At 46.7% G+C, this 71,866-nt stretch overlaps 1 protein-coding gene, 1 long non-coding RNA gene and 1 pseudogene across 3 annotated transcripts; 2 read left to right on the forward strand and 1 right to left on the reverse strand.

Annotated features, from left to right (window-relative positions):
* The first annotated feature begins 4,346 nt into the window (after positions 1 to 4,346).
* Positions 4,347 to 8,378, forward strand: LOC102145836 (non-selective voltage-gated ion channel VDAC2-like; annotated as a pseudogene).
* A 12,370-nt stretch (positions 8,379 to 20,748) lies between these two features.
* On the reverse strand, positions 20,749 to 42,954 carry TENT5C (terminal nucleotidyltransferase 5C). 2 transcript variants are annotated; one of them, XM_005542186.4, is made up of 3 exons: positions 42,849 to 42,954; positions 39,713 to 39,781; positions 20,749 to 26,284 (listed from the first exon to the last, which is right to left on the reverse strand). In XM_005542186.4, exon 3 carries the CDS (start codon positions 26,255 to 26,257, stop codon positions 25,082 to 25,084), a length of 1,176 nt encoding a protein of 391 aa, XP_005542243.1. In that variant the 5' UTR covers positions 26,258 to 26,284; positions 39,713 to 39,781; positions 42,849 to 42,954; the 3' UTR covers positions 20,749 to 25,081. The 2 variants fall into 2 exon arrangements, with proteins under 2 accessions (XP_005542243.1, XP_045220718.1); XM_045364783.2 differs by lacking the exon at positions 39,713 to 39,781.
* Positions 42,955 to 43,230: 276 nt separating this feature from the next.
* On the forward strand, positions 43,231 to 52,848 carry LOC135971508 (uncharacterized). The gene is made up of 3 exons (XR_010587768.1): positions 43,231 to 43,355; positions 44,064 to 44,213; positions 52,687 to 52,848. It is a non-coding gene; the product is annotated as an uncharacterized lncRNA (long non-coding RNA).
* The last annotated feature ends 19,018 nt before the right edge of the window (positions 52,849 to 71,866 follow it).

A 71,866-nucleotide genomic window follows, 5' to 3' on the forward strand; every position in this document is an offset into this window, starting at 1 on the left:
TAATGCTATCCCTCCCCCTCCCCCTCCCCACAACAGGCCCCGGAGTGTGATGCTCCCCACCCTGTGTCCAAGTGTTCTCATTGTTCAACTCCCACCTGTGAGTGAGAACATGCGGTGTTTGGTTTTCTGTCCTTGCTATCGTTTGCTGAGAATGATGGTTTCCAGCTTCATCCATGTCCCCCTTCTCTACTTTCTTTTCCTTGTCCTTCAAAACACCATGCAAATGCCACCGCTTCTGCATCACCTTGTGCAGGGCTGAAGGTCTAATTTGCCACTTTTCCCCCGGGCTAATTAGGCAGTGTGCATAAACCCCCATTGCAACCCCTACTGTATTGAATGAGAAGCATTTACTTACTGCCTCTCTCTCTCTGTCTCTCTCTGTCTTTCTTTCCCTCTGTCATTGCAACTGGAGCTCCTTGAGGGATTATGTCTTGTTCATCTTTATATCACTAATGCTTAGCACAATAGTAGCACTCAATTAATATTTGTTCAATTACTTAACTCAATGAATTAACACAGAGAAAGCCTGAATAGCATAGTGCCCAGCCTCCTATTGTTCACAAATATGTTCATTTCTCTGTTTGAGTTCAGTAAAAAGGGAGTCAGTACTCATAGATAACTGTCTACTTCTCTTTTCTCCCATTCCCAGTAGTGATTTGTGACCCTTGTGTTACACTTATCTTCTCTCTTCTCCAGTAAGAGAGGAATTCGGAGTTCTGATGAGGCAACCTAGGTTCAAAAAAGTTAAATGACTTTCCCAAGGACATGGAAACGATATGCTCAAAATCCGTTGCAAGTAGAAATTCAATAACATGGCTGAATTGTACAAACATCCTGCTAAATGAAAGAAGCAACTTCTACAAGAATGAAATTATGATTTCATTTCTATATAGCTTAAAAACAGGCAGAACTAAACTATAGTGCTTAGAGATACATACACAGGTCACACCTATTAGGAAAAGAAAAAAAAAAGAGTATCACAAAAGTCAGGATAGCGGTACCCTCTGGGGAAGAGGAGAATGATGCAGTGGGGGCTCTTGAGATTTCTCAAGTACTGGCAATGGTTCATTTGGCAAACTGGGTGGTAATTAGACAAATATGAAAAAAGTGATGAAGCATAAATCTTATCTCATTAATTCAAAAGTTACTTTTTAAAAATGTTCATTCTGGCCAGGCATGGTGGCTTACACCTATAATCCCAGTGCTCTGGGAGGCCGAGGAGGGTAGATCACGAGGTCAGGAGTTCAAGGCCAGCCTGGCCAATATGGTGAAACCCTGTCTCTACTAAAAATACAAAAATTCTCCTGCCTCAGAGATCTGGCCACTGCACTCCAGCCTGGGCGACAGAGTGAGACTCTGTCTCAAAAAAAAAAAAAACAAAAAATTAGTCAGGAGTGGTGGTGCATGCCCATAATCCCAGCTACTCTGGAGGCTGAGGCAGGAGAATTACTTGAACCCAGGAGGAGGAGGTTGCAGTGAGCCAAGATCATGCCACTGTACTCCAGTCTGGATGACACAGCAAGACTCCATCTCACAAAATACATCAAATAAAATAAAATGTTCATTCACTTGGATCTGCCAGTCCAGAATCAGTGGGAATTCAAGATGGGGCATGAATTGAACCTTGAAGCTATAGAGTGGGAGACGCATCTGCCCCATAAGGCACAGTGGGACATGGGCTGTTACGGGGCACTGCTTCTTTTGGCAGTGCCTGAGTTTCTCTTTCTCTTATTTTACAGAGGTTTCAAAGCATGGCCCTTGTTTCTGTAGCGGTGGGCCTCAGGCTTCCTGAGTGAGCCACACGCAGCGGGGGCAGGACTCAGGCGCCTGCATCGGCCACAGCACAGCTGCTCTGCTTCCACCTGCTCCCTGCATTGGGCTTCCACCAGCAATTTCATTTAGAGAACAGGTTCTGATGTGAAAAGAAAAACGTCAAACTTTCCTAGGGCATCAATTCTCCCTTAAATACTAGATACAGGATTTGAAAATACTAAAATTACTTTTCTTTTTAAAAAAGGTTTCTATACCAGACTACACTAAGATAACTTCCTTCAGGCCTCCCTCTGGTCCTGAGTTCTGCTCCCCTGTCCTCCATTCCTTCCAGCTATGCTCTGCCACTTCTGTGCTGCGGAAAAGGCTGCCTCCCTGGGGCACGTGGGGCCATTCTAACATTGCTGGCGCACTCACTGGTCTTCGGTAGGAAGCTGCGGCTCCTAGGAGGTATAGTCCTCTGGCCTGTACAGGGCGCGGTTCACATCTGGGCCACAGGAGAAGGAGCCTGGGGGCCAGTTGCAGCCACTGCAGTCTGGACTCCACAGGGCTGAGCCATGTGCTGCCAGGTCTGATGTCCCTGTTCTAGACTAGTCTGCCGCTGGGCCTCTGGGTGTCTCCAGCTCAAGACCTCTGGTCTCTCCCTCAGACGTGCTGGCTCCCAGAGCCGCTGACATAGGAGTTCTTCAAGCTGCAGGCCACCTGATACGCGCCAGAGCAAGCTGGGTGCAGCGAGGACCAGTCATACGACTCTGCCCAGAGCCAAACTCAGTGAGCCAAGTCCCAGGGAGCCAGAACGGAAGGGGCCACGCTCAGTAAGGCTGCCCAGTGGGGTGGGAACGTGGGCCCAAGCTTACTAGCCCAGTTTCTCACCTCTTGGGGAACCAGCATCCTCCAGAGAAACCTGCCCATTGTGTCCCTGAGACTAAATTCAAAGTCATGGACAAGATGGATTATGTAACCAAAGGCAACTGTTCCTCTTGGCCTCACTCCAGTGCTTCATTATTAAAAACAGCTAAGACCATTCACTGAGTTATTACTACATTCCGGACATTCTGCTAAGCACTTTATGTACAGATTTGAGCCAATCCAAGCCAATCATACCTAAATTTTAAGTACTCTGTTTAAGTTCTCTATTTTATCAGTGTGTTAGTTAACCCATGGGAAGATTAGATAACCGTTAGGGTCACCATCAACACAAGTGAGCCCAAGCCCATTCAATCTATGGAAGAATCAACTGCAGTCACACTGCTTCGTGCTCAGGGAAGCCCGCTGTGGCTGCCATCTGTGCACCTTTAATGTCCCCCACCACCACACCTCCCCCAACCACATTGTTTCCAGTTCTCCACTCTTCCCTGTCCTCATCAATCTCCTGTGACTCTTACTTTCTAGGAGACACCTCCAGAGCTTGCTTCTCTGGAGGCTTTCATGTAGAACAAGTGCTGCCCTGACAAGGTCCTCAATGGGTTCACAAGGAACCTAACTTCGAGGGGCCTCAGTTTCGTACTCAAACTTCTAGGCCCATCCATGTTCATGTCTGCATTCATGGCTACAGTCCAATATTTGATGATCCTAGTGATATCTCTAAGGGGCCAAGAATAGATAAAAATTGTGCTGTGCAATCTGTATGCCTTGGACAAATTCCTAATCTCCTTGTGTATGTTTCCTCATCGACAAAATGGTGAGAATACTTGTAATCTACTTCACAGGGTTGTTGTGAGGATTAAATGAATTAGCACACACAAAGCACTTTAAACCTTGCCAAACTCAATAAGCATGCGTTATTAGTGGTAGTAGCATTGCCATTTTATTATTCTTACCAAGGCAGGAAAGTATGCAATAAATTTTGGAAAGAATTCTATCATGAAGGTAAAATTTTTGAAGTGCTTATGATCAAAGGGCTCGTCTTTGGGTATGTGAGAAACAAGCTTGCCCAGAGACTTACACCCCCTGAGCTGCAGGATAACAGCAGGATAGCACCAGAAGGCCACAGGAGATAAGAGATGAAGGTCCAGGGAGTCATCCAGTTAGCTGGTCTTTCTCAAGTTGCCAACATAGATCCCTTACTTAGCAATATTCCTTTTTCCAAATGGTTAGATAGAACTTTTTAATAAGAAAAATAGCACTGATATCATAATCACTTTTCCAATGGTTTCATCTTCGCCCACCATCCTATGCCCCTTGCTCTACTTCCCAAAGACAGAGACTGGCCTCTGGCCTTCCAGGAAATCACACCCAGCCTCCACTGACTGCCACCATTGCAGGTTCCCATCTAGGAAGGGAGTGGCCAGATAACACGAGCCTCCTAGTGGCTCCATCATAGCTGACCCAAACCACAGACCAAAGGGTTGTGCTTGCTAGATTTTATTTTTATCATGACCACAGCTGCTGTGGAGTCTATCTATTCTGAACACTGCAGTAATAAAGATTTGTCTTTATTAATGAATTGGTTTAATTCAAAAGAAATCTTTAGACTTCCATCTCCAGCCAAGTTGAAATAGAAGAAACCATTTTTATCTCCTTGGCTGAAAAATTAAAAACAAGACAAAATATTGAACAACATTGGACATCAGGCAATGAAAGGCAGCAATACCAGAGAGATGAAAAGCAAAGGAGGTGAGCCCTGTGACTGCCTCAGTTTACTGGCTGGAGAGAGTTTCCAGGCCCCTGAGATAGGAAGGAAGAAGCCAAGAGGATCTCAGTTTCAGAGATGGAGCTACGAATCTGGGGAGGCCAAGGCCTTTAGAGAGTGCAGGGCAGAATACCAGAGAGGAGAGAGCACCACTGAGAGGAAGCCCCAGAGGTGTGCAGGGGGTCTCCCTGGAGTCTTCAGCTGAATCCTGATCCACGCATAAAGGTAAGGAACCTACTCAAGGATGGGAAAAGAAGCACCCTAAAGGATTAGAGAGAACAATCCACAGAGCCAGAAATTGTTCCTATTCCTACCAGCCAGAGTGTAAAACTTTATCATTCATGGGGCATCAGATAGAGTACTCAAAAGGGTCTTCCCTCAATAGTGGGGGAAAATTAGCCCACAATGAAATGCAGTTCTGGTCCTATCTAACAAAGCTTAAAAGACCCACAGGATCAAACTCAACTACATCCCAAACAAAGCTCAAGAATATTTATAGAGATACAAAAATATTGTGTACCCAATAAGGTAAAATTCATAATTTCTGTAATGAATAAAAAATTTTCAGGCATGTATAAAGGCAAGAAGATACAGCCCATACTAAGGAAAAAACCCAATCAACTTAGACCCAGAACTGACAGAGATTATAGAATTAGGAGACAAGGACATTACAAATATTATTATACTATTAGAACAGCTAAAATCCAAAATACTGACAACATCAAATGCTAGTGAGGATGTACAACATCATTCACTGCTGGTGAGAATGCAAAATGGTACAGCCACTTTGGAAGAGGGTTTGGTGGTTTCTTACCAAAACAACAACAACAACAAAAGCCTAGACATACTCTTACCGGATGATCCTGCAGTCTCACTCCTTGGTATTTACCCAAATACAAGTTTATGTCCACACAGAAACCTACACATGGCACATGGGTGTTTACAGTATCTTCATTCATATTGCCAAAACTTGGAAGCAACCAAGATGTCCTTCAGTAGATGAATGCATAGAAGCACGGAGGAACCTAAAATGCATATGGCTAAGTGAAAAAAAAAAAAATATCTGAAGAGGCTATACACTGCCTTCATCTTAATCCCAACAAAAATGACAGAGAAAGAATACAAAAGGCAAACACTCATAATTACAATGAGAACGGAAGAAGAAATGGCAGGTGGTGAGAGCGATCCACATGCTTTGGGGAAGTTGAGAAGAAGTTGGATGAGTGGTAACTGACTTGGCAGACTTGAGAACCTTGAAATCAAAGCTAGAAAATGGAAAAATGAAAAAGAAGCAAGGCAATGCACACCTCAAGCCTCAGCAGGGCTTAGGAATCAGAAACATCAGATATCTTTGAAAGCCACAATGTGGGGGCGGACAGAAAACCACGGGATTTGTAAAAAGCCTTCATAAAGAGCAGTTATTCCCCAAGCCTGTACTATCCAGCAATGGTACCTGCTCACCCAAGTGGAAGAAAAGAGGCTTACTCTGTGCAGAAGGTAAATTAGAAAGCCTCTGGAATTGGAGATACCAATAGCAGCTCAGAAGATGGTTGAGACTTTTTATTTTGAAAGTGGGATTAAGTGAAATCCACATGCTTTACTGTGAGTCAGCCTTGTACATCCAGACATACATATGGCTGACAGAAGATTCCTCTCGGGAAAACTGACCAGCCCCAGGAGAGAACACCTACAGATATCCACATCTGGGGGTCTCCTAACAAAACATGGCTGAATGCAGAGAAGGTTGGAAGACTGTGAGGTTCATGCATGAACTAGAGCTTCTAATTAATTTTTATGTGATTCATACCAAAATAAGTATGAGTAGCTAAAGATCGCCCGCCTTCTGAAGAACACCTCTACAATCAAAGACAAGGAATAAAACACATTAACAGATAAAACGCACTTGGAGAAAAGAGAGTACAAGAGCATAAGAAAATGCCAGCAAAACTTATAAATAATATTCTCAAAGTGATACAAGATATTGCACCTGTGAAATGGAAAAAGGGAAGCTTAAAAGGGGGATATGTTCGAAAACAGGTTAAAGAGTTGACAGCAAAACTTAGAAATTCAGTGGAAAGTTTACAAGGTTTTTTCAGAAAAGTCACTCAGAAGGTAAAACAAAAAGAGACATGAGACAGATGGAGAGAGAGAGAGAGATTCTGATTGAAAACCAGAAATAAACAGTAGCACTAGACTAGTCCAGAGGTCCAACATCTGAATAATCAAAATCCAGAAAGAGAAAACAGAGAAAAGGGAGAAAACATTTTTTTTTTTTTTTTTTGAGACGGAGTCTTGCTCTGTCGCCGGGGCTGGAGTGCAGTGGCCGGATCTCAGCTCACTGCAAGCTCCGCCTCCCGGGTTCACGCCATTCTCCTGCCTCAGCCTCCCGAGTAGCTGGGACCACAGGCGCCCGCCACCTCGCCCAGCTAGTTTTTTTTTTTGTATTTTTTAGTAGAGACGGGGTTTCACCGTGTTAGCCAGGATGGTCTCGATCTCCTGACCTCGTGATCCGCCCGTCTCAGCCTCCCAAAGTGCTGGGATTACAGGCTTGAGCCACCGCGCCCGGCCGGGAGAAAACATTTTTAAAGAAAGAGTAAAGGAAAAATTTCCTATAACTGAAGGATATAACTTTCAGATTAACATCACTCATGGAGTGCCCAGCACAGTGAATGTAAACATATACACATACAGTCACATAGACACGGGCACTTACACACAGGCATACAGACACACAGACACAGACTCTTACACACACAGGCACGCAGACACAGGCACTTACACACATGCACACACAGAGACACAGACACAGGCACATACAAATCATACAGAGGCACACACAGACCAAGACACTTTATCACAGAATCCAGAACACCAGAAGTAAAGAGAAGACTCTCGGAGGGCAGGGGCTGGGGGAACAGGTCACATACAAGGATAAAGCATCAGTGGCATCAGACCTCTCAACAGCAATACTAGAAGCTAAAAGACAATGAAGCTCCTTCCCTTGCCCTCCAGCCATGGCAGGTGCAGCTCCATGAGTGACTCCAGTGGCCTCACCTGCAAGTGGAGCAACAGCAGCAGCCTCACTAAGGAGACCACCAGATCACCTCTTCCTCAGGCCTGACCGTGTCGACCTACCGACAGACCTGTACGCAGCCAGTGTGTCTTCCTTCATCATACGCTCACCTTGTCAAAGCTCCCAGAGAGGGTTTCAACAAAGGATTTGGTTTCAAGTTGGTGAAACGAGGTAAAAGCAAAGTCACGTGGTGGTGTGGAATTCTCAGTCTGGTTCATCTAATACAGACAGCGGTAAAGTTACTGGGATCTTGGAGTCCAAATATAAATGGTGCAAGTATGACTTGACTTTCACAGAAAAATGGAACACTGATGACACTCGGGACAGAAACCACAACTGAAGACCAAATTTGTCAAGGTTTGAAAATGATATTAGATACTACCTTTTCACCAAACATAGGAAAGAAAAGTGGCAAAATCAAGTCCTCTCACAAGAAGGGGTGTGTAAAGCTTGGCTTTGATGTTAACTTTGATTTTGCTGGACTTGCAATTCATGGTTCAGCTTGCTGGGTACCAGATGAGCTTTGACAGCACCAAGTCAAAGCAGATGAGGAATCACTTTGCAGTGGGCTACAGGACTGGGGACTTCCAGCTGCACACTAATGTCAATGATGGGGCAGAATTTGGAGGATCAGTTTGTCAGAAAGTATGTGAAGATCCTGATGCTTTAGTAAACCTTGCTTGGACATCAGGTACCAGCTGCGCTCGTTTTGGCCTTGCAGCTAAATTTCAATTAAAACCCACTGCTTCCATTTCTGCAAAAGTCAACAACTGGTTGACTGGGGAGGGCTACACTCCACCCCGGAGGCCTGGTGTGAAGCTCACCCTGTCTACTCCGGTAGATGGGAAGAGCATGGATGCTGGAGGCCACACACTTGGCCTTGCCCTGGACCTGCAGGCTTAATCCAGATGAAAGAAGCCTCTGGGAATGGATATCAGAAGACTCGGCCTTGATGTATTTCCATTGTGACTAGCAGGCTTTTTCCCCCTGAGAAGGTGATCAAAATGAAGGATGATCTAAACATGAGCTGTATTTTTAATCTTTAGATGGTTACTTGTTAGCTGCTTTCTAGTTCAATAGGCTCTCTCTCTCTAGTTGCCAATGCTGCAGTCCTGCAGTTATCTGTACATTGTCTAGATGTATTTAACTGTTAAATGTGCTACCCACTAATCATGAAATAGACCTTTATGAAAACTGCACCGTTGTGCTCGCGATTGTTTTTATGTTCCTTTACACACTGAATATTGTCATTGCATGAGATGAATCAGTGGACATTTTAAGATGAGGTTTAAATTATTTTTGTCAAATTTAACCACCATTAGAATTACTTTTGGTATCCCAGAACATTACAAATCATGAATAAAACAAGCATATAATTAATGGCTTCAAGTACCTGCCAGCGAGGGTCAAATCGCCCTGGTATCTTGCTACTACTTTGTTTTTCAGGTGAGCATTCTGCTCTTCACCTCAATCTGTCCCTAGATTAGTTCCATGAACCTTTTAAGACTACAATAAGAGCGTACACGCTTTTAAAAAATTTTTATAATGAGGAAATGTCTCCAAATTCCGAAGAAAAATGAGTACTAGCCTAGAATTTTATGCTCAGCCAAATTCAAGAATGTTATACTCAGCCAAATTCAATCCAAGATGAGGGTAGAATAAAGCTATTTCAGACATCCATGCAGGCTGACTGGCTGGGCCCTCTATCCTCTCAGTCTACCCTGATGTGAGACGGTGAGGAGGTAGATGATCTGTCTCTGGGGGCTGCTGTTTCAGGGGATGGCAGGCAAGAGAAACACCTGCATACAGCAGCTGCTTGGGAGATAGGACCCCTGTGTGGGGGCATGAACAATACCCCAAGTACTGCTCCACTAAGGGAAGCTTGGACGCCTAGGGGATATTGTTTGGTTCTCAGAATAACTAGGGGATGCTAGAGCCATCAGCTCCCTAAGGACCAGGATGCTAAATGTTCTACAATGCAGGGGACAGTCCCTCAACAGAGAATTGCTCTACCCGTAATCCCAAAAGCACATCCTTGAGAAATCCTGAATTAGATACTTTCTTTGGCTTTCATTGTGAGGCTGTTTATACTTAAAGCGGGGTTGAGTGGGAGTAGAATGCTATGGGGGTAGGCTGGGTGTGGTGGCTCACGCCTGTAATTCCAATATTTTGGGAGGCCGAGGTAAGCCGATCGCCTAAGGTCAGGAGTTCAAGAGCAGCCTGGCCAACATGATGAAACCCCGTCTCCACTAAAAGTACAAAAATTAGCCAGGTGTGGTGGTGGGTGCCTGTAATCCCAGCTACTCAGGAGGCTGAGGCAGGAGAATTGCTTGAACCTGGAAGGCAGAAGTTGCCGTGAGCCAAGATCGCGCCGCTGCACTCCAGCCTGAGCGACCAGAGTGAGACTCCGTCTCAAGAAAAAAAAAAAGAATGCTATGGGGATGAGTCAGGTGAAGTGGAGAAGACAGCTGAATAGGGGAGAAGGAAGGAGAGGGAAACTATTGAAACTATTCCAGGACATAAAATACAATGACTGACTAGAATAAACAGGTATGCCTGACATTCATTAGTCTACAGAACAAATTCTACTATCGAATTCTTTGTGGCGATGCCCACATTTGTAAAGGGTTCTGTGATTGTTCTGTGCCGAAGTTCAGGCCTACACCCTGTCAGCATGCCTTGCCTGGACCATTGCTGTGGCTGCCTTTCAGGTCTCCCTGTTTCCAGTCTCCCCTCTGCCCCTTCGTCCACGACACAGTTGCCAGAGTGATCTTTCGAAACACAAACCCAAATCTTTCAAAACAGTACTTGGGGTATCGTTCATGTCCCCACACAGGGATCCCATCTCCCAAGCAGCCGCTGTATGCAGGTGTTTCTCTTGTCACTCCCCTGCTAAAAGCTTTCAGTGGCTCCCCACTGCCTCCCCATTCCCCAGGGAGTGTGCAGCCAAACGGGACTCATCCTGCAAGCATCCAAGGCCCCTGCTTTCTGAGGCTTCTTTCAGTCATCCCCTGCCAACGCGACCCTAACGTTGTCCTCCTCTGTCACAGTACTCATCTACAGCATGACACCAGCATGTTTTTGTCTTGTATTTCCCAGGAGCTCTTTATGGGCAGGGGCTATTTCTCATCCTTCCCTGACCCCCAGGGCCTGGCAAAGTGGCGTGCACAGGATGTGCTGAGCACTGCTCCTGTGCTCACTGAATACAGTTGAGCCATTTCTCCCTCACAAGAAGCCTGAGCACAGAGAAAGCCCAGGATCCCTCCTGTCACCAGCATAAGCAAGGGATCCACATCACTTCAGGCCTTCTCTGGGCAACTGAGTCCTTCACAGCTTCTTTGAGTCACAAAGGCCACTGTGGAGCTGTGGGCAAGGATCCTACAGATAGGCTAACCCAATATCTTCATTTTGCAGATGAGGAAACTGAGTCCCAGCAAAAGCTGCTGCCTCACCTGAGGCTACAATGCTGCACACACCAGAAGAGGACATGGTCTGCTGGTGTCCAGGCCGGTGCCCCACCAGCTCTCACCCTATGTGAAATGGAACTAATTGGAAACTGGTGACCATTTTTCCAGATAAAATGTGGGCTTCCTCACCCTATCCTCCCTTCTTACTGCAACCGGAAGCTATAGTGGAGGATGTGGGGCTGGGAGGGATGGGAAATAGACTTGGAAGGTGATTTGAGGCTTCCTTTATTTGATTTTATTTTTTGAGGTGGATTCTCACTCTGTCGCCCAGGCTGGAGTGCAGTGATGTGATCTCAGTTCACTGCAACCTCTGCCTCCCAGGTTCAAGCAATTCTCCTGCTTCAGCCTCCCTAGTATCTGGGACTACAGGTGCACTCCACCATGCCCAGCTAATTTTGTATTTTTAGTACAGACTCCGCCATGCCCAGCTAATTTCTGTATTTCTAGTTTCACTATGTTGGCCAGGTTGGTCGTGAACTCCTGATCTCAAGCAATCCACCCACCTTGGCCTCCCAAAGTGCTGGGATTATAGGTGCGAGCCACTGTGTCCGGCCCAAGACTTCCTTTAAACGTTCGCTTTTGCAAGATCCCGAGCCTCGTTCTACAGGCAATGAAGAGCTATTGAAGGTTTTTGAGAACAGGGTGACTTAATTGCAGCAGGGCTTTGGGCTGAAGGGAGAAGTGGGAAATGCGGGCCTCTAGGGACCTGAGCAGGACCACTGCCCCCATAAGTGATCTGTCTTTGGCTTATGAATGCACAGGGAAGGGGCAGAGTGAGTCTCACCTGAACGGCGAGGTCTTTGCTGGGAAGTTTCTTGGCAGATGTAAAAATTGAAAGGGAAGATCCTGGATAAAGAACAACAGGGAATCTGTCTCTAGATTCTGGAATCTGAATTTAAGGAGGGTCCAGAGGTCAAGAACATGGTCTTGGAGTCATGGTGATAGTAACTGGGACCCACCAGCCCAGCAGCCAGCCCCTGGGAGCTTGAGCACAGAGCTGGGCAGCTGGGGGCGTGGACTGGGGCCCAGAAGATCCGGTTCTATAAGGGAGTATCATGAGGATACTCTATATCGTCCTATAATTTGTGTTTTCTCTATATTTATTTTCCTTTACAAATTTAGTAATGTATCTTGTCAAACATCCAGCTTGTCTCCGCTGGCACCAGGAACCAAGGGTACCTGTGGGGACTCTTGTTGGGGGCAGTCTGCATAGGAAGGGCAGCTTCCCAGACAGTGGGAGGACAGGGCCACTGAAGTCAGGGCTCCAGAGGGAAGAGTAACTTGGTCACCTTCCCCTCCTGACGGAAGACTCCCTTCAACACTGGGGATTTTATTAGGGGAAGTGAGAAATCCCTCATCACTACCGGCTGTGCGGACGTCAAATCTTAGACTCAGTTTTGTTCTACTCACCACAAACCCCCTTGATTTTATCACCATTGGAGCATAATAATTTCGTATCAAAATCTGAAGTAAACATGTGCTGTTCTAACAACAGGCCACTAAAAACACAAAACAAAATTGTCTTTCCACCCCCAATCTAATAGTCTACAAAAACGACAGGCAAATTGGTCCCTTTAATCAAATCCATCTTTTAAAAATTGAATCCTAAGTGTGGACATCCAGCTTACTGGTCTGATGTTTTCCTCGTGAAGATCTGTGACATGTGTTCAAGTGTCCTCTGTCCCCTGGGATGTCACCTTCTAGGCTGGTCGCCCTCATTCCAGCTCTAAGGACTCTCCCACTGTACCTGTTCCCATCCTGCACCTCCTCCTTAACCCTTATGACTGTGGTTTCCAAACTCCAGGGCACCCGAGAACTTTCTGGACATGATTCCCTGGCCCTTCCTCAGCCTTTCCACCATCCCTCTAAATCAGAATCTGAGGGCGGGATCCTGGGAGTCTGCATTTTGAACTAGCACTCTAGGTGATTTTCATCAGGTATCAGAAGACCAAAACGAAGGTTGCTACTTTACTGATGAATCGCCTTGTTGACGCACCCGTACACACATATCTAGGCTACCGTTTATTAACCGTCGACATTGTGCTAGGGTCTTTACTAAGTTTACCTCCTCTAATCCTTATACTAACTGCAGCAGGTAAGCATCCCCATTTCTATAGCCGCAGAAACAGAACTTGCCAAATGCCACAGGGTTAGGAAATGGCAGGGTAAAGTCCATCCGGCTCCCCAGCCCACTCAGTTCTCACTCTCAGTGCCTGTTCCTTCTGCAGTGGAAAAGAGAGAAACCCTGGAGGAAGCAAGCACTGGGCTCTTCTCGCAGCCTCATCCACTTCAGTCTCCCCTCCCTAGGCAGTAGAGCCATCCTCTACCTGTTCTTATTGAAACTTACTATTTTTCAGATAGCTTCCTTCATGGCTTAAGCATTCTTTTAAAAATAAATTGTTTTTAATGACTTGAGATGGGGTCTCGCTATGTTGCCCAGGCTCGTCTTGAAATCCTGGGCCCAAGCAATCCTCCTGCTTCGGCCTCTCAAAGCACTAGGATTACAGGCGTGAGCCGCTGCGCCCAGCCAACTTGAGTATTCTTGACTTACTCTCGGCAGGGTGAAGCCTTTTTCATGATGGCCTCTCCTTCATCGTTTCCCTTGTAAACCTGAACGGCCCACAGAGTCACACTGATATGGTCAGGGCCCTCCCTAGCCCCCTTTGGATTCATCAAGGCTGAGTCTGAATGGATAGTTTTCCATTTGCAACGTTCCCCCATCAGGAGCATTTGGTATGTCTGGATCTCATTTCTCCAGCCTCTGACAACCTGCATGCCTTCTGCAGGCAAAGAGGCTGAGCTCCCGGGCCAGAAGTCTGCTTCCAGTGGGGCCGACCCTGCTGGCCGAGCCTGGGGGTCCAGTGGGTTGCTGCATTTTCAAACAGTCCCTACCCCGTTGCCCCCTCAGGAAAGTGGTAAAGGGCTCTGCAGTCCGCCCTCAGGACACCCGAACAAAGGGCTTACTAAGTTAGCCTCGGAGGTGCACCTGGGGACTGTGGGCAAGAAGCACATATTGACTCAACAATATGGGGTGCAACTTTAAATTCCAAACAGATTGTCCCAAGCTCTTTCAGAGGAGTTCTAAGGAGTAGAGCCAGCCTGCCTAGCAGGCGTACTAACATTTGCGGGCTCTATGAAGAACCGAGGAAGGAAGTCCACACTTGCTGGGAACATAAGAAATTGTGACCCTGATGGGAAGAGGAGATTCTCCAGCGGTGAGGGACATGGTGGAAGGTGGGCCAACAGGACCATCCGGGACCAGAGGGCAGTGACGCCCACGTGATTGGGACTTCGAGGCCCAGCTTCAGAGATGCAGTGACAGCAGCTCATGCTGTCAACGGGCAACCACAACCAGCCCTGAGGAGGGGCAATGGAGGAACCACTAAGGAGGCAGGTAATACCCAGCTAACAGGACTGGCAGACTGCGGTCCTACCTCGCTGAGGAACATGGTGGGGGCACAGGGGAGGCAGAAAACAACAGGGGAGGGTCTTGCTGTGAGGCAGCCTGTCCTCTAGTTCATGGGTGGGAAACTCCAGACAGTGGGTCAAATCTGTCCTGCTGCTGGTTTGTGAACAGCCAAAACAGGACTGGATTTTAAACGATTGGGGAAAATCAAAGGAATATTTCATGCTACGTGAAAACGACATGAAATTCGAATGTCAGTGTCCATAAATACAGTTCTATTGGAACAGTCTTGCCCATGCATTTGTGTGTCATTGATGGCTGCTTCCATGATACAACATTGGTGGAATATTTGTGACAGAGACACGCAAAGCCTACAATATCGACTATTTAGACCTTTGCAGAAAAAGATTGTTGCCTCTGGATCCAGAACAACCCTCATCACGCCCCCAGTAAGTTGTTTCTCGAATTGGTTTCCACCGTGGTGGGGTCAGGTCACCCAAGCTGATCCCCCATAGCTGGGCAGGGTCTCTCTCCCTGCCCTCTTTCACCAGGCCTGGACTGCTGACCCTACTGGAAGTCATTAAATGCTCTTAGGGTGGAAGAGGTACTTGTCTCACAGGAAAACACAAGCATGTTAGGGAGTGTGAGTTCGTCCCAGGTCTGGGGCTTGCATGGTGGAGGAACCTCTGAAACAGCAGCTTTGGAGGGAGGGCACGCCCCTGCCATGCAAAGTCCTCTTTGTTGATCAACACCATTATTAGAAATGTGCACATCCCAGCAAAACCAGCAGGTCACACATTTACAAAAGCGCCTGCCACACTAGAGCAGGAGGCTTCTGGGCCTTTTCAATGTGCAGATTCTAATTCCTGGTACGGGGAAGTTGCTCAGTGAAAGGACAAAATAACTTCATTGTATAGAGTTTGCCACAGTCCTCTGGAGCAGTACCTTTCATTCTCTGCTTACCCTCAGCAGACGAGTGGCGGAAGTGGGTCTGAAGTTCTGGGGAACTTCGGTGAGTTGGCAGTACCTCGAGAGTGAGGCTAATGGGTTGCTTAGTAGGAATTATGATGATATTGCAACCCACAGGCCAATGGGCATCGGGGCAGTCAGCCAGGACAGAGCACTGGCCGGTGCCCTAGGCTCCCAGCCCAGCAGCTGGACACGGTCCATGCTATCTTGGCGCCAGGTGTGCAATTGCCAGCCCAGGCAGCTGTGCAGGCTGTGGCATGTTGCTCAGCCTCTCTGAGCCTTAGTTTCTCTTCCGTTAAGTAGCGGGTGGAGTAGGGGGAGAGACTACCGTCCTTAGCTGGCAGGGCTGTCACGAGCATGGTGAAAGTGTGTAGCGTGCCCTTAACCGGCCTCTGTAGGTATTAATCAATTGTAACCAGTGTTTTTACTTCCTGATGTCCAGCAGAACCAAAGAAGTTGCGGCACACATGTGTTAATGATTTAAATACCACTTAGACATTTCTCTTAACTCCCCAAGCAGACTGTAAACTCCTCTAGAGCAGAGGATATCAAGTAATAGATACTGTCTATGGGCACCTGGTACTGGGCTTGGAGCTTTATTAAAAAATACCTGGCTTTCCTAATTCTTAGGAACCCCAAAACTGGCATCATCATCACCTGCATTGTTCCCACAAGGACACTGGGCTTGGAGCGGTGTATGCAATCACTAGGGGAGCAGAGGAGCATGCTGAGCTGGAGTCTCCAGCTCCAAAGGTCCAGCTCTTCTGCCCCACTGCCTCTCTGTAAAGGGCTCCTCACTTTGAATCCCTTGAACCCTACTGGGCACCAAACTGCCACTCAAACAACAAGCCAGAAACCTGGCCACAAGCCTCTGGTTTAACGTTTCCTAAAGTAGGGACTGTGCCCGATTCAGCAGCATTCAAAATTCAAAAGCCAAAGTCAAAGAAGAGTTCATTTCCTTTCAGTAATATCTAAAGTAGGATGGAAAATAAGCCTGCTGAAAAGCTGCCTCTTTTGCCAGAGCTAGAGAGAGAGGGGACGCCTCTCCTGCTGTCCCTGGTCAGATCAGGTGAAGGCCAAGGAAACTGATCTCTCACGGTAGGGGGAGGGGATGAAGGGCACAGGGACAACGAGGTACATGCAGTTGACTTAAAAACAGGGATAAAACCACAGAGGAATGTTTTGTGTGGGATCCTGAGATAGCAGGGGATGTGAGGACCAGAGGCTACCGCAGACCATTCACAGCCACCCAAGCGCTGCTTCTCCCAGGCTCCCGCTTACCTGAGCCAATGTAAAGATTCAAAAAAGTCTTTGCTCCCTGTAGTGTTTATTTAAGGATAAGATGACCCAACTTCCACTATATTTAGTGCATGAAAACCCACAGGTGTTTGACTCCAGGAACTGCTTGGGGTTGTGCTCTTAGCTTTCTGAGTCCCTCCCTTCTTGGTTTCATTGTTTCAGCATTGCAGGTGAGCTGGTTTCCCGAGTTCTGCAAAAGCCGTCCTGCACTACCCCCCGCCCCCCCCAACTCCAGCCTGCAGGTAGTTTAAATACCCCCAGAGTACACGGCTGCCTGGATAAGGCGTGGGGGAAACCATGATGCTGTTTCCATTTCAATTCTAATTTAAAACGTCATGCCAACCACAATAGGCACCCTATTTTAACTTCATCAGTTGGCTTAATTTTCAATTTTAACTAATCAATTTAATCAGTGGCTTTGTCCTCCTCCTTATTTCTCTTCAAAGGCTTCTATTGGAAGGCAGGATATTTGCTCTTCTGTGCCTCTTCCGTGTGCCACCCTGTAAAATACAGGACAAAGACAAAATAGCATACTGTGAAAGAACTGAGAGCTGGAGCCCCACAGTCAGACACCCCAGAGCCAGGTGCTGGCCGTGGCAGCTGTATGACGTTTAGAATTCCTCACCTGTCAACCTAATCATCCTATCTGAGAGTTGTTGGAAGATTAAATGCTAATGCCTAGCACGGGACCTGGTGCTCCATGAGCATTCCCCAAACATGTTAATGAGCCTGCAATGGGTCCCCCCACACCTGATTCACAAAGGGACGGTTGTCTGAGGAAAGCTGCTGGTTTGTCCAAGGAATTCCTTTCCTGGATAAGTGGAAACGGATCTATTACCAAGCAACTCAACACCTCTTAGGCCCTTGAGAGGGGGCGACATAAAAATTAATATTTGCAGGGCGATTTATGGTTTACAGAGTGTTTCAGGGTTGCAATAGTGGGGGAACCGGGCTTTGCCAAATCTTTGTGCACAGCCTCTGTCTCTTACAAGATATGCAACCTTGGGCAACTCAGAAGCGCACTGAGCCTCTGGCTCCTGAGTACAGTGGAAACACTGCTACCAAGCCCACATTTCTGAGGCCTGCAAGCTACGTATATGCACTGTGTACTTGGTCAACCGAAAGCCTTCGTCTAAAGCAATGAGTTGTCATTCTGTTTTCTCATGGGTTTAGTTCCCAACAGGCCTCTTGAGCAAAACCTCATGCACTATCCATATGGAAGGGATGGATTGAAATGGTTGAAAACAGCCTGGCTGAAGTTGCTGTGGTGCTGCCTGTCTCCATCCCTCTCTCCTGAATACTACAACCTTGGATACCTTTTTCCCAGGGAAGCATCCGAAAGACAGGCGGCGACTCCAGCTTCTCATGCCTTTCCCTTAGGGACGTTTCTCATTTTCAGAAACTTCCTAAGTAAAAGGTGGCCCTGGGATGGCCTGCTATGGTGAAAATGCCCTGAGTTGTGATCCAGTCACGGCCAGAACAGGTAGCCTGGGTAGCTCTGAGCTGGGTGAGGAATAGTATGAAACCAAGCCTCCTGATGTGTTCCAGCTCCCTGGATTCTGGGCAGCACCGACAGAAACCTGCTTGAGAGAATAATGATAGTCAGGGTCTGAGGAGTGGTTCATCGCCAGGGCAGCACATGCTTCTAGGTAGCACTTATCCCCAAGGAAGGACACAGTCCTGTGTTGCAGAAGGCATAGGGCCAGGAGGCAGGAAACCAGCACCGTGGCCCCAGCTCCAATGCCATCACTTCAGACAGGAAGTCACTTGACTCAGCTTTTAGGCAGGGGGCAGGGGTAGACCACTCAGCCCAGTGTGGGCACCACCCCTGACTTGCCTCTGACTCCACCTGCCATAAGTGCATACGGAGCTGAAGGCCTCTGGAGAGGATGAAGCTCTATGCCAAGGTAAGGTGGCAGAGTGGCACCATCACACTGAGGTTCTGGCGGCTCAGAGGTCATGTGGGAAACCCCCGCAGGTCCCGTTAATGCTCTCAGCATCTTCCAGCTGATACTAACCCCAGATTACAACCAAGTACATCACTATCCCGCCCAGGCGACTACTCGGACAGTGAAGGAGAAAAAGAATCCCCGCTCATTTAGAAGTGTACTTCTGGAACCCTAGAGGTCCCGGGTGGCAACGACGAGAGCTTCATTCCAAGGCTAAGGAATGAACACTTGGAGATGGCATGAGAGGAATTCTATTAAAACACCAGAAGGGTAGGTCTGCCAGGAGGACTGGGTGGGTGGGGAGTTTGAAATAATACCGCTGAGTGTCAAGACTGCAACCCTTAGTACTGACCTTGCTCAGGGGCCAAGAGCTTGTGTTCAATTGTGTTAGTGTCCAGGACATGACGACTCATTCCAGGAAGCCGAGCACCAGCACATCCCACACAAGTTGTCCTGCGTATAAATATTGGTCTGGACAATGTCTGGGACTGAAATGGTTTCTGGCACCAAAATGAGGCATTACAACACATTCAGGTAAACATCCAGGATTCAGCCTCTAAGTGGCTAGTGGCCCAAGGACAAGTCCTTCAGGGAAAAACCCATCCAGTTCAACATTTGAAGCACCAAATCTATGCCAGTTACATGAAAAGTGGGCAGAGAATGAAGCATGCAGGTGTTCACAATGTGGGGTGAAGAGCTGATGCAACCCAGTAAGAATACGAATGGAAAGAGTAGGAAGGGGGAGGGGGCATAGAGCCTGGCAAGCCAGAGGAGGTGAGGATGGGGGTGACGTTTAGCTGAGATTTTAGAAGCCTGCTGGGGTCAGGTGCACAGAAGCAGCTGTGTGCTCCAGAACTCCAAGTAGGCCAGCTTAGTAGAGTAGGTCGAAGGATAGGAAGGTAGACTGGGACCAGCTAGCTGTAAAGGGCTCCAGATATCTGCTCCTGCACAGTAGAGTCTTACACAGGTTTTAATGTATGGGAGGGGCCCAGGCACATCTGTTTTAGAAAGAGCCCTTGAAAGAGTCAAGAAAGATAGAGACAAGACTCATGAAATAGCCCAAGCAAGAACTGAAGACAACCAAGAGGGCAGAGTCAAGGAACATTTCCGAAGGCACGCACAGTAAAAATGAGGAGGAAGAAGATCCTGGGGATGGCTGATGGGCAAACATAAGATCAGAAAACTGCTCTTCAAAGATCCCAGTTCTTGTAGTGAAAAGAGAAGAATGTCGCTCCAGCCTTCGTGAACAGTTCTGGATCCAGATAGTGTCTAACCGATGTGAGTAGATGACTAGAACAGATGTAGTCCATCATAAAGCTAAAGAGGTCACTGACATCATGGACGTGGATGGGCAGAATGAAGGGAGGAGTGAAGAGGCAACATGGATAGAGTGAGCTGGCAGTCAGGGCTTAAGAGGAGCAAGGGTTACTTACTGAGTAAACATGCCCAAGAAGGACTCATACCAGACTCCAGAGCATGTGCATCCTAGGCTGAAAGGTTTGAGGAGGAGCAGGGACAGGTGGAGGCAAGGGGATGAAGGATTTTACACAACCAAAGACATAAGTTTAATGAGGACAATTAGGAGAATGCCATAGGAGTTCAAAGAAATTCCACACAGAAGGGAGGCCACGGAAGGGGCAGGACTTGGGGTGGGCAGGGGTTGTTGTGAATTACATCAAAGGAATGAGGAAGAAGGTTGCTAATCAAAGTCTATAGCATCTCTTTATACCCTTCAAATATCGATCAATCACTCCAAGTATCACTTGTTCACTTCTATACTTCTTTAAAAATGTGAAGAAACTACAGTCGTTGTACATGTATGGCTGAAGCTGTTTTCTTTGCTGTTGTTGAAGTGGGCTAGAAGCTAAGGGGACTGAATTAAACAAGGTGCCAGCAAAGGCAGACTGCAAGACTCCACCTGCCGTGGGTATTAGCTGGAAGGCTGTGGTCAACAACCAAGACTAGTTTATGTTAGCTGGGCTCCTTGAAAAAGAGCCCAAATATTAAGGGATTTGTGGTCTCCAAGGTAACCACACAACCCTCCCCCCAAAGAAAGCATCTGTCCTTCAGAGACGTATCCAAGGCTGATGTTGACAGCTTCCTATCTCTATTCAACATGTTTCCTGAAACGTAAAATAAATTCATCATTGAGGAGAAACAAATCAATGAGCATAAATGACAAGTTTTATTTAAATTTTAAATATACTTTTATTTCTCAAACTCAAAGCTTTATCAAGTTCTAACACATTTTGCATTGACAAGTGATTTTATCTGCATCAAGTAAGGTTAGTGACCACTACCAAAGAGGAAACCCCAGACCTCCTAGGCACTGCTAAGAAATTAATATCTCAAAGGCTATGCAAATATAGAACAAAAAGCTTTCAATTTAGTCTAATGGGTATCTATTTTTCATCTATATTAATTTGGAAATAAGTTGCTACCTTAGGAAAATTACATTTTTATCCATTAAAATAAAATACCAGATAGGTTGAGTTTTTTTAAAAAACACCCACAGATCCGTATTTAGCTACTTCCTCTTTAGTAGATGGTCATCTCACCTTCCTATGCAAACACACACGAGAATTTGCACCAAGTCTCACTAAGCCCAGGCAAAACTCCAAGCATTTTATTTAGCTTACACTTCAATTATTTTTTAAAAAGTGATAGGTAAACAAGATTTAGGCACTTGAACTACACACACACACACACACACACACAGTCTTTTCTTTCCTGATCTTCACCTTAGAGTTCTCAACAAATAATCCTGAAAAGTTGCCAGATCTTTAAAAATACCTCTCCTCAACACCGCCCCCCGGCCCCACGACTTGGTCCTCTGATTTTAACTGGTTGAATTCGAATATGTTCCAAAGTGAGCTGTGAAATTCTAGTCTCTGCAAGATTAGGGATGTGAATCTAACCTTGGAAACTGGATTCTTACAGAATCCACCCAGAAGGTTTTGCCTGACACAGAGCCCTGGTCAGACACCCAGGAAGGAATGGCCCCCATGAGTATCAGGGTCTCTTCTCACCATTGGATAACTACTTTGCTCTCTAAAAGAGGACATCTGAGCTAAGAATATAGCTGTATCCCAATACAAGGCACCAACCAGTACCAGAAAGTAAACTACAAAGGAGTTATTCCTAAAGTTAGGAAGTTGCTTTTGAGTGGCACCATTTCCCAAAGTCAACAAAGCAGTACTAGTTATCCTAACGTACCATAAGGGTGAGGGGTTAGTGCAGAGGTGAAGCTGAAGAATAAGCAGATTCAGGGCTTTAGCAATTTGATTATTAATGTGTCACCACAAAACACAAGTTCATACACAGCTTGCTGTGACTCAAACCCCAGTGAAAAATCAAACTGGAAAAAGCTGAAATGCCAAACTACATCTGTAGCATCTATCAGGAACTAAGCATCATCTTCCTTACCCAACTCACCCCATCTGCCAGGTCCCCCAGGTGTGGGCCATACCACATCCCATAGGCATCCCATCAGGAACTCTGACTGGAAGGCATTAGTAATAGAGTTCAGTTTCAGCATTGAGATTATTGAATAAGGAATAGTGTGTCACTGCCAAGGTAAGATTTAAAGGGGAGACTAGAGCTCAAGGTCAGGCATCCCGTGCGTGCTGTTCTGCCAATGTTAGAGGAAAAGGTACTGTCTTCATCTCACTGATGCTCAACCTGACTCCAAGCAGCAGGCTAGGAGAACAGGCTGCAGACATGCCGAAACCATCAGAAAACAGTCAAACCAGAGCCCCGAAACAAACAAGAGACTGCTTCAATTTAGATTAGAACTTGCATGTGAACTTCAGTGCCCCCTGCTACTGCCAAGTTTCATGTTCCTCAACATACACACACATACACACACACACAAAATAGGAACCACTGGACGCAGTATAAGTTCAGGGTACCTGGTGCTTGTGTGAGCATTAGGAAAGGCAGGTTTCAGCTAGAATTTCCAGGGACCTGAAATTCAAGGTCACCTCGCCTATTCTGAGGCTGGCAAAAGGCTCACAGAGCAAGTGGAGACATTACGAGCCCAGGGGTTGTTTTAAAAGTACAGCTTTGGTCAGTGAAGCTTTTAACCCTGATAGCTCTTGAACACATGTCTATTCTCAAACTACAAAAAGATCTGAGCTGACTAGAAAGGTCAGGTGAAGGGACTCCGAGGCTACCATGGTGCAATGGTGGCAAAGACTGGGGACTGGGTCTTTCTTGCAACTTCTGTGCCTCCTTTCATCCTCAGAAGAGGGCTATCACCAGACAGGAAAAAAAGAATAATAATAAGCAGAAAGAACCCCAAGGACAAACTGGAAATGTAATTACTTGATGCAGATCTTATCTCCATCTGGTGCCTCATTACTCTGGTCCCCAAACCTTCTAGGTAGAAGAAATACTGATTTCTGTTACGCAAGTGCTTCTGTTGACGGCTTCATCCCATTTCAAAGCTTTGGTTAAACACATCTGTCATTTTTGTGCAAACACATGCCATTTGACCACAATGGCAGCTTTTTAAGGTCATGAATGACCAGATAGTTTTCAAGTTGGGATCACTCTTCATCGGGGTTCACTCTTCATCGCCCCACTCTTAACACTGAAGCACCCTGGGTCCCCTCAATTAGAACCGGCCTTGACTCAAAGCGGCTGAATTCAAATATAACTAAGGCTCGCAGCGAAACAGGAGCTGATTACACTAATAAGTGGCTTCTAGTCACCTAATGCAGCACAACATAGATACCAGCTAAGCCTTGAGTTTCAGTCATGTCTGATCCGCTTTTAAGACGACCAAGATATCACATTCCAGAATAAACTTGAAAATATACTTTTAGAAAAAGGTAAACCACTCATTTTCTACTAAGCTCTTTTGCATTAGGATAAACTTCATTGCTTAAAGCAAGGAGAAAACAATCACTCCGGGCTTTGGGTTTTTATAGCCAAAGGAAGGGAAAAAAAAAAAAAATCAGGAGCATGAATTTGATTAAATCACTTTGGAACCCAAGCTGGCTGGCAACATTGAGTGTCTCTGCCCTAAAGTAATGCTAAGGGACCCCACAAAACATTTCAAAACACATAATCTCATCTAAATCTACTGGAAAAAGCCACAGTAGCCTAGAACTCTCTCATTTACTAAGCTTTCTTTCGACTAGAGATTAACACTGTTTTCCTTCTAAAGTGCAGAATATAAACAAGTCAAATCTACCAGAATAAGGAAGAGCATTCTCATTCACTCAATTCTTCCCAAATATACTGGAATGATTTCAAAGTGCCTTGGTAGCACCAATGCACACAAGGCCAAACTTAATGCTAACCCCCTACCTTCCCCTTCACACACAGCACGAAGACAGCAGGTTAGATTCTAAAGCAGTTCCACAGGTCACTCAGTTCTACTGAAATTCCTGAATTGAGTTGCTGTCAAACACACCTGGAGAAGGAAGTTACTATTTTTGAAAAAAAACAAAAAGAACAAAAACAAAAAATAGCCAAAGTACTCCAGAAGAACAGCTGTGTCATACTTGGAATGTGACCAAAATGGGTTTCCAATTAAAACATGGGAAGACCCTCATGTCAGTTACCACAATGACTCTGGACTCAGCACAATCCTTAGTCTTAGAAAGAATAAAACAAAAGTCAGCCATGAAAGAGCTGATGAGGAAAAAAGAAAAAAAAGGCAGGGAGTCATTTAATAAGAATTCTTTAAAGAAAAAAATGAACATTCATGTTTCCTATTTACAATTATCCCCTTCCACTACCACCAGCACAATTCTAATTAAACATTACGTTCCACATTTTATTTTGTTTTCAAGTTACATTTCAAGAAAAGGTCATTTTTTTTTTTCCTCAGCAATATCTCGCAATTCCTCAGGATAGTACAGCATGTAAACCATAAACCACTTTCAACCAGATCTCAATTCTCCAGCTATTGGCTTTGGTTTATTGATGAATGACATTCTCCGCTCTGCTGACAGGGAATAAACGTAAGCAATTCAGTCCCTTGAACAAAAATTAAGTCACAAGAGCACCCTCATGTTTACCATTTTCTGCCTGACTAAAATTGATACAAGAGAAGAGATTGTCAGCACAACTTTCACGTAACTGCTGAGAATCCCAAGTGAGGGCCAACGCAGCCTACTCAGGCTCAAGTGAGAAAACAAGTAGCTTAGCACTTCTCATGCGCTGCCCAAACTCTCCCAATGTCGATTACTGCACAGAGCTCAACCCCCACATGCTAACGTTTGGGACGTGACATGGTAGTGTCTATCTTGGAAAGACGTGGCTAGGTCATGCTTCCCGTAGCATTTTCCAACGTGGCACTGTAATATGGGTCCTTTTAGGGTTGGCTCATGATACACTGTAGACCCATTCCAATGGGTACACAAAGAAAAAAAAAAAAAAAAAGCAGAATCAGAGCTGAGTTCCCCTTTAAAAGCCAAACACCTACATCTAGAAGGAGGCTCCCCTACCTGAGAGCCCTAGCCCTATTGGGGTTGCCATTGTGGAAACCCTCAGGTTTCAAGGTTAGTTACAGGGCAGCCAGGTAGGGTAAGGCTGGCTGTAGGTAACTGGAGGATGGGCAACGTAGTAGTTGCTGAAGTTGCCATCACTGACATAAGGAGCCGGCTGGTAGTAACAGGTGACATTGGTTGCATTGGGGATGATGTTTTGTTCCGCCAGCACACGCAAGGCCAGGAGGGAGATGAGGTTCAGGGTCTGCCTGCGTTCATGCCCCATGAGACACACGGTGCTCTCGTTCACCACCCTGCGAAGGATCATGAGGTAGTCGTACTTGCTTCTCTCTTCTTCAGCAAAGTGGTTTTGAAGGTAGGTCTCCAACTTCCTCTGCTGTTCAAGGATGTCTGGGAAGTCGATGAAGAATCTGGAGCACATGTAGCGCTCTAGAGTTTTGATTTCTTCCTGGTCCGTGGGCCTGAAGTCCCGTACGAGAAGGTTGCTGTACTTGAGAAGTCCCCCGCCTCTGATTTCTTCTGGGTTCTTGGTGGCAATCAGTCTGTTCTGCAGATGGTCAAAAGCTTCCTCGAAGTCCCCGTACATGCTCTCCCCAATCACGGTGGGGTGGAAGTGCTCAGAGATGGGGTTATTGGAACAGTCATAGAAGAAAAGCAAAGAATCCAGGATGATTTGGAAAGAGTCCACACTGAACTCAAACTGACGCCGAATGGAGTCGACAAACTTCAGCTCCACGTTCTTCCCATTCTTGTTGGAGAGGGAGATCAGGCTCCAGCGGTCAGTGTCCGTGCAAACCTTCACTAGCTTCTGCACATATGCCTCCTTCAGAGTGACTGGACTGATTTTGAGCTTGTTCACACCCTCTGGCAGGAAGTTCAGAAGGGAACACAGAACCACATCTCTAACCAGCTGAAATTCTGCCTCTGTTGGAAGAGCCACATGGAAGATTAGGTCCAGGTCTTTGCAGCCCAAGCCATTGTCTTTGACCAAAACGTGGCCAGCTGCAGAGCCATTCAGCCGGACGTCCTGCACTTTGATGCCTGCCTCTTCCAGCCGACTGCGGACGGTCTGGACGATGTCCTTCAGAGTTATCTCCAAGGTTGGAAAGTTGCCTCGTCCGTGGATAGGTACAACCTCAGTCAGGACCTCGTGCAGCCGGCTAACCTGATCCCAGTTGAGCACGCTGAAGGACATGCAGTCCCTGGTACAGCTGCTCTCCTCTGCCATCTTCGGGGGATGTTCTGGCTGGGGAAACTGAAAGTGAGGGGTGAGAAACAGAGTTAGGATTCGCTTCTACATGGCAAAGCAGCTCAAGGAACTCATTATTTAATCTCTGAACATCTTCCTATAAAATGGTGATAAATAGCACTTACTGCTCAGTGTTGCTGTGAGGACTCAATGAGTTAAATATGTAAAAAACAGTGACTCCGCAGAGAAGGACAAAAACACACAAACTCATTCCATATTACTTTAGATTACTTCATAGTTTTGTTTTGTTTGGGGTTGTGTTGTTTTGCTTGTTTTTTCTGGGTGAGGGTGGAGTGTGCTGAGACAGAGTGTGTTTCGAATGTGCTGAAAACAGAATGTTAGCAAACCGTATAGGACCGCAGAAGAATTAGTTACTTCTCCAGCTTTCTGGCTCCCTAACCACATCTTGACCTGTTTGACACCTAGGCTACAACACTCACACACAGAATATACAATACACACACACACACACACACACACACACACACACACACACACGACTTCCTTCACTCCACAAGTAGATGGATTCTCAACTTTGGGCTACCAGCTCACCAATAAGTGGGAGTCCAACCCCTTCTACTGGAATAAAGCATGTTCCTTTAGCAAAATTCTCATGACAGGAGAAATCTGTCCTAACAAGTACTTGTCATCTAGGGTAGAAGCAAGGAGTTGTTTTTACGACGAAATTTCTAGTCAACAAAAGGTTAGGTCACCTATGTGGTGGAACCACTCTTCCTAGGATGGATGCCCGACACAGGACATGGCCAACTTCCTCAGGGCAGTGTGTACCTTTAAGTGGACTTGGGAAAGAAAAATAGTACGTTAAAGCTACCCGAGGAGAATAAAGTTGGCACTGAGTACTAGGAGAAAACCACCACTTCATCTGCTAGGACCACAAAGTTTCCCAAGTAATTTTCAGCTACGTTATACTTATCAAAAAATAAAACACAATGGATCCCTGGAAATCCTAATATATAAAAGCAAATACTCATATATTAAAATGTCAAGGTGCCTGTAGAGCCACGAGTCGAATATTTGCTAGATGGATGTAAAACCCAAAACAAAGAGTCAAGGTGCTGTCCTCAGATTTCACTGTGAACAGTTTTCCCACCCCCTCCGCCTTTCTGACTTGCTAGACACACACAAAACCCATCCCAATGACTTCTGCAGTTTCATTGTTTGGAAGCTGCTGTGTCTGAACACACGTCGGCATGCATTCTCCTAGGGTTCCAACATGGATTTCTGGCCTTGCACCGGTGCCAGGGATCCCCTATGATTGTTACTTGGTTGTCAGGGCATTGCTAGGTACATGAAGATGAGCTCTTCAGGCTCTCCCATCAAGAAGGTAGTGAAAATATGAGGTATCAATACGAGGCAGTGTGTGGTGTAGACAACTCTAGTAGTAGAAATTAAATGTAATATAAAAGTAGAAGAAAGGGTGTCCCTGGTTGGGGTGAAGAGGAAGGCCACAGAGTTCACTTATAGAGAGGGGACACAAGCCAACAGAAAGAGAACATGAGCTCTTGGTTGGGGCCAAGAGGCAGAAAGCAGTGGGCTGAGTATGTGATCACAGCAGGATCTGCAGGACCTCTCTGGGGATGAGTGCTCTATTGCTTGCTACAGAGTACTCGTGGAGGGGAAGACAAAAGTGTCTCTGAACAGCATTAAAAAGTCCTAGGCTATCTAGATCATCTTACAAAGCACTCATAGGTTATGGATCCCAAGCAAAATCTGTGATGAATAATGTGACTGGCATTTGGTTTCAAGGCAGATTTGGGATAGTAGAGTTCTCTTTTTGCCATATCCTTTAAACACTTAGCAGTTCTTTGTGGTCTCCCATGATTAGCACACAGTACATTTGTGTCCACTGTATGTGCCACACCAGTGGTCCCCAGCCTTTTTCGTATCAGGGACCAGTTTTGTGGAAGACAACTTTTCCACGGACGTGGAAGTGGGGGTTGAGAGTTGCAGCATGAACCTGTTCCTGTTTCACCCTCAGATCATCAGGCATTAGAGTCTCATAAGGAGGGCACAACGTAGATCCCTCACATGCTCAGTTCATACTAGGGTTCACACTCCTATGAGCATCTAATGTGCTGCTGATCTGACAGGAGGCAGAACTGCGGTGGTAATGCTCGCTCACCTGCCACTCATCTCCTGCTGTGCTGCCCAGTTCCTAACAGGCCACGGACTGGTACTGCCCCGTGGTCTGGGGGATGGAGAACCCTGAGCTACACAATTAAGTTCAAATAATTACAGAAAGTTATGGCACTGGCTTTACTGTGACCACAGCTAGACTATGATTTGGTGGCATGGGTTTTATAGATTTCAGGTACATTGGTCTACCTAAAGAAATACAACTCACTTGCTACTGTGAATCACCTGTTATGCTTTCAAGGCTCATCTTTATGACACAGGCATGAGAAGTCACACGGCAACCAGAGGCTGTAATGCAATCAGTACTTGAGATACAAGCAACAATTTTTTTTTTAAATCTCCAGCCAGAACCTCAATAATGTTACAGAGGAGAATAACTATAGGAATACATTCTGACTCAAGTCTTTTTTTAAGGAGTTCTTCAAAAAGACGACTTGTAGGATTAAAGTCAGGACTACGCCTATGCTAGAACCGTGGTTCTGAACATTAGAGGAGGGACATCTGAGACTGGTGATAGTCTGGAAGCTATGAGCCTTTTTTTTTAGTGGGGGGAAGTACACCAGGTTGAGAATTTTCATATATTTTAAAGTATGTGAACTTCTAGCAGACTCAAAGTTAGAATTTGTTTTAGACAGAATTTGTAAGGTTCATATGGTAGGAGAGGCAGAAATAGCCAGAAAACATTGTGAAAAATAGGAATGATACATACTAGCCTGTAACAGATATCACAAAACCACAATAATTGAAATGGCATGTTATTGGCCCAAAAAGACAAATCAATGGAACAAAATTTTTTAAATCTAGAAATAAAATCAGATATGTAAAGGGATTTAGTATATAATTAAAGGAGGCATTTTAGAATAGTAAAGTGAAGAAAAACATCTGGATGGTTATCTAAATTATCAAAAAGAAAAAAATAAAAGGGGCTCCCTATTTCATGCCAAACTAAGATCGAGATTGGACAGATCAAAGACTGAATGTAAAAGCATGAAATTCTAAGAGTACTGAGGGGAAAATGCGTTTATATATACTTACACACAGTGGGTAGTTTTTTTTTTTTTTTTATAAGTCACGTAAAACCTAAAAGCCTCAAAAATGGCTATATTTGACTATATAATTCAAAAACACCATAAAGTCAGAAGGCAAAAGTTGGAAAAATATTTGTAACATTAGGCAAAGTACTCATTTTCTTAATGAATAAGGAGCTTCAACAAATCAGAAATACCAGAAGAACCCCAACAGATAAGACACAAAGGACACAAACTACATCTCAAACACATAATACAGCCACAACCTTACTTAAGAGACAGGCAGATTAAAACCTCAACGTATCATTTTTATCTATCAAATGGGCAAAGATCAGTAAGTCTGATGTGTGGGAATCAGACTAGTATACTGCTTGTGGGTTCTCTCTGGACATAAGACACTTAATTTTAAGGAGATACACTCTTTGACATAGAGATTCTACTTCTACTTTGAATTTTATCCTTGGTATATTTGCAAGTATACACAAAATATTCATTGGAGAATTATTTATAAAGCTGTAAGTATTCACCAATAGAAGATGGCTAAATGAGCTGATGTGTTTATAAAAAAACAGAAATGCATGCAGTGGTTCCTACAGATTTAAGTATTCAGGGTTTGTTTTTGACAATTCAAGATGGCTGTTCTTTCTGTATGACTGTGAAATGCTCATCAAGACTCATTAATAGAAAAACAAGTTAATAGCAAAACTGTTAACAGCAAAACTGTTAAAGTCTATGCTTACACAAGCATATAAACTCTCTGAAAACACACACAGGTAGTAGTTATAGCCTGTACCAAATACTTCCTCTAGTTTGGGAGAAGTAGATTCAAAGTTAGAAGAAGAAAACTTATTTTGTACCCTTTGAATTTGGAATCTATATATGTATTAGTTGAAGAAAAATTAAAACCTTATGATCCATGTCCTAAAGCTTCTCCCTTAGAAGCCTTCTATTCATCTGTTGCCTTACGTAACTTCTTCAATTCCCGTTTTCCTCCCCTCCCCCCTACATTCCGCATTCCCACATCCATGTGCCAAAATTAAATACACTTGGAAGCTTCATCTCCAAGACATAAATGTTGATCTCTACAGATAAGGGGATGAACAGGGGAAGAGAGACTTTTTTCTCTAGAATGCCTTTCTGTCAAGTTTCTACTCATCCTTTTTAAAAGATGCTCATTTAAAAAACCCTCAAACTCTCTAAATCATGCAAATCCATCTCCTCTCATCTCATTCAACGTTTGTTAACCAAAAGAAATTTTTTTTTTTTTCAGTTTCACAGAATTGCTATTTCTCACTTCAAACATGGAGCTACCCTTGTGATACTGTTAAGTTGGTTACTGGCTACAGTTGCAAAAACTTTAACAAACACTTTTTTCAGAAATACATTATGCCTGTGGTTAGCATCTTCCATGCCAACTTCTTCTCATACATATATGAATACTGGAGTTAAATTCTGGGGGAGAAAGTCTGTATAAAAGCACAGTGTGGGACATGATGAATGCCAAGTCCATGGTGGAGTTTTTCACTTTCTCAATTTACCATGATTTACACAGAGAGGAGTTTAAGCCACTGGAGACACAAATTTAGGCTGAGTGCTTAGCTCATTAGAAGAGCATTAAATAAGTCACTTGTGCCTATTAGAAAGGGATTCTTCATTGTCCCTCACTCATCCAAACAATTTCAAATACCAAAAGTACATTTTTAAGTTACTTAGACAAACACTGGTATTACTAGAATAAATCCAAGTCATAGGCCCTCAGTGTTTAGATAACACATCAGTGCTTAGTCCAACAGTTTTTAGTTTTAATTAACCACGTTAAATCAACACTGATATAATCCCCACATAAAAGAATCACGTGGAACACACATTCCCAATTCATGAAAGGCCCTGGTTAAAGGCAAATTCTAGTTAGCAGAATTAACAAAATAGAGAACAAATTAATTTGAAGCCTAGTAAATTCAAACTAAAGTGTTTGATTTCCCTTTTACTGTTTGAGAAACAGATTAATTGTATTTGCACAGTAGAAATGGGGAAAGGTGGAAACCATCATTTGTTCCTACAGATTTGAGAATTCAGGTTTTGTTTTTGACAATTCAAGATGACCAACTATCTCAGGTACTTTCGAACTCCCTTCTCTTCAGTTATCTGACTGCAGTAAAGGTAGAATACACACACTGAAGGTGGGGGAGAAAAAAAAAGAGGTTTGCAGAGACAGCAGCAAAAAAAGGAAAAGACAAACTAGGCCAGAAGGTTAAACCAAGGTCCCTGAGAAAAAGTTTGATGTCTAATCTAATCATTTCCCATTGCTCAGGACAGAGCTGCTCAACGCAGATTGGTCTGAAAACCTACGTTTGAGCATTAAATAGAGGGGGGAAAAAAGCTATTTCTAGTCCTGCTTCATAGCTTATCTAGATTTCTGGACTAGCCAGTGAACTCCAGAAACACGATGAAAGTGTGAGGAACCCAAGGTGGGCGAGCAGGAGAGGCAGGTGCACAAGCTGGAGGGGAGGTAACTGTGAGCATTTATAACATTGGCACGCAGGTCTTTGGTCAAAGCAACACTAATTCTTATTTTGTGCCTGGCATTAGACATAGAAACTATCCACAAGGTTCTTGGTATGTGTGGAGACATACATCTATCAAGTTAAGGACTGCATATATCTTAAGTCTAGGTCTGTGATCTTTAACATGAAAGCTATAGAAATGATTGTCTAGAAAATTTCAGGAAAATGCTCAGGCTTGAACTAAGGCTCTCAGCTATTGAGGGCTTTCAGCAGTCCAGAGGCAACTAAGCGTTACCTTCTTCTGACTCTCCTGAGGGTTTATGAATACAAAAGAAAACCAAACACATTTCAGCATTCCTTTGGTGACAAATTCTCTTTCACAGTTTCTGGATGTTACCTCAAATGTGTGGTTCTTCCCAGTAAAACTTTCTAACCCAGGGTAACAGCTGGAATCTTGGGCAATGGACCAAGCCTGGTGGCAGACTCCAAGAGGAGTGTGTACACGGAACAAAGACACCTGTGGGCCCTGGCTCCTGGCCAACAGGGGACCCGTGCACCTGTGGCTCTTCCCACACAAACCGCTCCACCGTGTACAAGAGCTTTAGACAAAAAGAGACCATTCCATTATATATGAAAACCTGGAGAATTTAAGCAGAAGTAAAAGTGGTGGCAATATACTTCATGCTATCCTATCCCACTTCTTCCCTTAGCAAGATGAATGAGAACCACGACTCTGAGACTATTTCTTATTCACTTGTGAAATGAAGGGTGTAGAGGTGTGTGTCAAAGCAAATGAAATAGTACTCAGTATGAGCCACTTCACATCAATTCCCATCTAATCCTCATAGGCACTCTAAGGAAGCTACAACTGTCCCTTTTTCACAAATTAAGTAATAAGGTTCAGAAAAGATTAAGCGAATTGACCCCAGGTCCCCAATTGCAAGACGAGTGTCTGGGAATTGGTGACTCCCTCCCACCAAGCACAAGGTCTGTCATGGTGGATGGGAGGTGGACACAGAGTGACAAGCACATGTCACAACCCACATGTGCACTGGGATCACCAGTTCTCAAAGCCACTAAAGTGATCTTTTCTAAAACAGACGTTATTGGTCCTAACAAAAAAGGGCACAGCAACCTTGTGTTCACTATGTAACCGTGACACCTAATCTTTCCATTGCCCCATCCCCACCATATGCACTGAAGATAACAAAAAGCTGGAGTCAGTCTTTACTCTCTCCTTTTGTGCAGATTCCAGTTAAGCAAAAGATGCCAGGTGGCTTAGAGGTGCTCCCCCCAACCCGGCCAGAGACACCAAGGAAGATAATATATTGCCACAGTGTGTGGGAAATCCCACTTCTCAGTAGGGGAGCACATCAATTGTTTCATAATATAAACGTCTAGTTCTGCCCACATCCTTTTCTCCAGCAGGTGCTAATACATGCAGAGCCCTCCAAGGGCTCTTCATATAGCGGCAGCCACAGCCACGGCCAGGGGACACCAAATGTGACTAGATGTTTAGCCGGGTACCCTAATGAGCCACCAAATTATTTTACAACATCACAAATAGGCAGTAAAACAGTGCTTTCAGGGCTCTATCTGGATCAATCATTTGATTCCTATAACAACCCTATAAAAGATACCATTCCCCCTACTCCCCCACTTACAGATGGGAAAACTGGAGAACAGAGAGGATGTGCAAATTGTAAACTGTCCAAAGATGCACTGCTGGTGAGTAGCAGAAAAGGTATTTAAGAGTCTTCCTAAAAGGTGGATAGCTTTGGTGGGGCAGGGAGCTTGAAGAAGAGCTGGTTGCGCTTAGGTGGTCAGAGGAAGGAGATGGCAATAAGTAGAAAGAAAAGGAAGGAAGGTATAAAGATTTTTTAAAAATAACATTCTAGGAAAGAAGTTTGGCTAGACCACTAAGGCCACCTGAGTGAGGTAAGGCCACATGGCAAATTCTGAAAGCAACGGAGAAGCATTTAGAACTGAAGTATCTAACAACTGTCAGCACAGAAACTCCAGGCTGGAGCCACCAGAACTGAAAGTGATTAAGTGTAGAAATGTTCATTGTTATGCTACTATTTGTTTTAAAGGAACAATGGCTGGGAGAAGAAGGCCTAGGATCCTAACTTCCCAGGGCACTCCAAGATGCTGGCTACGTTGCAGAGCAGTGGTTTTAGAGAAACCAAGTCCAGAAGAGAGAGAGAACCCAAGAGTGGAAGGTGCTGGGACAATCGCCTTGCTGAACCAGTAACAAGAGGAAAAATTAATGGCACAGGAGGGAGATGATCAGGAATGGGCTGATCCTGATCCAGAAAACAAAGGCACGCTGCTTTGCTCGTGGAATAAAGGAACAACTACTGAGACTCGCTCTGATGGCTGGGAGATCAGAGTGTTGATAGGCTGATGAAGCAACAGAACAGGACACAAGCTGCAGTCAAGATGGCAACCTTCTCAGACCAAAGAAGCCAATAACCCAACTGAGCTACAGAGAAATGGTTGATAAATTTGCAGCAAGTGACCAGGACTTAAAGGGCCAGCCCAGGAAGGAGAACTGGAACAAAACTGAAAGCAGAAAGTCTGGAACCTACACAGGACCTCATGAATGCTGAACCTGAGACGGGACACTGTCACTTCCCCCACCCGCATGTAGTTTGACCCTTGACCCTTTCACCCATAAGAAAAGAGCCAGGCGCTTTGAATGACCAAGGACCTTGGTCATTTTGCTTGGCATGTGCAGCAGCAGATAATTGGGCAGAAAGGAGAAAAACCAGGGTCAACATGGATATGGCCTTCTGAAAAAAATAATCCTCCCTTACTCCTTGAATTCCTTGTGGGATGAAGGCCAGAAGTTATCTAGGAAGGGTTTGGAGGCAGTCTGAGGAAGCCTTTTGTCTGACAGCTCCTCCCTAGGGCCTGACCCCCCAGTAAGGGAGGGGGCCACATTCTGGAGACTCCTCCACAGCCCCAAACACATGAAAGTTACAGATAACAGACACTCAAGTGTTTCACGTACATGGAAAAGGAGCTCAGAGTATGAATGGCCTGAAGCAATAAAACCAGATAAAACAATGCTTTACTTTTTAAAAGGCCAATAAAATATATCCTATGCTATTTTTCCAAGATGTTATTTTTACAGTTGCCCACTTAAATGCCCGCAACACATTCTACCTGAGTTTAAAGAAATAACTGCCCCAGGCCACAAAGCTGTGCCCAGAGAAAACATTTCTAAGTCAGTGACACAACAAACCCCACAGTTGGTCTTTTCTCACTCTCAGCTCCATGACATCCAGCCAGAGTCTTATTCTGTTTCCTCAAGGTTATCATCATCCTCCAGCCATTTACCAATGATGTTTACTAGAGTCAAAAAATTTGGTTAGATTCCCACATGAGCTGTGGAAAGCAGCCCTGGACTGAAACCCAGGCAGGCCACAGAACCAGGCTGTGATCTCGGCTGTCTAAGGTGCCTCCATAAATTCTCACTTCTGAGAAGTGAGAAGCCAACACACTGTCTGAAAGGTTATCACTGGGCTCCGTCCACAGACACCCACCAATGACAACTCCAAACGGAAAGCTCTTTCCCACCTTTGCAAATAGGATGCTTAAGCAAGTGTGGGTGGAGAGATAACGCTGGAAGAACCAACGCTGTGGCCGCAAAACAGCAAACAGAATCAAAACACTGGCCCAGATATTACAACAGGGGATGCCACACAAGTTCAAGTGTTGAAAGGAATACTCTGACGTGGTTGCAAATGGAAATATTAACAAGGTCAGAACACAGACATCTTTAGATGGAAGCTGGGCATAAAAGCCTTGATTTTTTTCCAAGGTGTCAGCATGAAGTGCTACACACACAACTCGAAATGGAAATAATCCTTGTTGCTACTTGGTAACCACCTTCCCACCATCAACTGCTTCTCTCTAAATCAAAGGTGTTACTGGTCTGAATTCATTTAAAGAGCTCCCCAAAGAGAGCCTGCCTTTCTGTTCTAGAGATCGCCTAGACTTGAGAAAAATGAGATGATTCCTACGGAGGAGACTGCTTACTGTAAGAACGACTCAGTTTACACACAATCCACAGGGTTTAAGAGCTGACAGCCTCCCTCGGGGTTTCATCAAAGGCTGCTTCCACGGACAACTTTACCATCTAACTCTCCAGCCTACAGCTTTAAACAGTTGTCCAAAAGGAAGACCTCAGTCACTTAAAAGTCCTGTCTAATCACTAGCAGCTTCCCTGGCTGGGCCTTATCAGGAAAGGGACAAGCAACTCTTAGTTCCTCAAATGCCACCCTTATCATACGTTAGACCATAAACATACCCCGTTCACACGTGTCTAAGTGTGGGCTGACCTCCATTTCAGAGCAGATGCTAATTACGGGCACAGTTCCGTCCAGGTTTGGGTTTTGCATGGGTCCTTCCCTTAGGAGTTGGCATTCAAGTTGCAGGTTCCGGGCCTCCAGGTACTGCGCACAGCAGCAGCCCATGTTTAGCATTTATCAAGTAATGAATGTGCTGTCATTAGACAGCTCAAACACCTTTGACTCGAATGTTATTTCCTCTTGCAATTTCACTCAAATTTTAATTGTTGATAAAATTTAATTGTTGATAAACTGAGTCCTGGTCCCCCGCCAGTCTCAGAAGATTTTATCAGCAGTTCCTTGAAATTCTATTGCCTTATTATTATTCTCTAAGAAACTATAAAAAACGAGAGAATGGGCACTGGGCTAGGAATCCAACACCATGTGTTTTAGTGTCAAGTCTGACGCACAGGGTGAATGAATGTCAGTAAGTTAGCATAACTGACTTTCCTTTCACTCTTTCAAAAATGTGCGTGCCTACTGTGTTTTGAGCACTGCTCCAGGAGCTTGCGATACCCTGGGAAGAAAGAGACAAAGATCCCTGGCCCTGTGGAGCTTATATCCTGCTTCATACTCTCCTTCCATAACTTTGGGTTGTTAACTCTTGCCTCCCACACACGCAGAATCAGAACTTGAGAGTGAAACATTTTTGCTGATGGTCTAGACTTATGCTGCCCAATACAGTAGGCACCGCTATAAGTGCAAAAACACACAGTGAATTATCAAGGATATGATAACAGGAATGTAAACTGTCTCATTTAGATTTTTTACATTGACTACATACTGAAATGATGAAATTTGATATGTAGATTAAATACACTTACTAAAATGGATTTCATTTTTCTTGGACACAGGGTCTCACCCTATTGCCAAGGCTAGAGTGCAGTGGTTCGATCACAGCTCACTGCAGCCTTGACCTCCTGGGCTCAAGCAATTCTCCTGCCTCAGCCTCCTGAGTAGCTGGGACCACAGGCATGTGGTCACCACACTCAGCTAATTTAAAAAAATTTGTTTTTATATAGATGGGGTCTTGCTGTGTCATACAGGCTGGTCTTGAACTCCTGGACTCGAGGGATCACCTGCCTCAGCCTCCCAAAGTCCTGAGATGACAGGTGTGAGTCACTGCCCCGGCCAAATTTCACCTACTTCTACTCTTTAATGCGACTACTAGGAAGTTAATAGTGTCTCTCATATTTTTACTGAAAGCACTGATCTAATTTATTGTCCTTATTATAATGAAGAAGCCGAAGACTGAAGAGGTAAAGGCTCTGCCAGGACCAGAGCCCAGGTCTCCCCACAGCTAAAGTCAGCCTCAGAGGCAGAGGAGGTAAAAAGATGACAAACAGCCTGGGCACAGGAGATAGCAGCAACGCTAGCTCTAGCTGAGCTAGCTGTAAGCAAGCCTCTAGACACGTATCAGGCACTCATTGAGTGTATGCGTCATCTCTGCTTCTGGATCAGTCCTCTTTCTGCTACTGCTGCGCTGCAGTTATTCCACAGGAATGGCAATTGAAACTACCCAAGTCCATACAGCACTGGCTAGCTGTGGAGATCCTAATACCCATCTCTAACTACAACGAGCAGAGGGCAGTGATGGATAGACCGTGTTTGGGGATCAGGGGCAGGCAGCCAGGCAAGGTGGAGGATTATCTCTTCTGTCTTCATGAGGGCTAAACAAGTTGAGAGACACTTACGGCAACGTAAGAGGGTGTGGGCAGGTTCGTGGATAATTTTCTTCTCAAAATGTTTTTATAGGACGCTAAGTATGGTAACAGTATGGGACTTCGTGCTTACCCAATCAAAGATAAAATTTAAGAACTAGAAAAGAAGGTAGAAGGCAGAACTGTAAGAAAGTATTGGCCGGACGCGGTGGCTCATACCTGTAATCCCAGCACTTTGAGAGGCCGAGACAGGCAGATCACAAGGTCAAGAGATCAAGACCATCACGGCCAACATGGTGAAACCCCACCTCTACTAAAAATACAAAAAATTAGCTGGGTGTGGTGGCGAGCACCTATAGTCCCAGCTACTCGGGAGGCTGAGGCAGGAGAATCGCTTGAACTCACGAGGTGGAGGTTGCAGTGAGCAGAGATCGTGCCACTGCACTCCAGCCTGGTGACAGAGACTCCGTCTCAAACAAACAAACAAACAACAACAACAACAAAGTATTAATGAAGCGAGGTATGAAATGAGCGGGTCCTGAGACGGGATAAGTTCAGTCAGAAGCCTGTGGGAAGGGCCTGAAGCTGGACTCAACGTTTGGCGAGAAAGGAGTAGCATTCCTTTGTGCAGATATGAGTATCTGTTCTGTGAGGCAAAGAAGGGCAGTTAGGGAGACTCGCCATGGGGGCGGTCAAGAGTAAAGAGTAAGGAAGGCACGGTCTTGAAGAGGAGGCTCAGCTTCCAGAGGTGCAGGCAGTCCCTGTGCACTTGGATGGAGTTCCCAATGCACGGACTGTAGAACTAGCCAGAGGCAGAGGAGGTGGACTCACTTACTGCCCTCATCAAGTTGCTGTCTACGGGCCCCTAAACCAGGTCAGTGATGACAGTGGGAAACAATAAAAAAGAGAAAGAATCAGCAGAACTAGCAACTGAGTGAACAGAGAGAAAAGGCTGAGTGAGCCATGTGAGGCTGGTGTCAGGGAGGGTGGGAAGGATGGGAAGTGCTTATGGGAGTGGGTCTGGAGCTCAGCTTGAGGAGTTTCAGCTGTTGGTCAATTAGCTAGTCACTGCCCCTCAGCTCCAAACCTATACCCCTGTGGCCTCTACTTAAAAGGACTCAGCCATTGGCCTGCCTGCCTCAGTCCACCAGGAGAATACCCACTTCAAGTACACCTCCCTCTTTGCAAGCCGCCAACTGAACATGTATCCAAATGACAGAACAACTTCTGTCTGCCAGGCCAGCTCTACAAGCAGGCACTGGGGAGTCAGCAGTGAGCACAGACCCCGCTTTCCGGCGCTCATATGCCAGTGGCTGAGACTAATGAGAGAAATCGGAGTGCCTCGACTGTGTGATAAAGCCAGCCCAGCTCCTCTCGCATCCAGAGCTCTTCCAGAGGCATTTCCAAACACCATTGCCTTGGCGTCCTCAGCACCTGGCACTAACTACTGCCTAGGAAGCACTTAACTACTTACTGACTCAATCACGGTTATCCAAGAAATAAACAACACTCCATGCAGTTTTGTGACCAAGACTCCAAGACTTTAGTATCAAGCTCCGAAACTAAAAAACATACTACATGGAGAGAGTTGTTTAACATCAGCAATATTTTTTTCATATTTTTTTTTCCTGTTGTTCCAAGAAGTTTTCAAACAGTTCTAGAACAGACTGTAGGGGCCAGCTGTACAAAATCTATTAATTCTAAACAATTCTTAAGGTTTCCTTACCTAGTTGAGCTATATAAAGATGCTTCCTCTAAACTATTTGAATTCCAAATGTAAGCTTCTTTATGAGGCCTGCAATGAAAGCGTAAAAACGTTTGAGATCTTACCGCCTGAAAACATCACAAGAAATCAGCAGTACTAATGTACTCAAGCAGCTTTAAACACATGAACATTTCTTTAAACACAGAGGTGTCTGCTTCATTATAATATAATTTATGCCAATTTAATGTACTATAGTCAAAACATCAAGATGGCAGGAAGCATTTTCCTATAGTACCTTGTTTACCTCAATGACAACACAAAAAGCAACAGACCTTATCTAACCCAATAATGTTTTATTCCAAGTAACCTCACATTCCACATTACTCCTTAACTCCTAAACACACACACATGCACACAAAATAGCAGATGTTACACGCAGAGACAGGTGTGAAACCAAGAAATCCCAAAACACAAGTTTAGCTTAACTCGTGAAACTAGTTTTGGGCTTCCACGACTTCTCTCGGTAATACAAAAAAAAAAAAAGGTTCAACTCATCCACCGAGAGGCTTTGGGTTGCCATTCTTTAGTAGGTAACTCCATGAACACAACATTGATTGCAGACAAAAGATGAAGACAGGGTCCTATGTACTTTAGCAGTAAAAACAAGTTTTTTAATGAAGTTTTTAAATTTTCTATCAAATGTGTCTGGTTAAAGGTACTGTGAAAATACGTGCACTCCTGTCCACTTTTAAGTTATCTTTACCACTGCGCTGTTCCTTGGACTTTCAGAAATATGAGGAATTCTGTTGTCTGACCGGCAGTGCAAGATGTGAATGATCTGCCCCGGCCTTGAACACAGGAAGATGTGGGCTGAATGTGTGCACTATGGGGAGATACAGCTGAGTGGGGACGGGCCTCTGGAACTCAGGAGATTTCAGTGCCTACCTGTGCTCACAGTAGAACAGAAGAAACCAGGTAGAGACAGCCACAGGTGCACAACTAAGTCATGCTCCCTCTGCCAAGTAGGCCAAGAGCCAAATCCTTTCCTTTAGAGTTACATGAATTTAATCCCTGGATACAAGGTAGGTATTGTGGAAAAAACAGCATAAGGAATATGGCTGTTAATTCTATGTGCTCACTAAAGTTGCTTATGAAATTAGGGGCCTTTGTTTTGGTAACCATTTAGAGGCCTCCTGGCAGAGTTTTTTTTTTTTTTTTTTAAACTTTGTTATGGGAGCACACCCCCCCCAACCCGCCGCCCCGCATAGCTACCTGAACAATTATATACAATATACCAAAATCTTCCTCAAAACTCTTTATTGGGAATATATGTACTCTAAAGCTATGGGTATACCTTAAGAGAAAAAGTTTGTTATCTGAAATAAACTAAGCTTGACTCCAGAGATCATTTTCCATCTTCACAAACAAGAATGTCAAAGGACAGAACCCCTGCAGCCCAGCTCAGAGGTTTCCCTAAAAGCCCAGAGAAAAGTCAGCATTCTTTACTCCCCATTCCCCTCCCCCTTTAACACTGCAGGGCCTAACGTGGCTGGTCTCACACCCTCAATGATACCCTTGGGGATTTAAGACAGTAAAATTCTGGGTAAGCTCTCCTACCACTCTTGCGGCTGCCCAACTTACTTCCTGGCTCACTTCCTTGCCAAGTTACTCACGTTGAAAGGTTGCTGTGGCCAACAACGGTCACCCTCCTTCCTGCAGGCAGAGGGCAGCTGAGCCAGCCAGGAGTGTACTTTGGGAGGATCTAATCACCCTAACTTTATTTCCTGGGCTGGTTCAGTCTCCTAACCCACCTACAAAGTAACCTGAAGACCAAGTTGTCACAATACGAATAATTATGCACATAGTATTTATAAAAGCTTTCTTACTATAAGCGCATTTAAGCACTTCATTTGTATGCACTTTATATCTCCGTAAGAAAACAAATGTTAAAAAGGAAGCAGGCCCTGACTTAATTAAGCCAGGGAATTTGTTAGAGCCCTACAAACGCCTACCTCCGGACAAAAAAAAAGGCCGAAGGGGAAGGCAGCTGACACTATCCCTCCCGCAGGGTCCAGCCCTAACAGTGGGTTCTCCAGAAGCTCGCCAGGCATTCATTTCTCCAGGGGAACGCCCTTACTTAGAGGTAGTGCTGCTTGGTTCTCTCGCCCGCCGGCGTTGAGTTCAGGTGTGCAGGCTACCAACCTGTATTCTTCAGATAAGTCACCCTCCTCCGAGACTCGCCTCCCACCCTGCTCCCTCCTGCCTCGCTACCAGTGCGAAGGGAGTCCCCGAACTGCGACACCTCACGGGGCAGCCGCACCGCTATCCGTCCGAGTCGACCCTCTCGCCGTGGCTTTTCACCTACGCAGTAAGCAAGTTTCATTTTCAAAAGGGGAGGAAGCAGGTTTCACAGACACCGCATTCCCAAGAAGTTTCCGAGAGACGCGCAGCGCACAAGTCGCTGGCTTCGATCCCTTTGCTGCTCATGGTGTCCATAGTCGAGTGAGTGCATTAACTTAAGGATCTCCGCCCTTCTCCTTAAAACCCAGGACTTGGCAATGAGCCTAGGAAGCGCCCCTCCCCTCCCCAACCAGATCCAAGCCCCGGACCGCTGCGTCTCCAACTGCGCCTAGTGAAACCGCCGAATTCGAATTCGCACTCCGCGGGCCGGCGGAGGTGTGCGCGCCAGCGGGAGCGTCGGGACGAGCCCGAGGGACTGCAAGCCAGGAAGGGGGGCAGGGGCGTCGGGGGGCGTCGTCTGATCCAGGTAGGAGCGGAGACGCAGATCACACACTCTTCGGACGACCTGCCTGCGCCCAGCCAGCGCGCAGCCCGCAGGACGCGCGGAGCAGGAGCTCGCTGGAGTTTGCCAAGCCCCAGGTCTCTGGAAAGCTGTAGTTCCCTCTCGGAGCGTCTCTTCTGGCCCTCTGGGACCGCTGTGTCAGGGGCGGGGGTCCTCGAGGGAGCAGGAGGGGAAAGGAGCACCGGGTCTCGGCACCTGTCCGCAGCTCCCCTCGGGTCCGCCTGCCCCCTACCAGGCTCGGCAAAGACCTGAGCACCGCTTGCGGGGGGCAGACCCCCGCCAGAGCAGAGCTCGCGGCTCACTGGGGCTGCCGCCGCATCCCCGCACCTTTAGAGAAGGGGATCGTGGACTCACCTGGGCGATGGAAGAGGAGGCAACAGAGGCAGGTCCTTGGCGTGGGCAGGCCCCAGCAGGAGCAGCGCGACCTCTACAGCCCCCAGGCAGCGGCACCAAGTGAGCCGCCGCGCCGCCGCCCCCTCCGTTCTTATACGGCGGGACCACGCCCCCGTCCCCGCCCCTGAGCCGCCCTCCCGGGGGAGCCAGGGGCGGGGCGGGGCGGAGCCAGTCCTCTCGGGACCCTTCCGCCGGGTCCTGACGGCTGGGGCGGGGCGAGGGCTGCCCTCTGATTGGCTCCTCGGGTGAATGGTTGCCAAGAGACGAGTAAATCCTCAGCGGCTGGAAGGGGCGGGGTGCACAGGGAGGCAGCACTGAGCAAGCGCAACAGAGGGGGTGCGTCGACAACCACTTAACTTCGGAGTTAGTGGGACACCTTTCTTTTTGCTTAGTACGCTTTTCTGCCATTCCTGCCGCATAACTCTCTCTCCCCCAAGCTTTTCCCATGTCCATCCAGTTCTCTCGCAGGCCAGTTTTTCTTCCGCCTCTCTGGGGATTTTTGCGTTGGTTCTCCCTGCCCCCAGGAGTGAGGCGGCTAACGCCCACACCTACCTCGGGTGTGTGTTTGCGAGGTCGGAAAAAACTTAATGGTTTCTGGGCCCTGGGCACCTTTCAGATTCCCCAAGCAAACTGGCTGGAGGTGAAGGCGTGGTCTTCGGGGAGAGAACGCCGGTGGCTCTCTGGCCCCGGGGACCACCTGTGTGCAGTTAGTGGGACGAAGGGCCTCGGGGAGTCCATCGCCAATGTCGACAGCCGCAGCCGCTTCGGCCCCACTCGGAATGCCACAGCACTTGGTCCAGTGTGTTACATAACATGCAGGCAGGGCTTGGACACCATCCATTCATTCCATAGCTAGTGGTTTACAGCCCAGGTTCTGAATTCAGACTAATCTGACTTGAGATCTCCATTCACTACTTAAACTTTCTGTAAGGCTTTAGGCAAGTAACTTAACTAACCCTCCAAAAACCTGCATCTCCAATCTGTAGGACAAGACTAAGAATGGGACAGCTTTGTAGAGTTATATAAGTATTAAGAAAATACTTGGGAAACAATTAGTGCAGTGGCTAGTGCCTGTTAGAAAGTGTGTGGCAAATGCTGTATGTATCAGATAGTAGCCAATGTTGGACAGTGTTATTTATCAATAGACATTATTGTCTTGTATTGATCCTCTACTAGGTGCTGGGGAAAAAGATTCCTTCCCAGATACAGTATTTACATCTCCTCCGCCCTCCTCTCCCATCCCTGCCTGAAATAAGTGTGGTCCTCCTGTCTGTGTCAGACTTTGAAGAGTTCTCAAATACGTCTTTCCCAGTGAGGGAGAGGTGAGTGAGTATCCAGGAACTTAATGGGATAGGACATCAATATGAGTGCTTACAGGGAAAGTCAGTGATTCTATTGCTAGACACGAAATCAAGACATACGATCTAATTTTTTGTTTTCCTTTTTTTTTTTTTAAGGTATAACATTCAGTAAAGTGCACAAATCTAAAGTGTCCAGAATGATAATTTTTTACATATGCATACACCCATGTAACTGCCACCCACATCAAGATGTGGAACCTTTCCAGCTCATTCCTGCCCCTTCCCATTCAGTATCCCACAAGGGTTACCACTATTTTAACCTCTGTCACCATAGATTAGTTTTACCAATATTTGAACTTGATATGGATGAAATACATAACACGTACAATTTTATCTCTGGCTTCTGTTGCTCAACAGTGTGTCTACGAGATTCATCCATACTGTTGTGTGTAACAATGGTCCATTCTTTTTCACTACTGTGTATTACTTCATTATATAAATATTCAACGATTTGTGTACTCATCCTACTGTTGGTGGACATTTGAGTTGCTTCGTGTTTCTGCCTTTCATGAAGCTGCTGCAAGCATTGTTACACATGTCTTTTGGTGGACATAGCATTCATTTATGTTGGGTATATATATACCTAGGATTGGATTCCTGGTTCATAGAGTGTTCACATATTAAACTTTAAATACACTGCCAAATATAACAATTTATGTTCCAACCAGTGACATGAGATTTCCGTTGTTTCACATCTTTGCCAGTATTGTTATTTTCAGTCTTTTTAATTTAGAAACTGGGGGAGGATGTGTATTTCACTGTGATTTACAATTGCATTTTTTTTTTTTGATGATCCAGGATGTTGAGCAATTTTTCAGATGCTTATTGTTCATTTCAATACCCTTTTAATAAAGTGTCTGTTCAAGTCTTTTGCCCGTTTGTGGGGAGTTATTTGTCCTAATGTCTATGAGTTCTTTACATATTCTGAATATGAGCCCTTTGCCCAATAGGTGTATAACAAATATCTTTTCCCAATCGGTGTTGACTTTTAGTTATTTTAATGTTATATTTTGATGAACAGAAGCACTTAATTTTAAAGACATCTGAAATATTAATCTTATCTCTTATGATTAGTGTTTGGTATGTCCTGTTTAAAATAATCCTAAGCCCCTAAAAATAATCTTCTTTGTTTTCTTCTGAGAACTTCATTGTTTTAACTTTCACTATCTGTAAGGCCTTGGGCACGTAACTCAACCATCCTTCCATGAACTTCCAACCACAATAAAGTTAATGCAAATTATTACATTGGCCTTCGGACCATTTCTACTCTTTCAGGACAAAACTAGGAACCTAACACAGTTCGCCTCAAGGTAGAACACAGGACAAAAATTCTTAACCTAACGTTTGACCCAGCATGGTTTAGTTCTGCCTTTTCCTGGGTGAAATTTTGTTCAACTTCCTGAACAAAATTATTCTGTGGTAGGTAAGAGGTGAGAGCTAAGAGCCAGAAAAGAAACTCATTATATATGAGTTCTCAAATATATATACATGTATATATGTATTTTTTTTCCTTGGGCCTCTTTTTATCCCTGATGCATTAATGGACTTTTCTATAATTTTGTTTCAGGGTTTTGTTTTGTTTTTTTTAATACACTGTGTTCTTTCTGCCTCATAAAACTGGCATCCTGGAGCTGGAAGGAGTCTTAGAAAGTGGCCAAGTTCTGCCCATTGGACATGGAACCACATATTGAAACTCTTCTTCCTGGATTATTGGTGCCTCCTTCTTGCCAAATTCCAGCCCCTGCTGAGCACATCCAATCAGAATGGTTTAAAGACCTTTTTTGCATTCTGAGTGATTCACTGGCTTCACTGATTTATACCTAGGGAAACCGAGGGACAAAACAGTCTTTAAAATGCAAGCGTACCTCACTTGTAGTGATGATCCTGAAACAGTTTTCTGTCTCAATAGATTCTGATTTTAAATACTTCAGAAAAGCAAAGAAATTCTATCATAGTCCTACTGTAAGTCAAGAAAGACCTTTTGTATAGTGTCTAGTTATCTCCTGATCTATCAGTTTCTTTGAGCTATTTCTTAAGTCTTGAGTTTTTTTGTAATAAAAACATTACAAATGTTTATTCAAATGCGCTCATCTAAATATTTTATCTTTCTTGAAATGATTCTTACGTGAAGTTCTTATCCACATTTAACATACGTGTAGAGAAGTACACCGCTCATAAGAGCACAGCTCAATGAATTTTCGCAAATGGAATGAACCTGTGTTGCTAGCATACAGATCAAGAAACAAAGGAACATCAAAGCATTTGTGGACATATTTTAAAACCGTCACAGTGGCACTGTGTACATCCTAGTGAGTTTCTGGTGGGGCAAAGACATGACTTGGCTTTTCAGTTCCCACCTACAACTCTCACCAGTAAATCTCTCTCTCCTCTCTGGCTCCTGCAGTCCGATATTTTTCTCGGGTGTTGCAGAAGGACAAGTGGGTTTGGAATAAAATGGTGTAAGTTTTATTTGGACAGATTCCAGAAGTAGTGGAGCCTAGAGCTGGTCATATTTGGTGGGACAGGAAGAGAGGAAGGGGCTGCATCTTCAGGCATGGCTGTAGCAGCAGGCTGAAGCAGAGCATGGCAGCAGAGGCACTGCCACCAGAGCAGCATGAAGGGGTAAGGTAGGGATCCAGAAGGGGAATGGGAGTGATGGTGGCAGTGCCAGGGAAAAGATGATGCCAAATATAAACAGTGCTGACTTTATCCCTCCAATCTAGATGTCTCTAGACTCCTTTCCTGCCCACCCCACTAGCAGTATGTCCCTGGAGAAAGGATGTAGACTTGAATGAGACAGCGGGCAAACCTTTTTTCAGGCAAGGTGAAACCTTAGACAAATCGCTTAACATCTCTGAGTCTGAGCTTCTTAATCCAAAAATGGAAATGATAACAGCAGTTAGCCTACCTGCTTCGTGGTGTCTGGTTGCCAACCTTGTACCCCTTTCTCATTTCACTGTCAGGACACCTTGGGAGGCAAGTCGGATGAGAGCAGAAAAGGGGAGATTCTGAATACCTTGCTGTGGCTACCATCACTTCTAGGGCCCCAGATTTCTTATCTAAGGATTCACATTTTTTCAAATCTCCCTTCTGGGAAAAGGGATTTCATAAAAATGCAAATTGTGAATTGATTATTTCATTATATCTCATGACCAGCCACTGGGTCCACTCTGAACCTGCCTTATATTTAGGCCCAGGATGTCTTTCCCACCATCCTGCCAGAATGCCTGAAGCTCCCAGCCGTGGAGTCCATTCCTGTTGGGGAAGAGATTCTGGTCATTCCCACATAGCTTGCCAGAGGAAGAGTACAGCCGACTGCCAGGGATGACAATCTCCCCTAACATGTGTCATTCTCAGTGTTCATACGCTGGTCTTCCAGTCTTTGTATCAGTCTTGATTCTTAGTTGTCAGCACTCAAAAATGACTCTGGCCGATTTAAGCAAAATGGAATTTAGTTCCAAGATATTGGTGAGCCCACAGAATTAGCAGAATAGCTGGAGAACTTGGCCAATTGACTCTGCCACCAGAAACAAGGTCGAAAACTCATACTGTGGCACTGGCCCAGGAAAACACCATGAAGGACATAGGCAGCCTTGCCACTCCTGTCTCTGGAAACTGGATGTAATTGTCTCTGCCACCACACTGTCACCTGTAGATAGTGGGAGTCTCTGTGAACCTGTGTCCCTGCTTCTTCCCATCACTGGTTTCTGATTCGAACCCAGAGTGGGTGGGATTCTCTCAAATCAGCAAAGCCCAGATGGTATGGCCAAGCCCTGGCTTGGCGGCAAAGAAGGCTGGTAAACAGATCATCTGATATTTTGAGCTTTAACTCTGGGAAGTAGACTTTGCCTCTTAAAGGTAGAGGATTCTCTAAATAGAGGAAGGAGGTTCAGATGCTGGATGGCCAGAATACGCACATCTCCCTTCCAGCCTTCCGCCACAATCTCTTGTGAGCATTGCCTAAACAAATTGGCATTCTTTATTCCAGCTAGCTGTGGGACACAGATGCAGACAGGATTCCAAAGCCTCTGCATCTGAGGGCCAGAAAAATGGACTCTTGGGAAGCTCCTAGGAGGGACACCATCCAGCTGACCTTGCCCTGCCAATACTTTCTGCTCTTGGCCAGGTGACACTTTTCCTCTTCAGAATTCCTAGAATAGGCACTCAGCGAATATCTGATGGAAAAAAAAAAAAAAAAAAAGAGGACTTGGGTAACCACCCCTCCCTCAGGTCCTGGCTCTGTGTGATATGGTTCACTTCACTGCTGTGGGCTTCAGTTTCCCCATCTGTTTAAAAAAAAAAAAAAAAAAAAAAAAAAAAACCAGCTTGACTAGCCTGCAGTGCCTTCAACTCCAGCAGTGAGCATCAAGGAGCTAAAGGGTGTGGGGCTGTGCCGCCCACGGTGCTTCATGGGGTTGGCTGCACATAATGACAGTGTCCCAGAGCTGGCGCTTGTGTAACAGGCGGATTTACCGAGAGGGGACGACTGTTTGCTCAGCAGCCGAGAAGTCTATAATTAGACTGTCACAACATCAGCAAAAGTACAGGATCAATGTAATCAGAGAAGAAATGGAAAAGAACACGGCATCAGTAAAAGCCTCCAGTGGTTCCCCGTGGTTTCCGGAGCACTAATCACCCAGGCGAGGTTCAATGTCCTGCTTGTGGGTTTCCTCCTGGGTGACGACCAGGTTGGTTTAGGCCTGCTCTGCCTGCCCCTCTCAGCAGCCTGGTGCTCCCCCTCCTCTCTCCCTTCTCCACTCCCTGTGCGCACTGAGTCTTAGCGATGAGGGGCCAAAAGATACAGGACTTGCACCCCAAACTCTGTGGCCCAAGCACCTCTATTCCTCATGATGTGCGTGGTGGGAGGAGAGGGGAGGGAGGAGAACCAGTCACTTTAAAATGCAGATTCCAGGGCCCCATCTCAGCCCTATTGAATCAGAACCGATGGTGGAAGAGCCCTCGTATCTGCATTCTCAGATGATTCTATGCATGCTAAAGCTTGGACACTGCCAGGCTAAGCCACCCTCCTGCTGGTGATAGACTCTCCCTCTTGCATCTATTCTGTACCTGGTGTAGTTACAGCACAGTCAGGCTGCAGTGAGATTCAGGGCAATCCAGGTTAAAGGGCCTTCCCAAAGTCAGGGAATGATAATGGGCTGCTTATTTCCTTTCTAATCACATTAAGAATTCAGAGGTGCCAACACGCTCCTCTCACTAATCCTCATGGCCTCTGAGCCAGGGGTAGTGTCTAGTGTCATTAGTTTCTTTCCACCAAAGTAGATCTGGGCTCAGATCTGTCCCCAAAGGATTGGATCGGAGGGCTTCTAGTCTCCCCTGAGCCTGATCCTCATGGAAACTATTTTTTAAATCTGTAAACTTTTACTTTATTTCTTAAAAAATTTTTACATAAATGATATGTAAAATTACATTACAGAAAAATCAGAAAATTCAGAGAAGCAAAAGGAAGAGATAAATCATGACTAACCCCACAGCAACTGTTCTATTAATGTGTTGGTGTTCATCCATCCACACGTGAGTGTGTGTGCACACTCACACTCAGACTCACACATTCTATTCCTGTCTCAGTCAGGGCCTCTGAGGAAACGAAGGGCAAATACTGGAACCGGGGATTGAGGAGAGCTAGTGAGGGCCAGGTTAAGGGAAAACTTAAGGCATGGGCGGCCCCATAGGATTGGCAACCAGTGGGGAACCATTTCCACTTAGGCCTAATGGGATGAGAGGGGAGAAGTTACCAGAACCTGGGAAGACTCACTGCGGCTCCGAGGAGCTGCCGCCTTTGGTTGAAGATTGTGATCACCCTTAATCTGCTCCCAGCAGGGAGGGAGCCAGAGGAGAAACACCTGAACTCTTCTTGCCCTCTGCCTGTGTGTGCCTCCCACTGGGACAACCCAATCAGGAGTCAGCCTCTGGAGACCCAGCAGAGTTAGAACGTTGTCTAGACAGGGTGTGGATAGCCAAATGGAGACGGTTTCAGTGCACTTCTTAAGTGTGTTTATGAGTTTCCAATACAGTAAACAATAATGGAAAAACTTAGATTTTAAAAACTCTTTGTATTCTCAGTAATTGTTAAGCGTACAAAGGGGTCTCAGCCATCCCATTACTGGGGATATACCCAAAGGATTATAAATCATGCTGCTATAAAGACACATGCACATGTATGTTTATTGTAGCACTATTCACAATAGCAAGGACTTGGAACCAACCCAAATGTCCATCAGTGACAGACTGGATTAAGAAAATGTGGCACATATACACCATGGAATACTATGCAGCCACAAAAAAGGATGAGTTCATGTCCTATAGGGACATGGATGCAGCTGGAAACCGTCATTCTCAGCAAACTATCGCAAGAACAGAAAACCAAACACCGCATGTTCTCACTCATAGGTGGGAATTGAACAATGAGATCACCTGGACACAGGAAGAAGAACATCACACACCAGGGCCTGTCGAGGGAGGGGGAAGAGGGGAGGGATAGCATTAGGAGGAATACCTAATGTAAATGACGAGTTAATGGGTGCAGCACACCAACATGGCACATATGTAACAAACCTGCACGTTGTGCACATGTACCCTAGAACTTAAAGTATAATAATAAATAAATAAATAAATAAAAATTAAAAAAAAAAAAAAAAAGAGTAAAAAGGGGTCTGAAGACCAAAATGTTTGAGAACCATTGCACTACTCTTTTCCTGTGGGGGTTCAGAGCAGGAGGATCCTATTAGATTATGGGATCAAACTGATTATCACTAGTTCCCTTTCCTAAATCATAGATGAATACAAAGCAGATTCTACATTAGAAAACTACAGAGTCTGCAGGAACATGGAGAAGTCATCAGGCCCTTTTTTCCTGGCTTTGGGGAGGGTGACTCCAAGTGGACTGTGGGCTTCCCTTCCCCTGGCTGCCTCGTGGGCTTGCTGGTGGCCAGGATGGCCCTGCCAGTCTTGTCCAAGACCTCTGGGCCAAGTCCACATCAGGTCAGGGTTGGAAATCTCCCAAGGGAATTGAGAGTATCTCCTTTGCCTGTTTAAAGACCACAACAGTATATATTTAAAAAAAAAAAAAAAACACAACAGTAATATTTATCCTCTCATTTGCGATGCAGACTGAAGTTTATGGTTTTGCATTTTTCAGTAGAAGAGTAAAATTTTGATTATTTGTCAAGAATTATAAACATGCTTGTAATACGCTCTGGTTTTTTCAGTCTATGAAATGACGAGTTAAATAATAGCAATTGATTTTTATTAGTACATATTGGGAATTGTAACAAATGAATTTTAGACACTCTTAGGGAAAGGCTGGATACTAGGTAGGGTATAAAATAATTGGTGTTCCTTACTTAAGAGGGAAAAATAGGAAAATGTATGTCATGGGCACTCTAGGCTGGTGCCGAGCATCCATTTTGCCTTCCCTAACTGGGGAGCCAGGCTGCTTGAGTGGAATTGACATCCCCAGCCTCAAGGCTGGGTCCTCGCTGGCCTAAGCCCATCGGTGTAATTCCATCCCCTCGCCCTGTGATCGTTCAAGGATGAGCAGGTATCTCATGCCTGCATTCAGTGGTTGGACAAAGAGAAGCAGAGAGCATTCATCTTGTCTGGGCAGGATGCTGGAAGGGCTGTGTTGTTTTCCTGCCCTGAGAAAAGCCAGGAAATGATGAATTCTACACACTGGCAAGGGCAGAACGAAAAACTCAAGGACAACCAAGCCAGGAGACCATACTGCCCCCAGACTCTCATCTTCCAGAAGCCCACGGCTCAGCTCTTTATAAGTGTTTAAGCCAATTTAATTATATTTTCTGATGCTTAGCAACCAAGAGTGTCTGATATAATTAAATATATTTTCCAATTCAAATACAATCAGGGAAAAAGTGGGACTGTGATGTTGACCCAAAAAAAACTATCAAATCTGACCAGTTCAGGACAACCCTGATTTTACATCATCCACACTGAAGCTGACCTCCCAAATGATGCCTTCTTTGACTTAAAGTTCCCCTACTTGGCCGGGCGCGGTGGCTCAAGCCTGTAATCCCAGCACTTTGGGAGGCCGAGACGGGCGGATCACGAGGTTAGGAGATCGAGACCATCCTGGCTAATACGGTGAAACCCCGTCTCTACTAAAAAAAAAATACAAAAAACTAGCCGGGCGAGGTGGCAGGCGCCTGTAGTCCCAGCTACTCGGGAGGCTGAGGCAGGAGGATGGCGTAAACCCGGGAGGCGGAGCTTGCAGTGAGCTGAGATCCGGCCACTGCACTCCAGCCTGGGTGACAAAGCGAGACTCTGTCTCAACAACAACAACAACAACAAAAAAAAAAGTTCCCCTACTTGACCTTCCATGTAGGCATTTCCTGTAACGATTTTGTTTTTCTTTCTAAATAAACCCTCCCTCCCTGTTTTACTGTGTGGTGATCAAGCAACAGAAACTTTAGCCTGCACGATCAATGTTTCTCAAGTGACGAAGAAAATGGAACCTAGATGGGCAGCCCCACATGCATCGTGATGGGCATTCAAGCCGACACATGTTCCAGGTCCTAGAACACAGTAACTTCCCATCTCAACACAATAAAATGGTGATGTGAGAATACCTGTCTCATGCGGATGTTCTGAGGATGAAGTGGGCTAATTCGCAAACAGGAAGTTTTCAAAAAATGTCAGCTATATTATTCAGGAGGCTTCCCTCTCTGGGACTGAGATTCTTCTCCTGAAAAAGGAGGGAATGTTCCAGAAAATCTTCAGGGCCCCTACCAGCCTGACATGCAGCTCTTGGCAGAGAACGGAGCTGAGGCGGGAGCTTCTTCAGAGACCCTCTCATTGAGGAGCAAGGGACCCTGACCAGCCATTGCCCACTATTCACCATGTGAGGCCACAGGGACTATCTGCTAGGCAGCCCCCATGCCCCTCAGGGAAGACACTGATGTTAGTTTTGTTTTTGTTTTGTTTTCAGTGTAGAAATTGTAGTCGAGAAACACAGGGCAAGTCCACCGTGATCATCACATACATAGGATATCAAGAGCAGGGCTGAGCACGCAGTCTAAGACACTGTGTCGTCCTCTGGGGCTCAGGCTCCTCATCCATACAATAGGGTCACCCTGCCTGTCACTTGGAGTGACCATGAGAATTACATAAGATAACCTGTGTGACCTGTGAAAGTGTGTCCCATCACAGCGCCTGGTGCATATCTGTTTTCCTTCCTCTTTTTGGAACCTGAGGCCACCAGCTACCACTGCAATGAGGAACAGAGTTGGACAGAGCTCTACCTTAGGTTGCAACAGAATAGGCTCTTACAGCTGGCTTCAGATAATGAATTTTTTGAAAGTTGCTGGGCTAATGAGGAGACAGGAGTCTCACAGGGACCCCGGACAAAGGTGAGGGAAAGCTGAGTCTACAGGACTGAATCTGGGGACTCAAATGTGTCCTGGCAAATCTGGGAACCCATTTTTCTCATGGCCCTCTCAGCAGCATATTAATGATTTCTGATTATTAATAAGACCTGACTACTTTCTTTTCTAGAGTCTTCTTCCACCACAAATTTTCAACTCCTTTGGTATCCTTTTGTTTTTTTTTTTTTTTTAAAGACAGGGTCTCACTCTGTTGGCCAGGATGGAGTGCAATGGCATGATTACATCTCACTGCAGCCTTGACCTCCCAGGTTCAAGCGGTCCTCTCACCTCAACCTCCTGAGTAGCTGAGACTACAGGTGTGTACCACCATACCTGGCTCATTTCTTTTTATTTTTTTGTAGAGATGGGGGGTCTCGCTATGTTACCAGGGCTGATCTTGAACTCCCGGGCTCAAGCAATCCCCTGGTCTTGGCCTCCTAAAGTACTGGGATTGCAGACATGACCACCACACTCGGCCTCCTTTGCTATCTAAAATTCAAACTCCCAGAGAGAATCCAACAGGGGAAGCTGGTACCAGCAATTTTATTTGGGAATGAAGTTTGTTTCTGGCAGCTTCTAGTCCCTCATCCAAATGTGCTCAGCTGAGGGCATGGGGGTGAGATCAAAGGGCACAGAATATGGCACCAGTGATTAAGGTACAGCCCAGGGAAACTTTTCTCAGCAGAAGGGATGCCAAGAGCCCCAGGGTTCATGGCTGGATTGAGCTGTCAGCTCCACGGACACATCTGTGTCTACAAGCAGCCAGGTGATGCAGCTGTTACTCGGCTTTGGACTCTCCCTCCCTCCTTTCTCATTGTTTTATTTTGGGCAGAGCCATCCCGGGCCAAAGATCCTCTCCAACCAAGCTGGTGACATTCCCAAAGCAAAAGGGACTACTGTGCTCTGAGTCTGTGAGCTGCTGTAGCTGTCTCCCCAGTGGTTCATTTTTGTATGAAAGAGTAAAATAATCACAGGCCTGGCACCTGCAGACCATACAGGGAAGGTTTTATAACCACTTTGGCCCCAACTTGTGCCAAATTAGCTAAAGCGGAGGGAGAGATGCCTGTTATGGCCTGGCCTCTGGGGGTGCAGGTTTCCCGTAACAGTGTTTAGAAACCTATTTCTATTTCTGAACCATCAGGTTCACAGCCATGTAAACCGGAATGAGGTGACAGCTCTCTCTCCTTCTTGCTTACTGGGGAAGATGGGCAGAGGGCAAGACAGAGTAGAGAGCAGAAAGTCACAGCAGTCAGGGGAGTGCTGACAGAAGATGCTCTGATCACTGTGCTATATCTGGACAGAGGACCCACACCGAGGACAAGACTGCCCTGGAAGAGGATGGAGGGTCTCGTCTCCAGGTGTCAGTTACCCAGATACAAGGCATGTCTCTCAGATTGGAAACAGGGCAGAGCTCCCAGGGAGGAAGTCCTTCCCCTGAGTCTTGACCTGAAGGGTCAAGAGAGGCCTATCTGTGAGCATTAAGTTTATTCCGTCACTGAAGACATTGTTCCTCAAACTTTGAGACCATTGGAACCCCCTGGGGGCACTTGTTATAAAGGTGCATTCCCATGTCCTGGCCCTATTCAACCCCTCATTCTGTAGCTCATAGATGCGACCCAGGGGTCTTTGATTTTTATAAGTAGCCCCTGATAGCCCATGTTCTGCAGGAATGAGTGTTAATTCTAACGTCCTGAAGAAATGCCAGTTTAGGCAGTTCCATTCAGAATCTTCACTGATAAACAAGTCAACCCTAACACCCCTCAGCCCCGGGCATACTCACGCCCTCCTTCCTTCTCTTTCCAACCCATCCTGGAAGTCCGCAGTGCTCCATATGCCTGTTTGCACAGGCTATTCCTCAGCCAGGAGCACGTCCCCCACCTTCACATCACAGCTATGCATATGCCCATGCAGCCACCGTGAGTGCTCTTAAGTCTTAGACTTCTGGTTTTTCAGTCTTCCAAAAACCCATGTCCATCATTGGAGAAGTAGGATATTCTGCATTGCCAAATATCCGGGCACACTGAGAGAGGTACAAATTAGATGCTTCACTGATTTTATGCACATTAATCTTTGAAGATGCCGACGTTTATTTATTAAATTGTTTTTAGAGACAAGGTCTCACTCTGTCACCAAGGCTGGAATGCAGTAGCATAATGATAGCGCCCTGCAGCCTCAACTTCCTGGGCTCAAGTAATTTTCCCACCACAGTCTCCTGAGTAGCTGGGACTACAGGCACGTGCCATGATGCCTGGATTTTTTTTTTTTTTTTTTTTTTTTTGAGACGAGTCTCGCTCTGTCGCCCAGGCTGGAGTGCAGTGGCGCGATCTCGGCTCACTGCAAGCTCTGCCTCCTGGGTTCACGCCATTCTCCTGCCTCAGCCTCCCGAGTAGCTGGGACTACAGGCACCCGCCACCATGTCTGGCTAATTTTTTGTATTTTTTTTTTTTTTTTTTTTTTTTTAGTAGAGATGGGGTTTCACTGTGTTAGCCAGGATGGTCTCAATCTCCTGACCTTGTGATCCACCTGCCTTGGCCTCCCAAAGTGCTGGGATTACAGGCGTGAGCCACCTCGCCTGGCCTGGATATTTTTTTCTCTTTTTTGTAGAAATGGAGTCTCCCTATTTTGCCCAGGCTAGTCTCACACTCTTGGGCTCAAATGATGCTCCCAAAGTGCTGGGATTACAGGTGCTAGCCACTGCATCCAGCCTGAAGATGCCTACTTTTATATTGAGCATTTGGCAATTCCCAAACTCTGCTCAACATAATTTAATCTTTGAAGATGAAAAAATTACTTTTAAATCTTCCAGAGCTCTGCTGTACTTATTATGGATAACCATTATCATTATATCTGAGAATTCCTAAATGGGCATTTCTAATAGTTAGAATTCAGGGCAAATCGGCTTCTACTTCATTGAGCTTAAAGCTGTGGAAAGCGTCTAAGAATTATATCTGTCCCATACAAAACCAGCTGGGGAACCTGGGTAGAGAGAGGTTCAGAGGTAAGGATTCCAGTCTTGGCTCTCCTTAACTTGCTGTATGTCCTTGGGTAAGCTGCTTCTCCACTCTGAGTTTGGGGTTCCCATTCACACAGCAAAGGTGTTATCCCTAGGTCCCATGCCCCTTCCGGCCCGTAGTCTGTATCTCTTGAGGGGTGGGGAATTGGCCTTCATGGTTCCATGGAATGACACTTGGTCTTGGTTCTAGTTTAACAGGTTAGAGGGCAGTTAGAACTGCCCTTGCTGCCAGTGATCCAATTCAAAATACATTTTTATTTGTTTTGCACAGAACAAATTCCCCAGGGCAGCCATCCAAGCAGAGTGGGGTTGGTGGTCATGGAGAAAGCCCAAGATGAGGACGTAGTTTCCAGGACCAGAAACAATAGCCGAGTCTTCCTGATGCCAGGACAGTGAGAGGAAGAGTGGACAGCTCTTCTGGGCAGCCGCTTGTTTGGTCACAGGGCGCCAAGAAGTGGCCTTGCACGGTCATGTCTGGGAGGGCAGGGCTGGCTTCTTAGCATCTGTCATTTCCAAAGTGGCACCTGGCAATGTCAGCCTGAAGGTCTGGCTGGGAAGGTGGCTTGTCCCTTCATCTGGCCTGCCTCAGTGGGCCCCTTGTCACACTGATTTGAGGAAAGGCTTTGGAGGGTGGTTGCTGAGGCCTTTTGAGCAAAGCTAACCTCTGCTGGGTTTGCCTCATCTCCACACTCGTCCTTGTGCCTGTTTCTTCCTGGCTGAATCTGGCCACACACCGGAGAAGTTGCAGCTGAAAGTGAGGAGCGACCGCCTGGTCTGGTAGCGATAGTCACAGTAGCAGCCAACAATTATTAAGTGCCCATGTGCGCTGGGGCCTGTACCCAGGGCTGTTTCCTGGAGGTAGAATCTATTGTTTCATAAGGAAAAAAGTGAGGCTGAGAGATTAAATGACCTATTGAAGCCTCAGGGCTAGGAAGCCGAGGAGCCAGGATTCGAACTCAGGCCAGGTGGCTCCAGAGCTGGCCACTCTTGAAGAGCAGTGCGTTTTTTAGGATGACGCTGACCCCTGGACAGCTCCTGGGTAGCTCTGGCACCCTCCTTTCCCTCTCCTTTTCTCCACTTTTCTCCCTCCTCTCCTCCTCTCCCTCTCCTCTCCCCCTCCGCTCCCCCTCCTTTCCCCCTCCTTTCCCCCTCCTTTCTTGGAGCTTAATGCTGAGCCCTGGAGGGAAGCAGACCTCTACCTGGAGAAGTTTCTATTGTTTACACAGTACAACCTGTTTTGTTCCTTTTTCTCTGAGGGACTTGGGTGTAGCAGCCTCAGCTGGGAGCCACAGGCAGTGGGCAGAGCCTCTGCCCATCAAGCACCATCTCTAGGAACGCCCCTAGGTTGCCAACAGGGGCGACTGCTAAAAAGATCACTTCTTGAACACACCTCAAGCCCTCTAAATCAGAATTTTAAGCAACTGGGGAGAATATTTGGGAACCCCTGGCATAGGGAATGGAGCACCCAGCTTCTGGGTAAAAGACCTGGGCATGTGTGGCAGGCAGCCCTCCACATAACCTCTCTGAACCTTTGCTTCCTCTGTAAAATGAGGACAATAATAATGCCTCATTCACATCACAGCTTTATTGGGAGGGGGAACTGTGATCATGTATGCAACAGCTTTTTCATGAACTTTGGTAACTAGCTAACAATTACTGAACTTTCAAACTTAGGGCTTGACACGAATTATCTCCATTTTTAAGACATTCACACAGGCCAGGAAAGCTCAGGAATGGCCCAAGGTCCCACTGCTTAGAAGCTGAGCAGGACCCAGGCTTGCTCTTGGCTCAGTCTGAATCAGAACTAACTTCCCTTCCAAATACTGGCTTCGCACAAATGTAATGTCATGCTGATCCAGTACCCGTTGTGAGGTAAGCCCCGCATTCTAGAGATCAGACAAAGCAGAGATGCTTAGCAGAGGCATAAGAACCACTCCACGCACAGGAGAGCCTGAGAAACGTCTCCTGCTGATCAAAACCGCCACCTCGGGCATTCAGCCCACCTGCATGTATCCCAGCCTGCAGATAGGGAACCCCAGGGTGACTAGAATCTTCAGCCAAACCTGAGGCCACGTTGTGGGCAGTGGCTTCAACTGCTGCCTCCCATTATATGTTTTGTCTGAAGCATTACCAGGGAGCACGGAGACATCGAATCAGATCATGGCCCTGGAGCAGCCTCCTATGCTGATTCTGTTCCCTTTGCTCCCAGCTCCTCACAGCTGAGTCAACATCATCATCTGCAGACTTGCTCCACCCAGCCCTCAAGCCACACTGGCCTGAGAGGCCAACCTTCAGCTGCCTCAGCTCCCATCAAGAAGCTTAGTGACCTTCCTGAGAGCCTAGACACAGGCCACAGTATACCCATGGCCCAACTGGTATTCCTGGGAACTCCCGTTCTGCAAATGAGCTCCTGTGCCTAAATCTCCAAGCATGAGTCTTTCTAGGTCTCCAGTTTGTGTAACATACATTATTTTATGAATAATATTAATTGCAAAAGAGATGTTAATATTTAACTGAGGACTGACTGGCTGTTGGGCATTGTGCTGTGTGCTCTACTTGCATTATCATAGGGAATCATCACAGCTGGAACCATTATTATTCCCATATGACAGATAAGGAAACTGAGGTACAGAGATATTAAGTGATTAGCCAAGTCCAGTGAGTGACAGAGCTGGGAGTGAGCCAGGGCTCCTGGACGGTAAAGCCCGTGCTACACTGACATGGCCACCATCCTGTGTCCCTGGTTTGATAATCTGCCCCTCCGTTCCAGATCCTGCCCACGCCCCAGGGTCCTGCCTTCCTACAGACCCGGGTGTGTCATCCATGGACAGACCCTGTATTAGTCTGGGTTCTCCAGAGAAACAGAACCAATAGGAGATATATATATATATATACATATGTTCATTCTAGGAATAAAGTCACGTGATTATGAGGAACAGGAAATCCCACAACATGCCAATTGCAAGCTGGAGAACCAGGAAAGCCAGGGATGTGATTCAGACTGAGTCTGAAGGTCTGAGAACAAGAGAGGCTGCTGGGTTTAAGTCCCAGAGTTTGAAGACCCAAGAACCTGGCACTCTGATGTCCAACGGCAGAGAAGATGGATGTCCCAGATCAAGAAGAGAGAAAAAAAATTCATCCTTTCTCTGCCTTTTTGTTCTGTTCAGGCCCTCAAAAGATTGGATGCTGCTCACCCACATTGGTGAGGGTGATCTTCTTTACTCAGTCCATGGATCCAGATGTAAATCTCTTCTGGAAACAACCTCACAGACTCACAGAAATAATGTTTTGCCAGCTATCTGGTCACCCCTTAGTCCAGTCAAGTTGACATATAAAATGAACCATTGCAGACCCCGAGCCCCGAAGTCCCATCTTCCTGGACTTGGTTCCTTCTGTACTCCACAAGCAAGTCCTGCTGGTTCCTCTCCAGGCCTCGGCAAGTCCATTCACACTGACCCCACGCTAGTCCATGTGACTCCGTAGCTAGGCCGACAGTATTTCCAAAGCCTCCCAACCTGGGTCTCAGCTTCCAAGTTTATCATGCTTCCATCTGTCCTGCTGGTGGCTGCCAAAGGTCTCCTCCTGAATGATTTTCTCCTCCATCCTCAGCAAGGCATTCCAGCCCCTCACTGCAAGGTACAGGGTCAGAGGCAGACTTTAGGCCTGGCATTTAAAGCCTCACAGACTGACCCACGTTCCCTTCAGGCTGGTCTCCTCACATTGCCCTTGACCCCTTCAGTCTGTCCAGGTGAGCCTCCTTCCTGTGCCTCCTAATGTACCTAGTGATTTCTCACTTCCGTTCACATCAATGTGTCCATGTGGAAACTGCTTATTCAGACACTTGAAAATACGAATTGAGCACCTACATGAGCTAAGGATCAATTCAGCTACTATGAAAATCAAAGAGCCCAGTGCCTGTCCTGTGGAGCTTGTAGATGAGCTGAAGAAGCAGAGTTCTGTGTCTCTGAGGAACTAAAAGCCAGGGTCATGGAGCGGGGTGAGCTAGGGGAGTGTAGCTGGAGAGGAAAGTTGAAGAAGTCAGCAGGGCTGGGTCATGCAGGCGCTTGTCGGCCACACAGAGGGCTCAGTGTGACTCTTGGTACAAATGGAAACCACTAGTAGGCTTTAAGCATAGGAGTGACATAATCTGATTTCACAAATACTGCTGTTATTCTTGAACCATTCCTGGGTTCCTGTCTGATCTCTCCACTTCCACTAGACACAGACCTCCTGTCTCACTCCTCTCTGCGTCTGCAGAGGCTGGACCACAGGGAAGGGAGAAGGACGGTTAGTGGGATGCCACAGTGTTGATGACTGACACCCCACAGTGGCCCTTATCAAGCTCCAGCCCCAGTGGAGGAGCAGTGTGGAGGTGACACGTGGAAAAGAGTGCAGGACAAAGCTTGTGCAAGGACCATCCCTCTGCAGGGTTAACAAGCCCCCTGGAAGGAAAAGGTGATTGAAGAACACTGAGGAAGAGCTGGAATTGTTGAGCAGGAGGTGGATGGAATCAAGGAGGTGGGACTGCCCAGGGGTTAACAGGGCCACCCATGAGAAGCCATTGGAGGTGTGTGTTGTGCAACAGTAGGAGAATGGAGGGCTGGTCTCAAGTGGGACACACGATGGCTTGCTTGACTTGGGAACTGGGGCCTGAAGCCCGGTGCAGTGGGATGCTGTCAGATGGCTGGAAAGTCCATGGGTGCCCACCAGACCCGCACCCTATTCAGAGCAGAGCACTCCCAGGCAGCTCCTTATACCCCATGCTGGGGGTCATGTGACCCTGCAGCTATAGCTATAAATAACCACTTGATCTGTGGCTCAGCACCTGACTCAAAGAGAGCCATCTACAGGCTCATGATGATGATGCCAGAAACCTGTGAGTGGTCTGACACAGAACTCAGAGCCAGAAAGAAATGATCACCCCAGCTGCGTGCTCTTGAGGAGTACCGCTGTGGATTGAACAGGGAGGGCCAAGGCTGTTGAGGTGGCTAAGCTTTGCTCCTGCTCCCCACATCCTGCCGGCAGCCCCCAAAAGTGCCTGAGTGCACCTCTGGTCCTTGCACCCTGAAAGCACCAAACACAACACAGCACACGCTGCCACGAGCTGGGTGGGGGCCGGGTGCTGCTGGGCTGCACAGGCGGCTTCTCCAAGGCTTTCTGTGACAATTGCCTAGAGCGACCACATGGACCAAAATTTGCCCGGAAAGTCTTCAGCGCAGTGAAAGCCTGCAAGCACTGGGTGGTAAATGACAGGACTGGAGACCACAGAAAGCCACAGGAAAATTCTTGTCAGGGCCAGCAGCAGACACGAGGAGTGAGAGGCTGTGAATGGCTGCCTGGTTGGGAGGGATGAGCAAAGCCACCAGAGCTCAGCGAGATGGTATGGAAAGCAAATGGAGAAACGATGGAACAATGCCTGGAATCCCCACGTGGTGGCTGGCAGGGAAAGGGGAACTATGCAACCAGATGTTTGCTTTGCCTCCTGGACAGAAAGCACTCCACATGGAAACTTTCCTGGCCCTGTGAGGTCAGAATCCATGAGCAGCCCCTCTTCCACAGAGCAAGATGGTGGGGTCTGCCAGCCAGACCCTCTGTGACCACTTGTGAGGACCACTGGCCAGAGGGCAGCACCACAGCATAGTCCTTGTCCTCTCCCTCTTGGGTTCCCACTTCTGGATTGGACAAAGTAGGACAACAAACCATTTTCTCCCTAAGTTTACAGACCTGGCTCTAGAAAGAAGACCCACGGGAAGGGAGCCACAGCCAACCGGAGGCCAGGAAATGTTTCCTTTGGTCTGTGGTGGGGGCTGATGTTGGCGTGCTTCCTTCTTGTCCACAACAGGATGGCACAAGTGAGAGCAAACAAAACAGAAGCCAATGCAAAGGGTTTCTTGGCCTTCCTCAGTGAGAACAACCCAGGAATCAAGGCCAGGAGTAAGAGAGGGGTTCCTGGGTTTGAGGTGGGGACCAGGAGAACTTGTGGGAAAGGTAGCTAGCTCCTGTGTCCTGCTAAGTCTGCCAGTGACTTGTGTAAATAAAGGGCAGACAATGTTGAGGGCTTCTGTGTATGTGGTTCATGTGTGTTTTGCCTACCCCAATCCTCTCCTTGACTTCAGATGACAGGACTAAGCACCTCTTCTCCCTAGTAGGCCACAGGACACTTCCTTGGAGACCCTTCTCCTTCTTCATACTGTATGTGTCAGGTTGGCTGTGGTAACAAGCAACCCCCCAAGTCTCAGTGGCTCACACCTATGAGCATTTATTTCTCACTGACATCACAGTGAGTGGGCAGGCCATTCTCATGGCAGTGGATAAAGCAAGCATGGTGGTGGTACAACTTCTGCTAAGACCTAGCGTGTGTCATGTGCTTTCACATTCTGTGAGTTGAAGCATGCCATGCAGTGAAGCCCAAAGTCAAAGGGGTGAGGAAGAACGTCACTTTCAATGGGAACAAGGGCATGAACAATTGCAAATAGCAATATAGTCTACTTGCAGGCCAACAGACCTTTCTATAGCTCAGCAGTCTCCTCTGTGCAAGTTCGTTTTGTTCTTGTAAGAATCTTACGAAATAATAGCAATATTGGCTGGGAGTGTGACTCATGCCTGTAATCCCAGCACTTTGGGAGGCCGAGGCAGGCGAATCACGAGGTCAGGAGTTTGAGACCAGCCTGGCCAACATGGTGAAACCCTGTCTCTATTAAAAATATAAAATTAGCTGGACATGGTGGCAGGTGCCTGTAATCCCAGCTACTCAGGAGGCTGAGGCAGGAGAACCGCTTGAACCCAGGAGGCAGAGGTTGCAGTGAGCCAAGATCATGCCATTGCACTCCAGCCTGGGTGACAAGGTGAGACTCTGTCTCATAAAAAAGCACTATCAATGGTAATTAATATTTACTAGCCCCTTTCTTTATGCCAGATGTGGTTCTGAGTGTTTTATAGGCATTATTTGAGTTAACCCTTGCAGCCCTATGAGGTAGAGATCACTGGTATCCCCATTTCACATACTAGAAAACAGACTGAGCAGTTTAGTGACTTGACCAACAACTAAGGATCTAAAGGTATCAAAGGCTGCACTTATAACCCCAATATTAATCTGCTTTTTCCTATAAGGTAGGATTGGGCCTGGATAGGGGTTGTGGCCCCATTTGGCAGATATGCAAACTGAGGCCCAGGAAGGTGATTTGACTCGTCCAAAGATACATATCTTAGAACAGAACTAAACACCCTTGTCTAGGCCGAGTCCCTTTTCTATCCACCCACTGGCCTCCTGGAGCCCTCCTGCCTGCCCTGGCTTTCAAAGGCTTCAGGGCTGTCTTCTGCTCAGCAACTCCTCCCAAACTGCAGGCCTGGGGCACTGTCATCCAGCACTGCAGAGTCTTGCTCTTTGGTGCCCAACATCGACCACTCCCCACGTTGGAGCCAGTTGCCATCCCCAATATGAGGTGTCAATGCATCCTCTGCACATGCAGCTATGCCGAGTGAGGCCCAGTGACTGCACTAACCCCATCTGTCTCCCTTTCCCTAAGAGGCAGTCAGGGTGGTGAAGGAGCCCAGGCCCCGGGGTCAGACAGACTCTTGCTCGAGTCCTGGCTCTACTACTGATGACTCGAGGCAGGTTTCTCGACCTCTCTAAACTTTTCTTTCCTTGGCTGCGACATAAGAGCCCCAGAGCTTGGAGTACAGCATCCACTGAAGAGTAACTGGTCTTCCTTTCATCCTTCAGTCCCTTCAACCCAAATCCTGCTGAATTTCTTTGGCCAAAACATTTTTGTACCTCTTCTTACTTGCCACCCCCATCTTCCCCATCCCTCCTTCTTAGGTCTGAGTTACTTCCACTGCCCACTCAGATAGCTTCATGCCAAGGTGTGAAATGAGGTGGAGGCACATTCCCATCTGCACTCTAACAAAGAACCCAAATGGGCTGACTCTCTGTGCTCATCATATGGACACTCACACACACACATTCCCACACACATAGTCGAATGTGTACACAAACTCTGACATACACACACACGCACACATATGCACACATGTATATACACTTATACATATATACACACATACACATGCACATATCAATGTAAACTAACATGTATACACACATGCATACACAAATATACATATGCATACAAACACATAAATACACCCATACAAGGCACATATCCACACATATATAAGGCACATATCCATGTAAACTCGCATGCATACACAAACGTATACACACATGCATACAAACACAGATACATGCACACACATACAGATATGCAAATACCATGCTCACATGTATATGCACATACACATGTACAATCACATATATGCATGGATGCCAACACACACATACACATTCATATACATATACACAAACATACATGTGCAAACACATACATGGATAGGCACACGAACACACACATACATGTACACACAAACACATGCACATGCACATATGTGTACATGCATGTACACACCAACTCATATATGCACATGTACATACACATACAAACACATATACAGTTGACCCTTGAACAACATGAACTTGCATTGCAAGGGTCCACTTATACATGAATTTTCTTCTGCCTCTGCCACTCCTGAGACTGCAAAACTAAGCCCTCCTCCTCCTCTTCCTCCTGGGCCTACACAACATGAAGACAATGAGGATGAAGACCTTCATGATGATCCACTTCCACTTGATGGATAGTAAATATTTCCTCTCTTATAATTTTCTTAGTAACACTTTCTTTTCTCTAAAGTACTTTATTGTAAAAATACAGCATTTCATGTGTGTTAACCAACTGTTTATGTTATTGATAAGGCTTCCCATCAACAGTAGGCTATTAGTACTTAAGTTTTTGGGGAGTGATATGGTTTGGCTGTGTCCTCACTCAAATCTCACCTTGAATTATAATACTATCCATGTGTTAAGGGCAGGGCCAGGTGGACATAATTGAATCATGGGGGTGGTTTCCTACATACTGGTCTTGTGGTAGTGAATAACTCTCACAAGATCTGACGGTTTTATAAAGGGGAGTTCCCTGCACAAGCTCTCTTGCCTGCCGCCATGTAAGATGTGACTTTGCTCCTCCTTGCCTTCTGCCATGATTGTGAGGCCTCCCCAGTCATGTGGAACTGTGAGTCAATTAAGCCTCTTTCCTTTATAAATTACCCAGTCTTGGATATGTCTTAATTAGCGGCATAAGAACAGACTAATACAGGGTGTCACAAGTTATATGTGGATATTCAAGGGCACGTGGGTCAGTGCCCCAACTTGTGTTGTCCAAGGGTCAACTGTATACATATCATATACTCATGCATATATGCACACACACCCACAAACATATACATATACACACACTTATGCACACACTCACACACACATTCCTTACTTGCACAGCTACAGGGGGGTGTGTGGCTTGTGGGACCTGTAGTGCTGTCTGTCCAGCCAGTTCCTCCTTGGAGGGTAGGTGCCCTCCTGAGGGCAGGGCCTTGTTCATTGTGGAGCCCCATGCTGCTCCCACAGCCAGAGGACCCCAGCATGAAGACCGCCCTTGTTGGTCAAGTCCTACCTCAGCTCCATCTTGCAGGTGAGGAAACTGAGGCCCAGAGAATAACAATAGGTAACACATAGTGCTCACAGTAGGCCAGGCAGAGTTCTAAGCTCTTTGTATGTATGGACCCATTTAATACTCATGACCATCCAGTGAGGTGCCTATTATTATACTTGTTTTCCAAAGGAGGAAATTGAGACATGGAGGGGTCATTGGTTAGCGGTCATACAGCCAGTGGTAGAGTGGGATTTAGACCCACTGGCTGCAGTGCCTCTGCTCCTGCCCACTGAGCTGTGCTGCTTATCTGCCAACAGCTATATGTGTGAGCTGGGCAGAGGGACTTAGAGCAGCAGAGTGAGGGCTCCATCCCAGCCCTCTGACCCTGGGCTGCCTCACTCTGCTGTCTCACCTGGCTGAGATGCCTGCTACCAGGCCACATGGTGGATAGGAAGGCCTGGGGTGCAGTGGGGTGCTCCACTCCATTCTCCCCCACGGCCCACAGCTCCTGAGAAGCAAGGCCAGCATCGGAGAAGCCAGAGCAGGCCGGACGCCTGGTGTCTTTGGCAGGCTCACTCACATTCTCCTGGCTGTGCTCTTTTGGACTTGATTTAAGTTTAATTCCAGCTGGAATGACTGGAAATACCAAGTATTTCACTAGGATTAATGCCTGACTGGAAGAGCCAACTGCCTCCACCACAACCAGGTACCATGGACTTCAGAGGATTCTTAATCCCAAGGAAATCCTCTGTGACTCAGCTCCAGTGGCTCCTCAGCCCCAGGAGGGCCGGCCCACTTTACAGATGCCCAGGCCCTAGCTTCTCCTTTGCTGGGGTGAGGAGAGGACAGAACAGGATGGCTCAGCTTAGAGCAGCCCTGTTCTTCTCACCCTCACCCACAACAACAGCCCAGCCCACCCACCCCCATCACCAAGTTACAGGAAATGGGGAGCAGAGGGGAGGAACAGAGCCGGGCAGCTCAGTGCCCCAGGGACAGGCCGGAGGGCTGTGCAGTGGTTAGGGGCACAGCTCCCAGCTGCTCCATGCTTGGAGTTGCTTGGCCTTGGTTGTGTCTAGAAACATCCGCATGCCTTGCTTTTTTGCCTTTAAAATAGGGATGATGACCACCTCCTGCACAGAGTTGGAGTGAAGATTAAGTGAGACAAGGTTTCCAAACACAGCACAGTGTCTGGCACATGGGAAGCTCCACATAAATATGGGGTATTACTGTGAAATGTTAGGCTTGTCACACCTGCCAAGCCATCGACATTTTTTTGAGGACACAACCCAAAGTGACACTCTCCTCCCTGAGGCGATTGAGTTTGTTTTCCCTCCTGCCTGTAGGCTCCAGCCTCACCAAGGTCTCAGCCAACTATGCTACAGGAAGAACGGCTAGCAGTGGGCTCAAGCCCCACCATGCGGCTCCCAGCTCCACTCTGCACTAACCCCTCTGCTGCTCCCCAGGACCAGCATCTGGAACCGATGCCTTCACGCCACCACCTGGGTTTGCTCCGTTTTCTCTATCCCAGTTCCTATGCTGGTTCTGACCAGGCACCCTCCACCCTGCTCATACCCCAGCTGCCCTCTCAGGTAGAACCCTGCGCTAAGCTCCACTTGATGATCAGTGAGCAGCGAGGGTGCTTGCCCGTCCTTCCCTCTGCCTGTCCCCATGACTGGGGGCCTGCCACCCACAGACAGGTTCCAACCTGTCCCCTGAGAATCAACTGCCTCCTGGGATCCCTGCCCTGCACCTCACCTCTCCAGGCTTTGTTGTGTGACTGAGCAAGTCCCATAGTGACTTGCACGCAGAGAGGCAGGGGAATTCAAGGAAAAGAGAAGGGCCCGGGAAAAGAATGGCATGAAGCAGAACCTGGGGGAATGCCGACAAGACGTAGCTTGAGGCTGCAAAGCCATCAGTGTAGAGTTGCCCACGTTGTGAGACGAGCACCCTGCTTCCCAGAGCTGCTCCTGAACTCTAGCAACTCAGTAAGGACATTGTCAGTGATTATAGCTCTGGACCCTTCATTCTCCAGTCCTCCCTGTCCCTGCGGAAGCTGTTTCCCGCATGTAAAATGCCTGCCAACCTTTCATAATACACACCACGAATGAATTCCTATTTATCCTTCAAAACCCAGCTCAAATGTCACCTCCTCCAGGAGGCTTTCCCTGAACGCTCCCTCCACAGTTAATCACACTCTCTTGTGGTGTCTCACAGAGCCCTCTGCATCTCTAGTTCTTCTCTGTGTTGTGCCCTATTGGCTCATATGTCATCTTCCCTTGCTCTAATCAGGTCAGGGAGTAACTCTTGTCCATCTCTACATCTCCACCTCCTATCACAGAGCTTGGCACTGGGTGGAGGCTCAGCTAAAATACGACGAAATGATGACAACACCTTTTGACCAATCTTTCATGACCTCCTAGCAAAACAAATTTATTCCCAGTCCAAGCCCTCTGTGGGGCTGGACATCTTAGATAGGCAGCAAGACAAGGTTCCAAGCATCACACGGCTTCATGGAGGAACCAGGACATGCCCACTCTTGAGAAGGGGTGAGTCAAAAGGAAGCATGGAGGCAGCAGTGCACTGGGTGGGTTCAGGCAGGATTCAAGAAGTCCCAAGCTGGCCACTGTGGAGAGGAATGAGCAGATGCATGTGTGTGCATGAGTGAGTGTGTCTGTGCATGTGTCCACCTGTTTGTGTGTGTGTGTGTGTGTGTGCAGATCATGGAGGGGGCACAAATTCCAGTTCCATGTTCTGAGTGGGCCTAGGTATCAATCTCACAACCTTCTGCAGGATTGAGCACCACTAGTGTGGATAGAGCTTATTGGTAGCTGGCTCTCCAACTATGCTGAAAGCCCATGGAGGGTGGGGATTGGGCCATCTCTGCATCCCCAGGGTCTCCCTCCGTGCCTGGCACTGAAGAGTGCTTGGTAAATGGTGGGTGGATTTAAATGGTGTTGATTCAAACTGAATCATGCTGACAGGATTTGAAACTGTCTATGCCTGTGGGAGTCCCCCCAGGCTGGAGGAGCGGGGCCCAGCAAAGCTCGCTGTGGCTTTGTGCTGTGATAACCCTGCCTCCAGGCTCAAATGTTCCTGGGTGATGTGTAAGGAGGGACAGTTGAGGCAAATATAGTTGATGATGCTAGACTCACTTTGCTTGCCAGTCATGTCCGGCTCCACACCCTCAAGGACGCTAGGTTTCCCCCAACTCTGCCCTCACACCACAGGCCCCAGCCTGGGCCTGTATTCAGTGGCCTTAGGCCTGGGGCCTGTCAGCCTCGTCTGTTTTCAGGGACAAAGAAAGAGGATAGAAAAAGACGGCCAGGCAACTCAGGAGATCACGAGGTTGGTTGGCAGAGGCCTTGAATGCCTGTGTCTGCATCTGTCACTGGAGATGCAGGCGACACCACTTTGGAAATTCTGGAGAACAGAGTTGTGAGGAAAAGATAGACTTTGAGAGGAGAGGAAACCCCACGTTTCTTGAGCAAACGCCATGTTGTAGGCACTGAGCCAGCACTTCACCTCTGTCGTTGACGCACATTCACAGCAAACTGCAAGGGGCACTGGGTCTTCGTTTTACAAATGTGGAAACTGAGTCACAGGGCAACTGAGTCATTGCCCAGAGCTGGTGTGGCAGAACTGAGGTTCAGTCCAAGTCTCCTCTGATCCCACAGTCAGCGCCCTCAGAGGCAGAGTGAGGAAGGGGCGCTGGGAGGAAAGGCGCCCCCTAGAGGAGCTGGGAGGGACGGGGTGAGGGTGCCCAGTGGCCGCAAGAGAGTTGTTTTGGCCAGAAGCCAAGGGGTGAGCCTGGGGCTCCGGGCAGAGAAGGCCATGTTTGCCCCAGGCTGAGGGTCAGTAAACCTGTTAGGGGCCTGGGGACAGAAGAGGTCCCAGGATAGGATTCAAGCCAGGGGCTGGAAGAGAGCACAAAAGAGAGAGGAGCTGGGAGACTTCACTTTCAACCTGAGTGTGGTGAGCCCCCATACCTGCAAGCCCTCCACTGCAGGGCCACAGACATAGCCTCTCAGGTCTTGGCAGGGTGCCATGTTTCACAATACCTACGGATGTTCATACATGACCATGTCCCATTGCAAAGGCTGCCTTGTAAATCTATCAGGGCATGTGAGGAAACTAAACCCAGGAAAAGTTAAGTGATTGTTCAAGGTCCCACAGAGAGTAAATGGCAAACTCAAGGCACAAGCAGGCCCATCAAAGGACAATATCCTTTCCCTTGCCCACTTGTATCAATGGTCTGTGTGCCTCCAGAAGGCCTGAATTACCAGGCTGGGTTGCCCTGGATGGGAGGTGGGAAGGTTAAACCAGGCCAAGGACGTCAGGATCTCAGCCTTTGGAGGAATAATATCACCCCTCCCCACCCGTGCTCCGTAGGGCTAAGGGCTAAGGGATGAGTTGACCCAAGCAAATGGTCCTGAGTTCAGTCAATGGCCATTTGGTTTGAGGGCTGCATTTCATTTTAGCACTGGGGATGGCAAACATGCAGAGTGAAAATCATCCATCTGTCCATCCACCTATCCTTCCATCCATCCATCCATCCATCCATCCATCCATCCATCCACCTATCCTTCCATCCATCCATCCATCCATCCATCCATTCATCTATCCATCCTTTCTTCACTCCTTCCTTCTTCCTTCCTTCCTTCCTTCCTTCCTTCCTTCCTTCCTTCCTTCCTTCCTTCCTTCCTTCCTTCCTTCCTTTCTCCTTCCTTCCTTCCTTTCTCCTTCCTTCCTTCCTTCCTTCCTTCCTTCCTTCCTTCCTTCCTTCCTTCCTTCTGTTCATCCATCCATCCATCTATTCATCCATTCATCTAACAAACTGAGCCTTGCTCAGAGCTTGGCACCGGGGAACTCTGGGAGGCAAAAGCCAGATCATCTTGAACCTCTGCAACCCAGTCAGGGAAGCAGATTTTAATTGGGTAGCACAATACAAGCAAAATTGCAGCAACAAAAAACGCTTCGAAGAACAAAGACATAGCCTTCTAAAATGAGGATTTGACCTGGTCGGGGAGGTCTGAGGGAAGAGTAGGTAATGAGCAGAGGAGTGGAAGGATCACTAGGAGAGAACAGCACCTGCCAAGGCTCCTGGGGTGTGCAGCAGCATGTCAATGACAGCGGCAGAGGCATGTGAGTGTGTGCAGAGGCTGGGCTGAGAGAATGGGAAGGAGTGGGGAGCACAGTGAGCCAGAGCCTGGGAGGCCAGACCAGGCAGGGCCCTGGGCCTCACTCTTCTGAAGACAATGGAGAGGAAAGTGGTTGTGGGCTTTGAGTAGAGGTTTAGGAGCTCAGGCTTACATTTCCAAGAGGTCCTGCCCCTGGGAGTCTCGGTGCTGAGAGCCAGCTGGCTCCAAGCTCTCCCAGCACCAACCTGTTCAGCTGCTGAGAAGCTGGCACTACCCACAGGGTGCTCAGTGTCCTGCTGCCTGGCTCTCCAAACCATGGGCCTGGAGGGGCCTCGCTGCATGCGCGCACACACACACACAACACACACACACACACACACACACACACACACACACACACCACACAGTCCAGCTGCAGTCACTCAGGGTAAATAGAATTTGTAGGGTTTGGGGACTTCCCTGCATGTGCAGGTGAGCTGAGGCCCCAGTACATTCCAGTAGCCTGCAAACAGGGTGCAATCCTAGGTAGA

This window comes from Macaca fascicularis, chromosome 1, assembly GCF_037993035.2.
Source record: "Macaca fascicularis isolate 582-1 chromosome 1, T2T-MFA8v1.1".
In the NCBI taxonomy this organism is placed as follows: Eukaryota; Metazoa; Chordata; class Mammalia; order Primates; family Cercopithecidae; genus Macaca; species Macaca fascicularis.

Excerpts from the sequence above, each read along its gene's own strand:
- TENT5C (XM_045364783.2), bottom strand. The coding sequence starts at position 26,257 with ATGGCAGAGGAGAGCAGCTGTACCAGGGACTGCATGTCCTTCAGCGTG.